This window comes from Arabidopsis lyrata, assembly GCF_000004255.2.
Source record: "Arabidopsis lyrata subsp. lyrata unplaced genomic scaffold ARALYscaffold_3, whole genome shotgun sequence".
Lineage (NCBI taxonomy): Eukaryota > Viridiplantae > Streptophyta > Magnoliopsida > Brassicales > Brassicaceae > Arabidopsis > Arabidopsis lyrata.
Window position 1 is genome coordinate 3934808 of NW_003302553.1, and position 67410 is coordinate 4002217.

A 67410-nucleotide genomic window follows, 5' to 3' on the forward strand; every position below is an offset into this window, starting at 1 on the left:
TATATGATACCAAACATAATATCATATACCATATCTATTAACAATATACACCAAAAAAAAAAAAAAACCATTTATAAAGAACCTTAACAAACATGAAATATATTGGTTGATTGTTACAAATGTTCTTTTTTTAATGAAAAAAGAAATGAGAAAAGGTGGAAAGAACAATATAGCTTATGTAATATGGGGTTTCGGTGGTATCTTTTTTAATGTCTTCATGACCATAGACAACAAAAAAACGCAAAAAGAAAGAAATAAAGGCTATAAAACCCCCTAGCAAGCCTCCATTGTTGAACCCTCTCTTAACTTGGCAAAACATCACAAAACAAATGGAAAATGGCCATCCCCTAGGTTATTCATCTTTAGGGGATGGCCTAAATACAAAAGGAAAACTCTCTAATTAAGTGGTTTTGGTACTCATGTAAGGAAAGTGTTTTAATTAAGATATGGAGCAATGAAGATTGCAGAAGGCTGATGTTGAAGAGACGGCTGATTCAGACTGCGAGTTTTGTTTATCTCCCTCTATAAATTGGGCAACTTCTATCCTTTGGCAAGCTTCGGTTCCCCTCGGAATCAGCAGATTATGTATCTCTTATGTAATACTCTCTCTCTTCTCTATGTTTTGTTTTATCTTCATTAAGTTTGGGTGTACCCACTCCCGTTGTTTGTTCTTGTGTGAGGAATAAAAAGAATAATCAGGTTTGAGAAATAAAAAAACTAGAGTAGTTTTATTGAGATTTTTGTTTTTCATTAGTATCTAATAAGTTTGGAGAATACTCAGAATAGTCAGACCAAAGATGTGCCGGATAACCTTGCGTTAACCATTTTTAGAACAATTAACCAAAACTTCAATAAATACGAGCAGGATACTGGTCTTTTTTTTTTTAACTTTTTTGTTATTTCCAATTTATGAAAAGAAAAAAAGGAGTTGTTGACAACAACAACAAAAAAAAAAAAAAAAAAAGGCATTTATCACCTTCGATTTTAGTGTTTTTTTCAAGGATATTCATATTAGTTCCATTCAACAACAATTTTCAGCTATTTGTTATTTCCAGTTTATCACTTTTGGTACTTTTAAAATAATAATTTATTACTAAAAGAAACTCACTTAATTGGAAGAGAACTATCACAAGGGAATTAATATATATTGTAACTGAAATTTCTGTGTTATTTTTTTAGTTACACTTTGACATATACAAGAAAATTAACAAAATCACGGAAGCAAAACATGTCACATTACAAGTATTTGAGTAATATAAATTGTTTAACGAAGGACAACTAAATTTAAATTACCTCGGCCAATAAGTCAAAACCCTCCAAGTTTAGTATTTGTTTTCAAATTTAGGCGTCTCACACATGGGAGTGGTATAATAAAATGGCCCGACCACATACTTAACCAGATCCTTGAATACCATGAATGGTCGAACTAGCTTCACTCCGGTTTGACCATTCCCAAAATTGGTGGGGATGTTACAAGACTGGTCTGGAGAAGACACGAGCCGGACATTACAAAGTTGAGGCTTGAGATCCTTGCCGCCGTAGAGGACTTTGTTGACGATTAGATCGAACTGGCCTCTCTCATCGGTCTTATCGCTGCCATAGTATCTCACTCTTCTCCTTTCGTCCATACATGTGATTGATACCACTGCCCCTGAAATATACAAAGTGGAATAATTTGGTTAATTAAATCCTGTTTTGAGAGTTTTCTCACGGTTTGCAAAATAGAAAAAAAAAAAAAAAAAAAAAATCGATCACTGAAAGAAAAAATTATTTCATTTTTGTTTGATACAGTAGTTAGCTTCTGCAGTCTTGGTTTTATAGCCTTTTTGGATATAACTGCAACTATTTTCGTCTACCACAACCACATATTAAAGTTTGTACATCTAGTTATGAGTGATTATCACATGTTGTACGATAGAAAATGTAATTCATATGTTTATTTTTTTATTTTTCATACTTATTCGAAAATACAGAAAATTTCATTTGTAATCAATCTTTGTTTCATTTTGGTAATATATAAATTCACATTTATCCAAAAAAACGAATATGGAGAAAATTATTGGAACTATTTTTGGATACCTTTGATGGGTTCAGAACCGTTGATCCATTCATCGTAGTTCAGAGAACAATCTTGGCACATTACTTTTCCGGCGACGTGAATCACATCTCCATCATTATCCGCTGCTACCGTGGTGATATGAGTCACACAACTCACCAGAAACAATATCTCTATTAGCAGAACCAATGTCCTGATCCTCTGCGCCATGACGACTTCTGTCGACTTTTTTGAATTCGATGATTTTTAGATTATGCTCTTTGATGTAAGAAAGGCTTGGTGTATATATATATAATATGAATTTAGACTTTTTGGTTGAGGAGGAGATTATGTTATATGTGTGGAAGGGCACTACATGTAGACGTGCGGTCCATATATGGTCTCAATCATTTTCTGATTAAAAAACTAATACTAATTCATTTCGTTAACATTATGAGTTTTATATATATCATATAAAATTTAAAAACAGGAAATGTTTATATTGGCTTTCACAATTTCACAAAATATGTGAAAGAATTTTTTGTTGGTGGCGTTATGATTATGAACCTAAAGTTGACCAAATCTTCGTTGTTATTTCACAACGTTTCCTTTTTAAATCCCTTTTGGTAATAGTCCCTACAAAGCCAAATAGACAATGTATAAGTGATAAAAATATAAAATTCACAAAGGTCTCTCCTTAAACTTATCCCCACCACATATATACTTATTCTTCCTCCTCTTTTCGCTCCACGTTTCGTACTTTAACACAACAAAACACACACACACACAAGTATTTTGGTCTGAATCTGATACCTCAATACACCAACAACAATGGAGTCACTAAAAATATTCATCTCTCTTTTTCTCTTCTCATTCTCATCTTTCTTCTTAGGTAATTATACTCATACTCATCTAAAAAGCTCTTAATCACATAAATGGATTCTCTGAAACCCATATATTACTAATGATTAATGTTTTGAAGGTGTTGAATCGGATCATCTTCAGCATAGTAACTTGAAGAGATTGAGACCGAATAGACTGTTCGTGTTTGGAGATTCCTATGCAGACACCGGAAACATAAGGAAGTCTCTCTCCGATTCTTGGAAAATTCCTTACGGCATCACTTTCCCCCAAAAACCCTCCGGTCGTTTCTCCGATGGCCGCGTCGCCACAGATTTTCTAGGTTTTCTCTCTCACACACTTTTTTTTTTGTCACAATAAATGAGGATATGGATGGTGATATCGGTCACCAGATTCAACACCAACACTAACAAACCATACATTATGGGCTCCGGCCTCCGGCCATTAGGTTTTGTTAGGTTACGTAGATTAACGTCCTAATTATCGAAAAAGGAAAAAGTATGAGTCTACCATAACGCTGACGTGGAAATATTAGAAAACTCATTGAAATTTTGATAGGACGGATTTTGTCTTAGATTAGTAAAGTTGAAAAGATTAGTAACTGCTCAATTTATTTTGAAGATTCTGAATTTTTTTTTAAAAAAATTTCATCTTTGAGTTACATTAATTAAACTTTAAAATCGAAAAGAAAAAAAAATCAAGTAATTACTTTAATTTACGATCATCTTCGAAAGATCAAATGGCTTGCAAATATGGTGGGATAATTAATCCTGATCCTGCGTAATATCTATAATCTGCACATTTTATTTACATATTTCGATTGTTACTTTCGAACCATTTATAAAGTTTTGGTTCAATTTTTACACCAATCTTTTGATGCATGTGTGCAGCAAGATACTTGGGTATAAAGTCACCAATTCCGTACACGTGGAAGAATTACGCGGGAAAGGAACGGCTATTGTATGGAATGAATTATGCGTATGGAGGAACAGGAGTGTTTAAGACTAAAGATAATCCTTTGCCAAACATGACAACTCAGATTGATTATTTCCAACGCGTACTCGCCGCCGGAAATATCTACTCTCCCTCCGATCTCCCCTCCTCCCTCGCTCTCGTTAGCGTTGCCGGCAACGACTACGCCTCTTTCTTGGCCCTAAAACGCCCACTGACCGTAAGTACATATCATAATATGTGTGCGCTTTTATTTGTCAAAATTTTTTGTGCACTTAGGATCCCATGGTTTCATATGAAAAGATTTGCTTTCAAGGCAACCCTAATAATTAACATGTAAACATAAGCCCAAACTGTATCTTGCAGGAGTTACCGGCATTCATGAAGCAAGTTGTTGATCAAATTGCGGTAAATGCGATGCGCATCCACAAGTTGGGAGTGAATAAGATATTGATTCCTTCAATGCAGCCACTCGGATGCCTCCCTAGCATTACAGTCTTTACTTCATTCCAACGTTGCAACGCCACAGACAACGCATCAACCAAACTTCACAACTATTTGTTGCATAAAGCCGTCGCCAGGATTAACAATGAGACAAAGCCATCCACTTTCGTCGTTCTTGATCATTACAACGCCTTTTTGACCGTTTTCAAGAACAAAGGACCGGAACCTGGTAAAACCAAAAATAAAAGTTGAAATTTGGGATCCTAAAATGTTATCTTCTTTTGTGTGATCCCCATATCTTAGGAGGTTTGTGAATCTCTCAGGTGTTATGAGGTTTGGGAACCCGTTGAAACCGTGTTGTGTCGGGGTCAACAGCAATTTCGACTGCTCAAACGTTGACGAGAAGGGTGAGAAGAAGTACACAATTTGTGAAGATCCAAAGGCTGCCTTCTTTTGGGACATCTTTCATCCGACTGAAGAAGGATGGAGATCAGTTTACTCAGTTTTACACAAAACTCTAAAAGACGTTTGGATTTAGGAGTAAGACTAATTATATGTTCTTAATTCTTTTTGATGTTTTTATATCTTCACTCAGATTTGTTTTGTAACATTTGTCTCGGCTTGTCTTTGTAGTAAAGAGAGTTTCACAAGTCAAGCTCACTGGTTCGAGTCTCAACACAAACAACTGGTTGATATTATAAGGATCGTCGAATTCATGGATAAAAAGCAATGATTAAAAAAAAAATGAAATCTTACTATCTTCATCATTTGATATATCTTGTTGAATCACAAGCTGTTCTTGAATTGATAGCTTGAGACTTATATGACTAATAAACTCAGAGAATGAAATTTGTCAGTGTTTTTAGACTCAATGCAACACTGAGTTCCACTATTTATAAGTCTTATTGCAACGAAATCAACAAACCCCACTTGATGTTCTGTGTCCGAAACCAGCACCAAGTTCCAATCTTTATCACTATCCTACACAAACAACAACTTTAATCAAAAATGGCAAGCTTCATAAAAAAGTTCCTTCTACAGTTACTCCAATGAGAATCAAAGGGGGTCGAAGCAAATCTAGGTTCCGAATCGGCTCAAAGAAACCCTAGTAGAGCAATTCACCCGAGTCTCACCTACTACGACATCAACATGAGCTTCTAAGGCGGCGCTAGGGGCCGATGGGCTAAACTAACCATGCATCGATGCATAAACAGATAGTGAAATCAACAGAGGAGACGGGCGAATCGTTGGCAGTTTTTTACAAGACAGTGACGAATGTCTACGTGACTAGGGTTTTGGCAGAGGAAGGATTGAAAGTGGAGATCTTTCTGAGGGTTTTTGAGATTCGTGGGGCTTGGAGAGATGAGCAATTTCATGGGAAAGAAGGAGATTAGGGTTTCGAAGATTGAGATTGTTATGTCGACTTCTGTGATATGTGGATAATTCGAGAAGGCATCTCGTGAGACACGATTCTGTTAAAAAAAAAGAGTTTTAGCAAATATAGGGTGTGATATACTGCAAAAATGAAATCTTACGTTTGTGCTATGGCTTTCTATCGAATGACTGGATAGTTAAATCTCGCTAATCATGTTTTAAATTTTAAATTGATTCTCAAAAAAAATAAAGTTTAAGTTGTGTTTGACTTTTTTAAAATGTTACAATTTTGGTCTGACTCAAATTTCCATCAAAACTCAAAAGCATGAAAAATGCCAAGTGTTCATATACTAATCATGACGAATGTAAGAACTTAAAATCAAATTGTTTAGCAAACAAAAAAATGCATTATTATATCTAATTTATTTTGCCAAATATAATAGGGGCTCGATGAAATCAAGGACAAAGGAGATTATTACATCAATCAATGCGACTTATACCCAAGAACAAGACCCAATGTCTCAAAGAGACTAGCTGCTATAGAACTTGGTGGCGAAAGAAAGGCCTTCCTCTGATAACACGTCAAGACTCTCAACTGAAGGTTGTGCTCGTGCCACTTTAGCAATAGCCTTGTGTTCCTCTTGAGTTCCTCCTTCTAGAAACACTCCTACTACTTTCCCATCTTTAACCCAATACGTCCCAAACTTCGGCTTGGGAGATTTCGGGTCATTATCTCCAAACAGTACAGATTCTCCAACGTTGTCCCCATAAAATTTCCACGAAAGATTGAAAAACCGAGAGTAGAAATAGGGAAGATAATCGTAATCTGGGATCGTTTTCCCTTCTTCAGCCGCTTTGATTGCCTGCAAAAACCATAGAGATGCACATCATTAATATATAATTATTAGCTCAGAAGAGTTTGGTATACTCGACTATAGAATCAAGCTCGTAAGGCTCGTACTTTGACTGCTTGTGCAGCAGATTTGCGAGCATTGTCGGCGTGTTCAACACGCCTCATCCCGCCATACATTTTCATGGGGAATGTGGCTACATCTCCAAGTGCGTATACATCAGGGACACTTGTTTTGAAGAACCCATCAGTCTACAATCAAAACGACTAATCATTAATCACTTATGATGGTAATTAACAAGAGCTCTGTTTTCCTCCGGTAGGGTTAGTCACAAACCTTTATTCCACCCTTTTCCTCTTCAAGTTGGCCTTTGAAGAGTGAGGTGACCGGTCTAGCACCGACACCGGCGACCACTATGTTAGCTTCTAGGGTTCTTCCATCCTCTAGTTTCACCTCAGTGACCTCTCCATCTGAGTTGGTGCTGAATCCAGTGGCTACAGTTCCCTTGATGATTTTGATTCCCTTGTTGGCACAGTAACCCTCATAAAATGAAGCTATCTCAGCGGTGAAAAACCGGTGTACTATACAACGATAAAACAGAGGAAATATGTTAATAAAACAGAGTAATTATTTAGCTAAAATGTTTTTGTTAACCATCAACTTACTAATCCAAGGTTCTGGAAAAACCATGGTCACTTCATGATTATTAGCCCTTAGAGCAGAACTTATCTCAAGCCCTAAGAAACCGCCGCCAATAACCACGGCCTTTCCCCTTTGCACATATAGTTCCATAGCAAACGAAAGCTCATCACTATCTTCGATTTCTCTTAAGTAGAATATATTCTTAACATCTGCTTCTTGGACGCCAATTTCTGACAATCTTATGTTCTGCAAAAAATATTAGGGGTTCTCGAGATGAGTCACGAGGGAACTTAGAATAAAAAGAGAGAGGAAGGTATTGTTCTCACAGTAGAACCGGTTGCAATTAGCAAAGTTTGGTACTTGTAAATTTTTCCATCGTCACTAACAAGTGTCTTTGAAGCAAGATCTGCTTTGACTATCTCTGTGCTCACGATTAGATCAATCCCTGTAATATTTAAAGACCTCAGAATCATCAGAAACATTGCGAGTGAAATCACCGAGATTTCTTGGAGAAGACATAAACAAAACATTACCTTTCTCTTTGTACCAATTAGGGTACTGCTTGGCTTCTCCAGTTCCAGCACAGACATAGATATTTGCAAGGGTCGGATTGACTGTAATGATGATCGAAATTAACCAAAATTCTGTAGCAATTAAAATTTATCTATTGACAGCATGTTATAGAGTTAAACTTTACCTTCGAGGTCGATATATGTCTTGGTTAGTTCAGGACGTTCAAAAGGATGCACCTATTGAGACACACACAAAAAAACATGGTTATGAGCTTCAACATCAATTTTCAGACTAGACAATCATATATTAAGGGTGGTGGCATTATTTCTACTTTTTTTTTTTTTGATCAACAACGTTATTTCAACTTTCTAAAAATAGTTCTTTTACAACTTTTGACGCAAATGTGCAACTAGAGTTTTATCTTTTGCGTTTGTATTTGTGTTTGCAAACAAAAAAAAGGTCGTGATATTGAGTTAAGAGTTGTGGTTTTATTTGGAAAAACAAAACACCAAATTGTGAGATGCAAACTCCCAAAAAGGAAAAAAATTCGTACTGGTTCCTTGGAAATGATTGCGAGTTCACCAGGCTTCAGGCCCTGATTCGAAAACTCTCTCGCCGCGTAACCCTGTGATTTTGAATGCCAAAACAAAAGCAAATTAAAAAATCAATTCAAATAGTTATAAATGCGGATTCGTCTGTGCGACATGAAAATCTCTCGAATATTTAATTGAAGCAAAGCATAAACAGTATTTTGTTTTGTTTAATAAGCATCAAGGAATTTTCATGAAAAAGTGAGAGCAAAATCGAAGAGATCTAGAGAAAGGAATTCGTAAGCAAACCACGGACACAAAATAAGCGATGATTCGTAATCCAAAAAAAAAAACAGAGACGATAAAAAAGTCTCTTCACCTTCAAACTAAACAATGCGAGTTGATAAAAATAAAAATGTTGGACTGAGACATGTAATTTACTGGATTGTATTAGTGTTGTTATTGTTTAAATTCGATATACAAAATGTTAAAAATCGAAAAAATGCATTTACTTACGCCGGCTACACCACCTCCAGTGATCACGTACTTGTAGCTTTTCTCTTCCGCCATTAATGAATAAAACTTCTTTCTGATCAGTTTCTTTTCTGGTATATTAATGGGAAACTGACTTGAGGTTTATATAGTGGAGAGACGATGATGCTCTCGAGTCTAGGTGTCTGTATTTGACTAATCTGACTCAACGTGTTTAAGGCATATAAATAATTTATTAAGACTATCATGTATTGGGGATGATAAAATAGTCATATTGGGAAAGACTTGACTATTATATAAACCACACCTTTAACATTCCTAATTAGCTATTATAATCCGAAGAAACGACCTGCTGCCTAAGTAACATGAAAAAACGTACTTATCACGTTGGATTTGTCTTTCCTCTCCTATTACGACGATCGAACACCATTATTATTTTTACTCAAAAAAAAAAAAACAAAAATGTTTGTCATTAAAACGTGTATGCTAGCTATTAGTTTGGTACAGACGTTAAATTAAAGAATTATTTAGTTAATCATAGTTTCAGATACTGAATATAAAATTTTGTTGGCATTATTCACTCAAATCTCAATATTCAAATTCTGAATAATTTAATATGTCAACTGTAGAACTTACCTAGTTACTACATAGTTGGAAAAATTTGCAAGCAAACATTTTAACTGTTCAAAAAAAAAAACTGTGTTTACTGTTTAGTCACGGACAACCATAGTGACGAGAACGAACATAATCAAGAAATTAAGAGTGGATATGCAGATGAAATAGCCAACAACACCAGACAAGGAAATATAATTAATTAGACTCAGTCTCATTTGCGGAAGTTTGGATGAAGGCTTTGGTATCATGAAAAGCGGTAAAACTTCATTTTATTGAATTGAAGATTCATACATGCAAAATCCAAAGCCAAACTTATATAGAAAATATAGATAGATCATAGATCTAATGAAAACTAAAGAATATGAAATCAAATAACTAGATATATATATATTAAAATCTTCTTGTGACATATATCTTCGGTAGATTGGTATCCCGGTTTCGTTCATCTCTTCCAATCTTGTATCTCTACTATCTCCGTTTCTCTTAAGAAATATAAAGAAGATAATGAAGGAGGTGGAATTATGGGTGATGAGGCCATAGAAAAGTGTCGATCGCAAAAGCTCGCTTCTCATGGAGAGTATTGTCATGGAAGGCAAGAAGTCCATAGTCTGAGAGAAGCAAATCCAATCTCCACTCTTCCATCTCCTCATAATCCTCCTTTGTGTATCTTGGGTAATGCAACGGCATCTTAAACCCACTGCTTGAGGCCTCTACGGCACCGTTTTTGTCAAGATTCTCCATATTTTCCTGATTGTTGGCATGGTTCAGAAAGTTAAGAAGCCAATTACTCACCTTCCCCATCTCTCTCTCTCGCTCTTTCTTTTTTTGTTTGTTTGTATATGATCGATTGTGTTGCTTGTGTGTTTATATATAGAGAGCTACGTTGAGATTACGTGAAGAGAAAGAAATGACACATTACATGAATTTAAGGGTAAATTTTAATACACCATTAATTATAACATTTATATAAGCCACCTCATTAGTTCGATTAAGGAAGGAATAAGGGGAATGAATTGGGTTTTAATCATTGAAGATATTTTTGTGATTAAGAACAATACCACAAAGGGGAAGAGCACTCATCAAAAGAAAAGAAAAAATAGAAGAGACGAATATTATTTTGTAAGTTAGTAGCGTTTGGTGAAGAGCACATTATTTTAGCTATGAATGGAATTGCGTGAGTAGTTAATTAAGAAGGAGATGTACGTAATTATGAATTTATAATCACGAATATTACTGCCTGTATATACATCACCGTCTCATTCAATTATATCATGTTACTTTTCGTTTAAGAATGTATTTACACAAAATATCTTTACACTGATAAACCGGAAAACGTAAGAGAATTAATGAGTCAGGGTCTCAGGGACGTGAAGAAGCTAGAAGTATATCAATATATCATGAAGAAATTTTCTTTTAGCGGTTTTAAAAAAACAGAAAGAAAAGTTATGCCTCAAAGTCAGTCCAATGTTTTCCACATATGCTATGCTCTGGACAAGTATATGCTTTGTACCACCATACAAATAAATAATAAAATGTGAGATAGAATATTTAAAAGTACTTCGGGTGTCAAGAAATTGACTAATATGATAAATTGTATTTTATAAGAATTTTTAAATGGAGTTGGTTTCTTAAATAAGATGGCATGATCTATTTAAACTTTATGTTAATTACCACATGTACCATGAATTAATTGATTCCTTTAAAAACTTTATGTTAATTACCACATGTAATATGAATTAATTGAGTTCTTTCACAGATAAAAAGCTAGCTAATATCATCCCATTTTTTTGGCTACAAAATATAATCCCTTTATATACTCCACAAACACAACAATATCCAAAACATGTTTATGTGAAAAAAGCAATTACAGAATAATACTTACACGAGAGAATCAAGAAGAGCGATTGAGAGAATTGAAGAATTGTATGATGCTGTAATAGTAATGTGAATATCCTTGATACCTTTTTTTTTTTTTTTTTTCTCAATGAAGAAAGTCATTGAGTAATCATTGGATATATCGTGGAAAACGAACTGTCATAGGAAAGTTGACCGTACGATCTGAAGTGTGACACGTGGAGATTTTGACGGTTGGGATGACTTAATTTACATGTGAAAACAGAAGAAACAGTTGACTTTTGTTGATAGCGTTTAGTCGATCGAGCACAAAATTATCAAACATCACCAGTTCAAATAATTCTTAGGATTATTGATTGCATTGCAAGAAACAACACTAATGATGCCCCAAAAACCACGAACTGTGATCTGTGTCGGAGACATCCATGGAAACATATCACTGCTTAATAAACTCTGGCTTAATCTTCAATCCGACATCGAACAATCAGATTTCAACTCAGCTCTCGTCATCTTCCTCGGCGATTACTGCGATCGTGGACCGGAGACTAAAAAAGTCATCGACTTCTTGATCTCTTTGCCGGAGAAACATCCCGAGCAGACTGCAGACCCATGTCTTTCTTGCCGGAAACCACGACTTTGCTTTTGCTGGGTTCTTGGGTTTGTTACCTCGTCCTTCAAATGGGTCTGATTTTAAGGATACATGGAAGGAGTACTCAAAAAGTGAGGAGAGAGAAGGATGGTATAAAGGTGAAGGGTTTGAGGATATGCATCTCCAAAGTAGGAGATGGGCGGGAAAGATTAGGGATCAGTTCGATTATTCCGCATATGGAGTGTTGTATAATGGATCGATATACGATGCTGCCTCGACTTTTGAATCCTATGGCGTTCCTCATGGATCTTCTGGTAACATTCTCCATTGATTCTTCTCTCTGGTTATAGTTTAAGAGTAGTTGTTTACATGTCGTGGAAACTGTAAATTTACTTCAAATAATATTGTGAATTTGGTGAATATGCAATGATTGAATCTTTCTCGATTCGGAGTTTTCATGTTTCTCATCTTTTATGCTGGTGAAATTATGAAATTCTTAAAACTGTTTTGGATCTTTTGTTATTGGTTTTGAAACTTGTTTGTTTTCTATTCCTTGATAGATTTGATAAATGCAGTATCTGAGAGTCACAAGAAGTTCTTGACCAATATGGTATGGGTCCATGAAGAGGTAAGCGCTTTTTCTCTTTGACATTTGACATTTGTAGGAACAGAAGTTGAGTAATTATAGAACAAACGATTGTTGTCTTAGCAAGCATAAGGCTAAATTCGTAGGAAATGTGTAATAATAGTTATCATGTGCCCATTTGTTGATACTATTGCAGGAAGATGTTTGTATAGAAACAGAGAAAGGGCTTAAGCATTGTAAGTTGATAGCTGTACATGCTGGTTTAGAGAAAGGGAATAACGTAGAAGAACAGCTTAAACTATTGAGAGCTAAAGACACAAGCATTCCAAGGATACAACATGAACCTCTAACTGGTCGGAAAACCGTTTGGGACATCCCACGGGTATAAAAAAAACATCGAAAGAACAAAACTTTGTGTTAAGTTCTTGCTCTGTTTTTGAAATCTATTTGTATATATGATTTTGTTTTCTTATCTGGAACATTCTATAGGAACTAGATGATAAACAGACTCTTATAGTTAGCGGCCACCACGGGAAACTTCACATTGATGGCTTGAGATTGATCATCGATGAAGGCGGTGGATACGCCGATAAACCCTTGGCTGCAATTGTTCTTCCTTCTAAGAAGATTATCCGCGACACCGATAATTTTTCTAATTAAGTATCTACTGTCTTTATATTAGGGGGGTGTATTGAAGAAAGAATTTAGAGTGATTTGAGTTTTAATGAGTTTTGAAATGATTTTGGTGAATTTTGGTGAATTAGGAAATTTGTTATTAAAATACTCTCAAATCCCACCTAAAACCATGAGATTTGGATGTTTGAATTTTTAACTAAGATATTCTCTGAAATCCCACCCAAAGTCACTCAAGTCACTTCAAATCCACAACTTAAAATATTTCCAATAACAGTGGATTTGATTGTAGATTTTAAAATCACTAATCCAATAATACTTGATTTTAGAAAAAAATTTAGAATTCATGTTTGAATAACATAGGATTTAAAATTTTAATACAAATTATTTCAAATCCTCTATTGAATACACCCCCTAAGACTGATACCAAAACAAAAAATTGAAACTTCTAAAATTTTGCATGATGTTAGCTTATGAACCACCAATTTAAAAAGGAGATAAAAAAAACTAGACGACCAAAAAAACATGCTATTATTTCGAAATAATATATATAGTATATATAGCCACAGGCCCACGAAGCCCACAAGTACATTATCATCATTTCAAGAAACAGAGACTAATGGCGCAAAAACCACGAACGGTGCTCTGCGTCGGAGACATCCATGGATATATATCAAAGCTCAATAACCTCTGGCTTAATCTCCAATCCGCCATCGACCCATCAGAATTCAGCTCAGCTCTCGTCATCTTCCTCGGCGATTACTGCGATCGGGGACCGGAGACCGGAAAAGTCATTGATTTCTTAATCTCTCTACCGGAGAAACATCCCGATCAAACTCACGTCTTTCTCGCCGGGAACCACGACTTCGCCTTCTCTGGGTTCTTGGGTTTGTTGCCCCGTCCTTCAGATGGGTCTGATTTGAAGGATACGTGGAAGGAGTACGAGGGTAGCGAGGAGAGAGAAGGATGGTATAGAGGTGAAGGGTTTGAGGATATGCATCTTCAAGGTAGGAGATGGGCTGGTAAAATTAAGGCTACGTTCAATTCTGTGAAAGGGATGGCTTATAAGGGTTCGATTTACGATGCTGGTTCGACTTTTGAATCTTATGGTGTTCCTCATGGATCTTCTGGTAAAACTCTCAATCATTGTGTTTTGGATTCTTCTTAGGTTATAATTAGTAGAAACTTGTAAACTGGTGGAACTGGTTTGTGAAATTTGGTAATTTTAAGCTGTGATTGAATCTGTACACATATCAATCCTCTCGTACATGTTCTTCTTACTATCATTCCAAGTAAATGTTGTGAATTTGGTGGTCAGGCAACGATTGGATATCATATTTCAGGATAGAGCTATGTGGTTGGATAAAATTTGAATCTTTCTTGATTTGGAGTTTACATATGACGTTTTAATACTTGTTTGTTATCTATGCCGTTGATAGATTTGATGAAGGCAGTACCTGAGAGTCACAAGAAGTTCTTGACCAATATGGTCTGGGTTCATGAAGAGGTACGGGCCCTTTTCTCCTACCGTGCTACCCTGTGATGTTTGTAGGAATAGTAGTTGAGTGGTTAAAAACTCAAAACTTTAGACTTACAAAACCCATTAGAAAGTAATAGCCCTGCCAATTCCAACAAAGGGTGTCTGTTTTAAGTTTTATGCATAGGAAAAATATGTAGTAATAGCTATCATATGTCCATTTGTTGATTCGATTGCAGGACGATGTTTGTATAGATACCGAGGAAGGGCTTAAGCATTGTAAGTTGATCGCCGTACATGCTGGTTTAGAGAAAGGGAATAACGTAGAAGAACAACTGAAGCTTTTGAGAGCCAAAGACACTAGCATTTCAAAAATACAACATCTAAGTGGTCGGAAAAACGTTTGGGACATCCCACAGGTAAGTCATTGAAAGAATCAAACTTTGTGTTAAGATCTTGCTCAGTTTTTAAAATCTCTTTTCTCTAAAACATTCTTCAGGAGCTGGATGATGAACATACTGTTGTTGTTAGCGGGCACCATGGAAAACTTCACATCGATGGCATGAGATTGATAATCGATGAAGGCGGTGGATTCCCGGATAAACCTGTGGCAGCAATTGTTCTTCCTTCCAAGAAGATTATCCGCGACACCGATAATTTGTCTAGTTAAGTTGTTCTCATCTATCTATTGTACCAACGTAAATTTTGATTTCAAAATCATTGTAGTAAGGCTAGCACTAAATTTCAGCTATTTAATTTACTTTTCTTACAAAGAAAATAAATGAGCCTCTGTACATCAAACTTATTTCCACACTTAAAGCCTCGCAAATCCAATAAGCCAAGATTTATGTAGCGGTCTAGTTATATAATAAGGCTCGAAATTTATTGGGTTGTTCAAAAAAAGCCCAAAAAACTACAATCCATTTTTAATCAAAATTATTAGAATAAAACAAAAAATGGGCCCAATAAAAGGGCAAAAAAGGACATATAAGAAAAGGAGTTGTCAGAAAGTGCAAACACATGCTTACTTAATTTTCAGTATAAAACAATGACAGCTGTTTACTTCGGTTGGTTCACGTGAATCGAATTTTGGTATATGAACAAAATTCCCAAGCCTAAGCGGATAACCAAAATTCGACTCGATTTGTTGATAAACCAAGAAGTTTTCTTTTTTCGAATGAACTACTGAACTAGAAACTTTATTTTCTAGGATGACACTCTGCTGTATCCCGAAAAAAATGGCACCATCCAACTTGACAAAATTAAGAACTTCGTTTTGTAGGATTTTTATAAAATATTGAAATTGTTTTAGTTATCATGTATGTAACGTGAAAGTTGAACAATTTCGCTGGATTGTGTATATATTTTAGTTAAAATATGGTTGTTGACGCAGAATCTAGTTAGTTGTTCAGCTGAAGGAATGTGTATCTCAGTGTGTACATTATATATATATCATTTAAATATGTGACATAATAATTTGACACGAGATTTCCATGATTTCGACAATAATATGTCCAGAGTTCTTTTGGTACAACACCAGAGAATTTCCAGACAGCATCTAGACTAGATCACTTCTTTCTCTGACTATTATCTGTTTATGTCAAAACAGATCATATTTTTGACATTAATAGAAAGTTACGTCCATTTGGGTCATTCAAGTGTACACTGATTTTTAGGAGTGGATTTTTCAATAGAAAGCTTTATGTAGTGACTCAACGTACATGATAAATAGTTCGTGGATAGTCGAAATTCTAATCCTAGAAAAACTCGAATCTAGAGTCCAACTTCAACACACACAAAAAAAATTGTCAACTGCAACAATTCGCTGAAGGTAATCCAAAAAGTTACATCATTATTTTTTGGTGCCAAACAATATGCGTACTTGCGTAGTATAGTTGATCCATGATATAGAGTTGTTGACCAACATATAAAGGTTATTTTAAACACACCGTATTATTAGAAATATTCATCTGATCATCTCTTTGATTAATTACCATCATCGTAATTAACGAAGAAAAATAAACAACGCAATGATATGTCTCATATGGACGAAGAAGAAAGAATGGGAAGTATCTTTGTGTTTTGGCAGTTACGCTAATCCAACTGACACCCCCAAAGATTCTGGCCCCTACGAAACCATTGTTGTCGTTGTACGTATTTACATTTGATTTCTTACAATATTCTAAGTACATAAATGTAATGGTAATAAATTGATGGGTCCATTTAGTCAAAAATAATAATATTGCTAGGTCATACTCTTGTATAATAGGGAGTGTATATCATAACTGATTAATTATATATATTTAAGGTTCGAATAAGATCGCATAACACTAACAGTGGCATACGTTTTCATTTATTAAATTTTTTGCGTCATAAAGTACAAAGATTCCGTAATAATTACCATTAACTATAATCCCCTATATATTAATAGAGAAACATTTTTTAAAAAAACCTTACCATCATGTGTTATTAACAAGATTTCGTTCTCACAATGATTTGACTTCTATTTAGATAATTACCCAAGATTTATTAAACTATTTACAGAATTTGCCATTAGTCTTATACATCCATATATCCTATTAATAATTAAAAACATACACTTTTTGTTTATCATATATTACTATATTTTTATATTTATATTTTTCTTTATATACATTTATATAAATTTTCTTTAGCGGATGGATAAACAATCGTTTTATTTATATTTATATTTATGTTTATATTTAAATGATAAAATATATACATTTGGTTCAAGAATCTCGAATTCAAAACTACAAAATCTTTACATCTTTCAGAATTTTTTTATTTAAATAAATAAGAAAATCTATTTTCTATATATGTTACGAATACTTAAAATCCTATTTTTTGGAGGAGTTCTAACTTTTCGAAGAAAAACATTCTAACCACATTTGTATATAAACCAAAATCTGGCCACATTATAACTATTTCGTAAATAATCCATTCATAATCTAAGAATCTTAGATTTGGAACACTACAAAATCTTAGTTTGGAAACTATCAAATCTCATCTTTGCTAAATTTTAGATTTCTTATACTTATTAATTTTTTTTTTTTTTTTATACTACAAAATCTCGAAATCTTTAAAACATACGGAAAGACATATTGCCATAAATGGTAACATTTCGTCAATACTTTTTAATCACGTTGAAGCTTTATTCAATGTTCAAATATTTCACGGGTAAAACATATTCTTATATGAAATAGTCCCAAATTTGAATAAAACAAAAAAAATTTGTAACATGTTTCGTTTTACACAAACGGATCTTGGATCTCGGATAATAATTTTAATCATAATAATTTTACTTGAATCACTTCATCCCGCACATCGTGCGGGTTGTTATCTAGTATATTTGTAAAAGAAAAAAAAAAACTAAACTATAGTATATTTGTAATACAATTATCTTCTATTTAGATAATTACCCAAGATTTATTAAACTATTTACAGAATTTGCCATTAGTCTTATACATTCATATATCCCATTAATAATTAAAAACATACACTTTTTGTTTATCATATATTACTATATTTTTATATTTATATTTTTCTTTATATACATTTATATAAATTTTCTTTAGCGGATGGATAAACAATCGTTTTATTTATATTTATATTTATGTTTATATTTAAATGATAAAATATATATATTTGGTTCAAGAATCTCGAATTCAAAACTACAAAATCTTTACATCTTTCATAATTTTTTTACTTAAATAAATAAGAAAATCTATTTTCTATATATGTTACGAATACTTAAAATCCTATTTTTTGGAGGAGTTCTAACTTTTCGAAGAAAAACATTCTAACCACATTTGTATATAAACAAAAATCTGGCCACATTATAACTATTTCGTAAATAATTCATTCATAATCTAAGAATCTTAGATTTGGAACACTACAAAATCTTAGTTTGGAAACTATCAAATCTCATCTTTGCTAAATTTTGGATTTCTTATACTTATTAAAATTTTTTTTTTTATATACTACAAAATCTCGAAATCTTTAAAACATACGGAAAGACTTATTGCCATAAATGGTAACATTTCGCCAATACTTTTTATCACGTTGAAGCTTTATTCAAGGTTCAAATATTTCACGGGTAAAACATATTCTTATATGAAATAGTCCCAAATTTGAATAAAACAAAAAAAATTTGTAACATGTTTCGTTTTACACAAACGGATCTTGGATCCCGGATAATAATTTTAATCATAATAATTTTACTTGAATCACTTCATCCCGCACATCGTGCGGATTGTTATCTAGTATATTTGTAAAAGAAAAAAAAACTAAACTATAGTATATTTGTAATACAATTATCTGGGATGGACAAGGAGACACACATACAACATATCGTTGATTTGATGGAAAATATGAGGTTTGATCAGAGACAGCAAATCATTTTTCATGAGACCATTAAATCCTGATTAAGTGCTGATGCTGGCAATTAGGTATAAAGTCGATATCCTCTTCCTTAATCACGTTCATAATCATCACAATTAAGAGTATTAAATTAAAAGAATCAATACAGTTTTGTGCAATTTAATAGAAGTAAATTTTAAAATGGTGAAGCATGTAAGACATTTTCGATGGGTTTCAAACGCTTTCAACACACTACTCGATTTAAGTTTTGTTTCGCTTACTTGGACACACACACACAAAAAACCTATTTTGCGATCATTTAAGAGAGTTTTATCAAAATGGGCATTATTTCGTTAAGAACTTCGTTTTTAGGCAGTTTCTGAAATAGACGTATATTATTTCGTAAAAACATACTGTTCATGACCATATTACCCTCGGAGTGCAAAGAGCGGGAGAGTGAGATGACGTCAGTGGTGTTAATGATACAATTAGGTTAAGCTAAAGATATTTTGCATAGTTTGTACATGAGCGGGAAAAACCAAACAGTGAGACACGGGAATTCATGGCAAATATGTGGACAAAAAGTAAGCCACGGGGAATGGTTTGGTTTTCCTAGGGTTTATGTTTTAAGTTATATAAGAGAGAAAAGACGAAGAAGGAAGTGAAGAAGTGATCAGTAAGAGAAAGACACAAGGGTGGGGAAGATCTGAGTGATACGAGTGAAGGAAAAAGAAATCGATCATAGAAATAAAAAGGTAATCGGTGATCTTTGTACGAGAATGCATTTTATTTTATCTTCATGTCGTGTATACCTAATAAAGTAGCTGTGGGTAGTAGTCATTTGGAGAAGTAATAGGGTTGCAGGGGTTGCGTTTTTTGTAGTTCAGCTTTGATCTAAAGGGTAACCTACATATCGACCTACTTCATGTCGGAAATATAAACCTGTAGCTAAACTATATATGGGATAGAAGACAAAAAGTTAGGTGTAGTTGGTGTCTATGCTGCTGTAGATCTGGTTATATCTGAACATGTTAAAGTTTGAAAAAGTGGTCTGTAATAAATTTTCGTTGTCAGACATGTACAGACCGTGGGAATGAGAAATAAATTGTTGCATTAAATTGTAGTGTCGAATACTTGGTACGGGGGTAACTCGTGGAGGACATGAATTTGAAATTTGGTCTACCAAATTTAATGTCTGACAATTGAACTTGGTTTTGTGCGTGCAGGTGATGGCGGACGTTGTTCTGGTTTTAGCAGGGGACTGGGAGTGTTCAGATGAGGGGAGTTGGGATTTCGTAATTGCGAAGAATTGTATGTGCAAGTGCATTCTGATTGGACAGGATATGACGTACAGCAAGTTGAAAGCTCAAATTGTGCAAGAATTTGAGGCAATGGGCAGAAGTGTTGTAGCCCGCATGTCATACTGGGTCCCTGGAGAGATGTCTATATTTACTTCTGCCAGAACTCCTCCGGTATCCATTCATAACGACGCAGGACTGCAGACTTTCTTAATGTTGCGTGCAGCAAAGCCAGGACTAAATTTGTTGGTGACACTTGAGCCGGTGTGGGAAACAGATACTGTGTCGGAGGGAGAGAGGGTGTCAAGGCCAAACGAAGGAATGATTCGGCTTGCAGATGGTACACCTTCTCTCAACAGCGAGGCAAATGAGGAAGATGTAACTGAGGAAGCAGAAAATCATAAGGGCAAAGAAGGTGAAGAAGATATGGGAAGAGGAAATGATGAAATGCAGATAGTCTCAGAAGCGCCGATGAGCTTTCTAGATATTGGAAGTGTTGCTACAAAAGCTCCGTCAACTGCAATGGAGCCTGTTGTGTCTGAAAGAAGAACCGAGATTGACCTCAATGCGCTATACGATGCAGAGTTGATTGCACATATTGAAATGGTGGAAGAGCAAGCTAGAGAGGTTCAGGCTAGGAGAATGAGAAAAGGCAAAGATAAAATTGTATATGCTCTAAATGAAGATGGGGATTCTATGGATACTGAAGAGAGTGAGGCATATGTTACCGATGAGGAAGAAGAGTATGACTACAATTTTTGGGATAATGTGATCAGTAAAGAGCAAGCAGCGGAGACAGGAGCAGAAGACTTTGAGAGGGGGGAAACTTCAAATCCTGTAAGGTTATTCCCTGATCCATGCAGTGGTTATGATAGAGTTGCAGCTGCAGTCGTTGGTTTCGCAGGGTTAGCAACTGAAGGAGCGGAGGATGATACAGTTGCAGCTGCAGTAGTTGGTTTTACAGGGTTAGCTACCGGTGGAGCGCATGATAATACAGTTGCAGCTGCAGTGGTTGGTGTGGCTGGGTTAGCAACTGGTGGAGCAGAGGTGCATGATGTTGGTGACTCTGGTGAAAGGGGTACAGAAGAAATTGTTAAAGGAAGCGGTGGTGTTACTGAAGGGCCACACATAGGGACTGATGGGGTAGAGAACGTGATCGTCACTGGTGATCAGGGTGCCGCTAGAGCGCCAGAAGAAGAAGAGGCTTTACAAGCGACACTTGCAAATATGTATGCCGAAATTATTCAAGCAGAGATTGTCCCAACACATGATTGTGCACCGTGTTTTGGCGATGAGTTCCTACAGGCGCATGATGTCCCTGATGGAGTGTTTGACCCAGCTAATGATGCCATTTTCATTGGCAGGATATTCAGAAACAAGGCAGAGATGCAAACTGCCCTTGCAATCTATGCAATTAAGAGGTTCTTTAACTTCAAGCAAACAAGGTCTGATAAAGAACGCTTAATTGTTAGATGTGTGGATCCTGCATGTGCGTGGCGTGTATACGGTCACACAGTTGGTGGGACATCAGAGACAATGCAAGTGAAGACAGCAAAGTTGACGCACACTTGTGATGTGTCAACGAGGGCAGAGTATGGGAAAAAAGCTTCATGCAAGGTAATTGCTTCTGTTCTGCAATCAAAGTTTAGTAATGGGAAGCTCGGGCCACGGGCTGTTGACATACCAGATATCGTGTTGGAGGACCTGCGTGTGTCTATAACATATATGCAAGCTTGGCATGCGAAGGAGAAGGCTGTTGCGGCAGCAAGAGGAAGCGCTGAAGGAAGCTACAAGCTGTTGATGGCATACATACAGAAGCTGAAGGAAACAAATGTGGGAACCGTCTGTAATGTTCTTACAACAAAACCAGGGACAGAGAAATGTAAGTTCAAGTTCTTGTTTTTAGCACTTGGAGCTTGTATCCACGCAGTTCAGTTCATGCGGAAGGTTGTGGTGATTGACGCAACCGCGATTAAGGGCAAGTTCAGAGGAGCTATGTTGACTGCTAGCTGTCAAGATGGTAATTTCCAGATAATGCCTGTCGCGTTTGGCGTTGTCGATAGCGAGAACGATGTGGCATGGACATGGTTTTTCAACCAACTTGTCTCCATCCTTCCAGATTCTGCTGACTTGGTATTTGTTTCTGACAGACACAATTCCATCTACTCTGCATTGCGAACAGTCTACCCTCTTGCTAAACACGGTGCATGTGCAGTGCATCTCTACAGAAATGTTAAGAGCAGATTCAAGAGACAGAAAGGGCTCCCATATCTAGTGTCTAAGGCAGCCTATGCATACACTGTTGCAGAGTTCAGACACAGGTTTCAAGAAATCGAAAGGAGGAGTCCTTTGTGCGCAAACTATCTCAGAGGGATAGGAATATCACATTGGACTCGAGTTTATTTTCAAGGGAAGAGATACAATATCATGAGCAGCAATGTTGCTGAGTGTCTAAACGCTGCACTAGCAAAAGCTCTGGAGTTCCCAATTGTTTCGATGCTTGAGAGTATCCGCATGATGCTAATGAGATGGTTCTACTGTCGTCGCCAGAAGGCAAACAACAATGCCAGTCCTGTCACACCTGAGATTGAGAAAAAGCTGATGGAACAACTCTCTGATTCTGCCGGGTTACGCGTCTCACCAGCAAGCACAACAATTTACCAAGTTAATAACAGCAATGGCTTGTCATTCACTGTTGATCTGGAAAGGAAGACTTGCAGCTGCAAAGTGTTTGACACACTTGGAATCCCCTGTTCCCACGCTTTGGCAGCTACTAGAGTTGGAGGTGTACCAATTATACGGTTGGTAGAAGAGGAATACAAGAGTGGTGTTTGGATCAACGCTTACAGCTTAAATGTGATGCCAGTTCCTAATGTTACGGAAGTGGATAGCGGAGTAGCAAGTCTTAACATGGGAATGCTGCCACCGCAGTCCAACAATGGACCGGGACGACGCAGGAAGAGAAGGATTCCTTCAGCTGGAGAGAACCAGGTACAGAATCTGATAGTAACAAAATATAAGTGTCTAATAATTAAGATAATGACTAACAAATAAGCTGCATAATTTATGTGCAGGAACCAAAGAGGGGGAGATTTGCACCAAAAAGATGTTCAAGGTGCTTGGGAACAGGGCATAACAGGGTTACCTGCAAAAACCCATTGCCTTGAAGGTTAGTGGACTCTATATCGGAATTGTTTATGGTGGAAATGAAGCAGAATGACTCCAACTAACGAAAGTGTTGTTTTTGCAGCGTTATGGAAGGAGTGTCATGTTAAATAAGAAGGTTTTTGGTGTATATATTAAGTTATTGGATGAAATGTGCTAGAGCTGTGGGTTTTGGTGTACATAGGTAACAGCTACCAGTTAAGTAATGAATCTGCAGGTGTCATGAAGTGACGGGTTTGATGTATATAGAACCTGCTAGATAGTAAGCGGTAAAGCAAGGTAGTAAGCGGTGAAGGGTATCTGCAGGTGTCATGAAGTGACGGGTTTGATGTTTATACAACCTGCTAGATAGTAAGCGGGTAAGCAAGACCGGTGCTTTTGAAGGTGAAACCGGGAATGACTGCTGTAATATAGTAACAATTAATCTGTGTCTATGAACCAGAAATGTAATGTTGCTAAATGGAAATGTAACCTTGTTAAAATACCAGGAAACGTTTGTGTCTCTTATGTTGCAATAGCAATGTACTTTATATGGAAATTAAGTAGGAAACCAAACAATAAGATACAACTGGGAGGGTGAGACGAACAGACACACTTCTTAGGTAAGATTGACTAAGCAGGACTGTGCCAAAGTAGATGTAGGAAAACCTCATATAAGAAGACAAGTTCGCAGAAAGAGAGAAACTAGAATAACATAGAACAGTTTATATTAGAAAGGCTACGTAGTTGTCATTTAGACGACGAAACCGAAACCATACAGATAGAGGGGCTTAATATACCACATAAAAGTGACCAACTTAGTGACAGAACATACAAGAGTTAACCACATAAGGGCTGCATATACCACATAACGGCGCCCACAGAAGCTTAATATTTTACACTGCATATTACGCTTAACCGCACTTCAACAGATAGAACAGACAATGAGTGAGTACCAAAAGGTAAAGCACTCCTCGCAGACAGAGTCTGCAGCACAAGTAATGTAAGTGCAGTGAGGAACATCAAGAAGCGGATAGGAATGTGTGTTATTGTAAAGTCCACTCTCTGCAGTGCCCATTGTGGCGATTTGCATGATGACTAAGTCCGCCATTTGAACAGCTTCGTCTAAACTACCAACTAAATCCCAAAGCTTTAACATGGATGCCATACCTGTTTCAAAATCTCCAGAACAAATGCGGAATACGCCTATCACAAATGGTGCAAAGCGAGAAGCTGGACTGGCTAAGTTGAGCATAGAAAACGCAGCTTCGGATGGACCTTCTTGGCAAAGGATACGCAGGCCCTCAAGCTGGTTAGCATGACTGTTTCCGGCTTCCACACATCTCATGAAAAATGGCCTGTAGACAGAGTCTTTGTTGGCCAAGGAGGTATTCAAGAGGATCTCGGAGAGATCAACAGCAAGCAACACTTCCTTGGAAAAGGCAGCATTATTTGTTTGTTTAGAAGCGGCTATGAATGGCCCAAGGAAGCGGAATCCTTCAGCAGAAACACGGCGAATAATGTGAATAAGAAGATCTTCTGGTATAAAAACCATTGTTTTGTTTAGTTGAAGTTGTTTTTTGTGGTACAAGTGTGAAGAGCCTAGATGAGTTTGGTATTTATAGATGCATAAGTGAATTTATGATTGGTAGGTGAGACAGGGGTTTAAGTGGAATGGCTACAGGCGTCTAGGTTCAGCGAGAAATATCGAAAGAGAAGCTACTGCCTATTGCTTCAGCGTAGTGAAAGGCCATTTTTTTTTGGCATCCCATCCACATTTACTCTGCATTTAATGGCTGGATGTGGAAAAGTTTATAGATGCCTCTTGGCAAAATTTCGGGGTGACACATCAACAGAGAAGAGTACTTATTTATGGTAAGTAAATGCAAGTGTGATTAGATTGATATGGTTAGGGAGACGGTAAAGAGTTTAGCAATAAAACAGAGGGGGGAGGGTAACATAAAAATTTCTATATAAGGGAACGTTTTAGAGGAGGAGAGAGGAAGCCAAAAAATTCATAATGGCATATATACCTGCTGGGATACGAAGTGATATTGTGCGGAGGCTGGGGAGGCAAGGCTTTCGAGAGTTGGCATCATTCATTGCAGCTGGACCAGATGGGAGAGATGCAGTTTACGAGAGAGAGGTTTTGGAGGAAGTTGATCTAGATGAGTTCATATTTGTGAGTTCACTTGCTAACGAAGGTTCACTTTATAGGCCATTTTTAATTAGGTGTTTGGAAGCCGGGAACACTACAGCGCAGTACGTGGAGGGGTTAAGACTGGCTGTGAAGCTTGGGCCTTCTAGACACAGTTTGGACCTAATGAAAGGTGCAGAGGAATACGTTGTCTATGCTATGTTTGCATATGGGGTATTTTCTATATGTGCAGGGAATTATGAAGAGGGAATGGAGTCAATGTATGTTTTGATTAACCGACTTGGATGGTTGGACTCCATTGTGGAAATAGGAGACACAGTGATGGCTCAAATTTCGGATATAGAACCACCTATGACCGGAAACTACAACGCAACTTATAGGTTTCCTGACGGCGATGTGCCAAACTGTATCTACTTTGCATGCAACGCGCATGATGTTTGTTTTGATTGCATAAGCTATTGGTACTCCCAGAGGGTCCGTCATATGTGCTGAGAAAGCATAAGCAGTACCTCGACATGGCTATGTCAGACTGTTTGCAACATAAGTTTTTATGATATCTATGCGAATGTATTTTGCAATAGTAAGTATTTATTCGGTTATGTAACATTATGTAATGGGTATTCAATGAAACTGTATAATATTTTTATGAATGTGTACGTTGATGTGGACTACGTTGGGCAGTTTAGTTGGCAATAGAACAAGGCTTAAGCAAATAAATGTAGTACACAGAGTTTTAACATAGGAGCTGCTATACCCTAGGGTTGGGATTCATAAACCCAAAAATTGACAATTGAAAACAGATTTGTAATTTAATGGAAGGGGGCTTATGCAGTTCTGAATCCACATTGGTAGTCAAAACAGAGGAGCGTAAGTAGGATGAAAGAACAAAAACTATACCCTAGATTATGGATTCATAAACCCAAGCAGACAGAAAACAAACGAGGAGTAATGTGGGATAATATGTCAGGTTTAGGTTCAATGTGGATATTAATAATTGGACAATAAATTTGAGCATGTGTGTCGAAGATAAGCATAACAAAGTTTGTTTATTGTAAATATAAGCATAACACAGTTTCATTTAGGATTACGTACTATAATACAAGGGAGAAGATGGGAAAGAACTTAATAGAAAGTTAAAACAGCAGGTCATAGTAGAAGCTTCGGAATAGTAAACTAAATGCGATTGTTCAAGGCTATTATAAACCAGTAAAGAAAACAATTGAGACAGCGGTATGGTAGGGCGCAAGGCTGGCCTATGCAGCCTGGTAACTGGTCAAGAAGCAGTAAGTTGGGAAACATGCGCCTATTGAGAGGCCGGAAACTAAGGAGCTGCCGGTAGACAACAGCTCCAATGGAATGTAAGCGGGCATTGGTTTCAACTCGGCTTAACAGAGTAGAGAGTTCGGCAAGACCTTCATTTGGAGAGTTTGCAAATATTAAAAACAAACCCCTGGCGAACAAAGCACAATCAGAAAGCACAGCATGTGAGGAAAGCAAGTTAATAGCCTCAGTGAAGGCACCATCCTTTGCAGCTAGGCGGATGCTCTCCAAGTAGGTGGCTACAGGATTTTGTGCAGAGACGCACTTTTTTAAAAACGCACGAAATGGAGACTCTTCATTGACAAGATCTGGGGTATTGAAGAACTCATGAAGAGAGATGTCATGTAAAACGCCGCTGGAAAATGCAAGACTGCTTTGTTTTTTGGAGACAAGCAATAAGGGAGCAAGGTTTGAAAAACCAGACCGGGAGAGGTGGCGATATATTTCTACAGCAGCATCATCAAGAAGGTTGTCCATTGAAAGAGGAGTTGTTTAACTAGGAAGGCTGAGGTGTTGAATATTGGGTAGATAAAGAAAGCCTGTAAGGAGAGAGATATATATCTTGGAGTTTAAGGCTGTGAAGGTGTATTTTAGACAAAAGGGTGGTGTAAGCATTTAGTTACTGAACAAAGTAGGACAATAAATGTGACGTGATGGTTAACAAATACAGGTAGAGGGTGAAAAATTGAAGAATTAGCAGTTAAGTAACTTAGTGGAATAGAGAAAGTAAATTCAGTGTAGATACTCATAACTGAAGTAGTTTATGGTACAATAAGATGAGAGGCGTGGACTAAACGAATGCAAGGTGGACATAAAGGAAAACTATACAGAGAAAAATAGACTACAGACAAAGTAACAAGGTTAAGGAGGAAAGTGTAATGGGTACAACAACAAGGTGGAGATGGATATAATACAGGGGTGGAATATTACAAGTGGGAATGAATATGGAAAAAACACAACAAACGTTGAAAGTGTGTAAGGAAAACACATAAAGGAGCATTCACCGAGCGACGACCTTACCAATAAACTCCTCATACACATCAATAGCGTACTGCATACGAAACATGTCAACAAGCTCCTTTGAAATGGTGCCTATTTCCTGTAAAGAGTACAAGTGGGAGTGCAACTCAATTAACTTTATCGCGAAGGGACCACAGTCACCAAGCCGAGTTACCTGAGGGATTGCTTTACAACGAGAGTACGTAAATTCTTTTTGGGGAAGTAGATGTGTATATGAAGGGTCGCAGGATGACTTAATAAAGAAAGGTAGCACCTTAACCAACGGATCCATGAAAGTTGATATCTTGTGACTCGGTGTACAACGGAGTACTGGATCTAAGATATCAATGTGACCTGCTGTTAGGGATATCACCAACGCAACCCAGTGAGTTTTTCCCCAGTTCATCGGTGCGTAAACTGTGTCAACATCTGCAAACCAGACCGTATCTTCTGTGCGATCTCCAACTGTACCCTCAACGTAGCTTTGTAAGAGAGGGTGCCAAACGTAAGCGGAAGGCGTTGTTGATTTTGAAAAAGGAGAGTACGCAGAGGTGAGGAGTTGTGTAAGTAAGCTGTCCAAAACGACAATCTTGCGCGTAGAAAGGTACAAACCACGTCTCCGCCAAAACGGCCTAAGCATGACATCCATATGCTACAGCCATAGCAAAATGTTCAACTATTAAGTTAACATGGGAAAAGAAAAATTGCACAAATAAACTGCATGGATACATGGACAATATGGAGGTGAGGCGAAACGCAATTTTGCAAAAGCATGTACAGATTATACTGGACTTTGTCAGATAGAGATACGAAAAATAAAAGTCTACATGTTTACTAAACGATACTCACAGTTGTGCCCACAAAAGTGCAGGGCGTGTATATGTCGGAGAAAAAATGGTTGGGCACGGCAGAGCCATCAATGTCGTAACAACTGTAAGAACAAAACATAGCTAAGTATCAATGAAAAACTCAGACCAGGAGATTTAAGGGCTGTGTATCGGACATACGCTTTACGGTAGTGTTGTAGAGTTTTGGTGAAAGCCTCAACAATGGTAGGAGGGAGAACAGGAAAAGGATTGTAGTACTGTCAAGATATGGACAATTATTATTAGAATGCAGAATGACATATATGATGCAGCATGTAAAGGAAGCACATAATATGGTGCAGGAGGAGGGAATGAAAAACAGAGATAGGAGAAAATGGGTTATGGCAGATGGGTGAAGAGGGGGGGGGGGGAAGTGCATAACTCGTGGAGTAACTAAGTAACAAAGAGCAGGAGGCTTACAAGAGAAGCAGAGTTGGGTAGACAGCATGCGTGTGTAAACGATGGTTGGATATCTGAGACAACTCCCCCGTGCCAACCTACACAAACATCTATATAAGAGGAGAGTGGGAAGAATGTTGAAACATGTGTAAGTGAATGGTAAGTTTTTACCGTGGCAAAAACATTTACATTCCCAGAAACAACAGCAACATTAGCATCGTCGTCTCTACAACCCCTTTTGCTTTTCCGCGAAGCTGATGCTAGTGTCAGTGGGCCGTGGACAGTTAGGCCAGAGGGTGGGACAAGGGGAGATGGATGGTCATGCAAGGGAGGGATTAATGTATATCCTGCTTGGTAATAGGGAGGAGCAGGTGGGACAAGTGGTTGAGGGCGTCCTAAGGTACTAGTAGTATTGGTGGAATTGGATTCCTTCTTTTCCAAAAGAAGGAATCGGACCTGAGTAAGTTCACTCTGTAGAAGAGCAATGCTGGCAGTAGTAGCAAATTCTAGGTTGGCCACTTTGTTCTTTAATGCACCAACTTCATCATAAGACACCGATGAGTGGGCAGGCTTCTCAACGCCAGTTGGGCTTCTACAACTGGTGGACAGCGATGGTCCACACGTACAAGCATTTGTTTTCCTTTTCCCGCAAATACACAAAAGTGGCAACGATTCGTCACCACCTACCCAATCAGCCTTTGAAAACGCATAGCCCCTTTCAATTAAACTCTCTAAATTGGTGACCTTCCGGTCTCCGTGAAAGTCAGCACGTAGTCGGGAAACAGATGCCATAGTTGACAGAGAAGACATGCGGGTAACACGAAGCTGAAAACAAGTGAAAAACATATTTGAAAAAGTAACAGGAATGATATAAGTAAGTAGGCAGACATACTTACCGAAGCATCATTTTCAACTGCAAGGATGTTATCTGTATGAAATGTCTTCAGCTTCGGAAGCACGGCTATGCCCCTTACTAAAAAATCCTGGATATCTTCACCTCCAGGTACAAACTGCAGCAGCTGTGGAATGGACTGGAAAAGGAACAACTGAATCGCTACTGGAAAACCATGCATGACAAGAGACCGTTGTTTTAATTTCTTTGTAATGTCAGACTGCCGGCGAACTTTTTTCCCAACTTTTATCATCCTTAAGGTCCTTTCAAATGAATGGCGGCCCCAGGGGTAGCTAAAGAAGAACTCTAAATTCCTAACCATCTCCACAATGGGGACGGAGGGGCGAATAGGTTGTGTCCCACATATTAAAATACCTTCGACAATAACAATTAGAACAAGCCGCAGCTTCTGCCAGCCCAACATCTCCCTATCTGCTTTCAACAGTTTGATAATCTGCTTAATAGTGAAGTTCTTATGAGGGCCAAGCAAGGTTTCTAAATAAGAACAACAACCGCGGGGAGCACTTTGGTTTTTTTCTATCGTTTTCCTATCAGGAAAAGGGCCACATCGGAGACCTGTTAGTTGTTCAAACTCGTGTAACGAAAATCGCAAAGGCTGCCCTCCAAATGTAAACCAAAGCTGATGGGAATTATCCGTGATGAGTTGCCGAGACAGGAAATTATGCAGGAGTTTACCAGATAACGAACATTGGCGCACTGGTAGGGAGAACAAGAAACTGAATTGGGACTGCATTAACATCTCATACTCAGGGGTCCCATCCAAAATCTGTAAAATATCGACAAGGTACTGCAGTTTAGAGTAAGCATTAACTCTGCCATCACTTGGATACCTATCAGTGGCAAAGACACGAGTTGGCAGCAGCGTTGCGGCAACATTGGTATCTGAGTGCAGGTTAAGGGAATAAGAACCAGCAAAAACATAATTAATAAGTGATATAGCAAATGGAAATTCTGGACCTGCAGATGATGACTCTGAGACAACTCTATCAACACTCGTTGCACCTGCACATGTGCTATCTCCACTCGTAGCTGCAGAATCATCATTATATGAGCTGACACTGCTGGTATGCAAAGTTGGACCTTCGCGCAGACACATTAAGAAGACAACATGAATAGTTAGTTGATGAAAAGTAGATACAGCAAGGAAAAAAAAAAAACTTTCTAACCGTTTCCCGACGAAACATATCCATCAGCACTTGTGTCAGCTTCACTCCGTTCATCTCCACTTCCTATAGAATCCCCTTCAGTTGATAAGGTAAGACTGATAGAATTGTTCATCGAAGCTGCGTGTAGCAAGGTATCAACAGAGGAGATGTAAATAATGGAGATAAAGTGACCATCAAACAACATTATCACCACGTGTCTGACCTTCAGAAGAAGGAGATCCTTTTGCAGATATAGCCGCATCAGTAGATGCGGTAAGACTTCTTCCGCGAACAGAAGGAGCTGCGAGTAGAGATTTCATGAACATAACCGTGAACAGTTGACAGGAAAATACGCTGATTAGCTAATCGTGGACAGTGGAATATATAAAACCCGCTAACCTTCAGAGGAGGATACATAACTATCAACACTTGTGTCAAATTCGGCTGATACTGATCTACCTATACATGGTGAACCTGCAGTACAGGCGAGCAGACAATACCGTAAATGGAAGGGTAGAAGAAATCAAGACTAACAACCACAAAAGTGAAATAGATAACTCAAACCGTAACCGATACATACGTAGTAGAAAGGCACCATATGTGAGGAAACTGACATATGAATTTATGGCAACAGATGCGTTCTTCTTTCAATTAGTGTGGTGGGCAAAATTGAAAATCAAACAGGCAGTGCAAAAAGAAATCAAAGTAATTTTGTGTCGGGAGATGGGGAAAATTGTTTCTGGCATGAGATGAGTTCTTTTGAGCAGATTAGGAGGGTGGGGAAAAGCGAAAATCAAACAGGTGGTATAAACAGTAGCCTAGCATTAAGAGGGAAACAATCTATCTGGGCGAAATACCTGCAACTGGGTGCATAGCCGTGGGCCTACGAAGCATAATTTGTGGAGTAGTTGCCGGCGGAGGCAATAAAGCTGGGGGTTCGGTTTCAAGTGAAGAGAGTGGTACCCGTTTACGAGGACTGCGTCAACGCCGATTACGAGAACATATTTCCGGAAGTGGTGGAGGACGATTTTTTTTCAAACGCATGGCGGCCGGTGGAACGGAACCCCAGCTACGATTACGACGGGATGAACTCCGTGTAGTGACCATCCGGCGTGAATTGTGGCGAACTGTGTTCGGTAACAGTGGGAGAGAATGGATAGAACTGGGCCGCAGACTGCGTTTCCAATTGAAAGAAGGAGGAAGAGTTATGTACTAATTGCGTTAGATGGCAATTACAAAAGATTGACGCTGGAAGTGGGAAGATTAGGTTAAAGAAGGAGCGGGAAGTACAGCGGGAAGAACAGTAGGACTGACGATAGATGAGGAGGGCGAAATAGTCTTTTTAGAAGAGAGAAGTACTGCATTTGGAAAGTCACAATATATAGTGCCTATTTCGGAAGGGGACTCCGGTATTGATACTTTTTTTGTAATTAACTCATCATTTAAACACATCAAATCATCAATTGCACTTGTTTCGTTGATATTCCGAATATTAACATATTTTTCTAGTTTTTTATACTATATTCTACTTAGAAAACAAGGACAAGTTGGGATCCATAAAAGAATATTTAAAGAAAAAGTATGGGCTCCAAATGATAATCTGATGCACGCGATAACACAAACACCGGTTTAGTGGGTCCTTTGTGGCAGAGAGGCACACGTCGACTAAGTAAGGATCACCCTCTTTCTATGTTTTTGATCGACTCAATCCTCATCGTACATCTAATCTACGATTTGGTTTTGCATCGAACAAGTTTAGAAACAAAATTTTATCAGGTCAAGCTCAATTAACCAAACTGTATAACACTAACTATAACTCGCACTTCAAACCTATTTCAATTACTAGACTATATAGGACATTATAGACTTGTGAAACAATATATTATATATATGGTTTTATGTCAATTAGTAGGTAAGCTATCTTTCTAACTCTAATTAAAACAACAAAACCTTGCAAAAGTTCATCCATTAATTCTTAATAATTGGAATATCTACTAACTAATTATAATTCTGTGTATACTAATTTGTGGGACAAACAAATTTCAAATTGCCTAATGAGGACAAGAACTAAAACCCCACTATTAAAACAATGTGACTATTTATATTTTATATATCGAGTTGATATGATGGCTAGCTTAGAAAAATAGTTTATAGTATACATTGAAATAAAAGTAAATTCCATTAAGAGAAAAAGGAAAAAAAAAGTGAAGAAAAAAAAAGAAGGATTCTTGCTTCGAAGGCCCGTAGTTGAAGCCGTTGGCTGAGTGGGCTACTGCTCTTTGCCTTCGTTTTTACGTTTCTCCTCTCTTTTTCCTATTGATAACTTTTTTTTATCGAAAGAGAATAACAAATTAATTAGCGAAACATTACTTGGCTACCTCTAAAATTACCAAAAATATATTAAGTTGGCCACTTTTATCGGTCCTTAAGATACACGTAAAAACATTTGATTTACCTCTCTTTTTTTTTTCTATTGGATCACAATTAGTAAAATAGTTTAAACTTTATACTAAGGAATCTATTTGGATACATTCTCATATGTATATCTTTTATTAGAAGATCATTCATTGTAGATTTGGTCTTATCCCAAAGGCAAGCAAGTTAATTCTCAATTTCTCTTCAATATAATAACCGTGGACCATAGTTTCTTTCTTTGTCAACAATTATGTAATGTGGTTCTAATAAATGAAAAACAACTCAATAGTGTGACCATCAACGGAATACATTTAAGTCATTAACAGAGGGAAACAAATTACGATAATTTTGTAAATATTAACGGACCAATAGAAAACCAGAATTAAATTACCGGTTTAGTTTGGTTCGGTAATTACGGTTTAGACGCGACAGCTGAGTTGTTAACGAGCTGTCACCGGATTCTACGGGTCACCCGTTTCGCTTCCTTCATCGAATAAATAAGAGATCCAACGGTTACAATAATCAGATTCTCCTCGCCTTTTATTTTCTTTTTCTTACTTTTATTTTTAATTTATAAAAAAACAAATTCGACAAACACTCACTGTGTCTTTTTATCGGTTGTTGGTGGCAGTTAGGTAATTTCACCTAATAACTTTCATTTTTTTTATATACGTTTCAATAGTATATTATAATTATTTATTAAAAGTTCCCGTTATACAATTAAAATATCATTTAATTGTTTTTCTGAAAATGAGTAATTATCTTTATATAATGTTCATATCACAGCACTATTTCTGGGTTCAAAAAGAAAGCTCACTTAGCTATTTTCTCTACCACAGAAGAATCTAGACCCAGAGAGAGAGAGAGAGAGAGAGAGAGAGAGAGAAATAGTGAGAGATCAATTACGAGAGAGTCAAAGAGAGGAGATTTCAGTGAAGATGAAGGAGATGCAGGCAATAGAGACGTCGCAGCCGACGACGGTGGCTCCGGCGGTGCATAGCCGACAATTGGGAGCTCAGTTGTCGGGAAGTATGAGTTTCAGCAGCCAAATGTCGAAGGAAGACGAGGAGATGTCTAGGACTGCGTTATCTGCGTTTAGAGCGAAAGAAGAAGAGATCGAGAAGAAGAAGATGGAGATTAGGGAAAGGGTTCAAGCTCAGCTTGGTCGTGTTGAAGAAGAGACTAAGCGTCTTGCTTTGATCCGTGAGGTATTTTTTTTATCCTTTCTTATAAAAAATGATTGCTTTTTTTGGAGAATTGTGCTTCAATTTTGGTTTTTGTTATGGAAAAATTGGATTGGGATGTAAAATTGAACATTTGGGGGGTTTTTATATTATGTAGTTTATGGATTTAATCCATGTTTAAGGGGAAATTGTAGGACCCAAGTGTTGGAATTTTCAAGATCTGACAATTGCATTGAACAAATTTTTTTTATATTTTCCTTTGGTTTGTGCCATCTGGGGAGAAAATTTTGGGGCTTTAGTGTTGGGTTTTGGATTTTAAGTGATCAATAGCAAGAGAACCTGGATTTGGTTTTCTTCTAGGGTTTTTCAATTCCTGGGTCATGAAAAAAACAGTGAAAGTTTCTAGTTTTGTAGTGGAACCCATTTGCTAAAAATAAGCTAAGTGGATTAAGTTTTTGTGAAAAGAATCATTTGCTTCTTCTGGGTGATTTCAAAGTTCATGAATCTTGACTTAGTCTCTCATTTTAGTGTTTTTCCCCCAATTTAAGGGCTGCAAAACAGTGAAAGTTTCTACATTTATAGCACAAATTTTAAATCCCATTTACTTGATAAAGATTAGCTCTATGGATCAAAGCTCTTTACTTCTTATGAAAATAAGCATTTGCTTCTTCTTATGTTGATGACTAAGAAGCTCAGTGGTTAAATTGGATTTCAGGAACTTGAAGGTTTAGCTGATCCCATGAGGAAAGAAGTTGCTTTGGTTAGGAAGAAGATTGATTCTGTCAACAAAGAATTAAAGCCATTGGGGCATACAGTTCAGAAAAAGGTAAGACCAAAACATAATCAAATCCATTGACCTTTATTCAAAATTATGTCTGGTTGAGGATTAAGATGCTAAGCTGGTTTATTGACACAACATGCAGGAACGAGAGTACAAAGAAGCTCTTGAAGCATTCAACGAAAAGAACAGGGAGAAGGTGCAGCTAATCACCAGGCTAATGGAGGTTAGACAACAAATGCTCAAATCTTTTTTCGTTGAGTTTGAATGATTTGAGTTAACTGGTCTAATTATTGTCCTGCTTTCTCTCTGATTTTTGTTTTTTTGTTGTCGTTATTTTTTCACATTACCCTTTCTTGTCTGGATAAACACATTAAGCTAATTATTGTCCCATAGCTCTGTTCTGAGACATGCATCAAATACCGATAGTTTTAGGCATATTCGTGATCTTGCGGATTCATGGTTTAGTAGGTTTTGATGTTGAGTTCTTCGGCCAGTCTGTGTGTTTACTTAAAGCTATGTGTGAGTCTTCTCGATAGTTTGCGGAATCAGTTCCTCCAAACTCTATCTAAGTTTCATCTCTTTGTACGAGTTACATTAATCGTTCTTGCCACTTTCTAACTTATATTGTCTGTAAACTGAACATATTCATCAAACCAGTCCACTCTGTTCTATGTCGATTATTTTCACTTTGGTATGTGTTCTTAACTTGATTTGTGTTCTTGACTTAACGGGTTTCCGATTCCTTCAATGATTCGCAGTTGGTGGGAGAAAGCGAAAAGATGAGAATGAAGAAGCTGGAAGAGCTAAGCAAGAACATAGATTCTATACACTGACTTTGAATCCAAGACAGTACAAGAACTTCTTGGGCCAGAGATCATTCTCTGAGTGTTTTAACTCTACGTTTAGGTTTGGTGGTGGTGAATGTAATTTATATTTTATAATCGTCGTGTGTTATATTACTACTACTACTATTATCATTTGTTAGGGTTTCTTGGAGAATTATAAGGGTAATGTGGTTTTCTTAGGAAGTAACTTCAAAAAATACTCATCGAGACAGGTTTGTAACTAAACACCTCTTTTTCTCTTTTCTCTGAACCATTTTTCTCTCTTTATTGCCCTTTTAATTGATTTTTTACTTATATCTCTTTAAAACTAACATTCTTACATTTGTAGCACATAATGTACAAAATGTTAGTGTGAATTTGTTTATATCATGTGCATTGGAAACTTGATGGGAAAAGTTAGAAAGATTAAGAGACCATTGTGTGACTAAATAAATTAGATTACTACTCCTTCCGTTTCGTTTTAGTTGTCGTTTAAGGTTTTTTCACACAAATTAAGAAAAACATTAAATTTTCTGTTTTACCCTTTATTAATATATTTTATAAAAAATTTCATTGGCCACAACATTAAAACAATAGTAATAATACTGGAATTTTTATCAAACATTTGCATTGAAAACCTAAAACGACAACTAATACGAAACAAAATTTAAGTCCTAAAACGACAACTAAAACGAAACGGAGGGAGTATTAGACGTATGATCGATCGGTACATTAAGTTTAAAAAGATGGCATCACGAGATCAGATGTCGACCTTTTCCGAATTTGGTTTTATTCCAAAATGACCGTTAGAGAAAAATGATTGTTTCATAAGAGAGGAAATTCAGAAAAAAATATCCAGAAGACAAACCTTTATCTGTTTATCATTAACTATATACATTCCTCAACATTTTTTAAATATGAAATAAATATCGATATAAATCATAGTATGATTAAAAACCAGACGTTTTGTTCATTATTTTAGGGAGGGTGCATCAATGAGACATTAATGATCAATGATGATGTATGTGGTTATTACAATGGGAGACATAGATATCATCGTATACGAAACAAAAAAAATAAACAGAAAATGAGAATAATCATTAATTTTGTGCAGCCTTTACTTCATTTGATTAGCATCTCCAATGATTATTCATGTGGCATAAAATTCCAAGTCCACTCCAAATAAATTGGTGTCACTTTCATAAAAAATGGCAAAATATTAAAATAATACATAATTTATTTATATAAAATAATACATAATTTATTTATATTAAAATAATACATAATATATTTATATAATTAGAAAATATTAAAATAATACATAATTAAAATATAAATAAAATAACTTATATTGTGAATTTTTTTAATCCAAAACAATTTATATTATGAAATAGAAGGAATATTATATTACTGATAAGCTGCTACACCATAATGAATAATAACTAGTAACTATAAACTAAAAAAAAAGAGTACTAGTTTAGATAAAAAGATATTATAATAGCAAAGGGAACACACAATTTGATAAATTTACTAAACAAAACTATTATGTAAAACAAAGTTTGATTCTCTGATATGATACGACCTAGTTTCCTTTTTAAAGTCGTATGCTTAAATTACTCTGTTTTTAATTTTTTGTTCAACTAAACTACTCTGTTTAATGAAGTGCTTTCAATAATTACGGAAAGTATGAACATGGAACTAACCAAGGAGGTAACCGAAACAGAAGTTAGGAAAGCTTTATTTTCTATGCATCCTAGAAAAGACTCCAGGTCCAGATGGTATGACAGCATTATTTTATCAAAGGTTTTGGCATTCTTTAAAGGAAGATTTGGTAGGTTTGGTTAGAGATTTTTTTCGGACGGGAGTTTTCGATAAGAGAATAAATGAAACAAATATTTGTCTAATTCCAAAGACGGAAAGGCCACAAAGGATGGCAGAGTTTAGGCCAATAAGTCTCTGCAATGTGAGCTACAAGATAATTTCAAAAATTCTTTGCTTCAGGCTTAAACACATTTTACCTCGGCTAGTTTCTGAAACACAATCGGCTTTCGTTTCAGGGAGACTTATAACAGATAACATCTTACTAGCTCAGGAAATGTTTCATGGCTTACGGACTAATAGAATGTGTAGAACAGATTTTTTGGCAATTAAAACAGATATGAGCAAAGCGTATGATAGGATAGAATGGGACTTTTTAGAGGCGGTTTTGACTCGGCTGGGATTCAACTCTAATTGGGTTTCTTGGATCATGTGGAGTGTTAGCTCGGTCTCGTACCAGGTTTTATTGAATGGGGAACCTAGAGGAAATATCATTCCTAGCAGAGGTTTACGGCAAGGTGATCCTTTATCGCCTTATTTGTTTATTTTATGTACGGAGGTACTGATTGCAAATATTAACAAGGCGGAAAAAGAAAAAAAGCTGACCGGAATTAAGATAGCGAAAAGAAGCCCAGCAATTTCACATCTACTCTTTGCGGATGATAGTCTCTTTTTCTGTAAAGCGGATTCAGAGCAATGCAAAACGGTGATGGATATTATTGGGAATTATGGTAAAGCTTCAGGACAAGAGATAAATCTCAGTAAATCATCGGTTATGTTTGGTAAGCGCGTACAAACCAAAAAAGAGATCAACTTAAAAACATCCTTGGAATAACTAAGGAAGGTGGAATGGGTACATATTTGGGTATACCAGAGAGCTTAGGAGGCTCAAAAAGTAAAATCTTTAATTATGTCCGGGAAAGACTTAATGAACGGATTAATGGCTGGTCAGCAAAATTTTTGTCGAAAGGTGGGAAAGAGACAATGATCAAATCAGTGGCTTTGGCACTCCCAACCTATGTTATGTCTTGTTTTAAACTCCCTCAAGATTTAACTTCTAAGTTAACAAGTGCTATTTCTAATTATTGGTGGAGTTCCAATGGGCGAGATCGTGGGATTCATTGGATAGCATGGGAGAAAATGTGTAAGGATAAAGAAGATGGAGGCTTAGGTTTTCATTCCCTAGACATTTTTAATGATGCCATGTTGGCTAAACAGTACTGGCGTTTAATTCAATATCCGAATTCTTTAGTTGCTCGAGTGCTAAAAGGCAGATATTTCAGGAATATTCATCCTTTACAGGCAAAAAAACCAAATTCTCCATCATTTGGATGGAAGAGTATTTTTTCAACTAAAAGATTAGTTGAAGTGGGAGCTAGATGGTCATTAGGTTCAGGTTACAATATATCGGTATGGCGAGATCCTTGGATTCCTGATGTTAACCCGAGGCCTGCAAATGGGAGAGGAAATTTATTACTTCCAAGTTTGATGGTTAACCATTTAATTAATCCGGTTACTAAAGAATGGCACCTTCCCATTTTACAAGAATATATGGATCCAGTAGATATTCAGCTTATTAGGGGATTGACTATTAGCCGAGTTTCTAAGCCAGATAGGCTTATCTGGCATCATACAAAATCAGGTAGATATACAGTAAAATCAGGCTATCGGGTTGCTAAAGAGATGATAGAAGCGATCGAATGGGGCCCAAATTATAAGGCTCTACAAGCACAAGCTTGGAAAGTCAAAGCCCCTCCAAAAATATAACATTTCTTATGGCAAATTGCTTCGGGATCCTTAGCAGTTAATTCAAAATTAGCACATCGAGGGGTTCGATGTGATATTCTTTGTAAAAGGTGTGAGTTGGCAGAGGAAACAATTAATCATGCTTTATTTGAGTGCACTCATTCTAAGAAAGTATGGGACTTATCCGATATACCTATGGTATCAGGTAGTTTTCCTCTAACCTCGGAATTCTCAAATCTAGATTATCTTTATTGGAGACTTCCATCTACTCTAGAAAGGGGAGAGAAAACATATAGTTATGCTTGGATTTTGTGGTTCATATGGAAAGATAAGAATAAAAAGGTATTCAAGGGATTACAATGTGAACCCACAGATATTTTAAATCTTGCTTTGAGTGAAAAATTAATGTGGGAAGAAGCTCAGGTGGATCCGATCGAAACTAGTCCTATTACGGAAACTTTGGAACGCCCAGTTCTATCGATAAGATGTCGGTTTGATGGCTCTTGGAAAACTTCGGATCCAACTATGGGCTTAGGATGGTGTTGTTTTCAAGGAAATGATCAATCGATTTTGTTCGGTGCAATGTGCCTACGAAGGAGTCCTTCCCCCCTTCACTCGGAGATGGAAGCTTTAATTTGGGCTATGAAGAATATCCTTTCAAGAAGGATAGATTGTCAGGCGTTTGAAACAGATTGTTCGGAGTTAGTCTCGATGATACAGTCCCCTGACGAATGGCCCGCTTTCTCCAATCTGCTAGACGAGTTTGGTTTTCTCCGTGTCTCTTTCCCCTTCTTCTCGCTCTCTCTTATTCCCCGTTTATGTAATGTTAAAGCGGACTGCTTAGCCCGCTCTTCCAGATTTTTATTTTATGAAATTTCTTTTGTAGACACTTATCCTCCTAATTGGACAACCAATCAATGAGTTCTTTATTAATTAATGTGTGGTTGACAAAAAAAAAAATTACTCTGTTTAATGTTAAGGACTCCTTTTGCTCTGATGAGGTATGCAATATCACTTACTGTTATCAATTATCATATCGCACCACATTTTTTTCTAAGAATAATAGTATAGTATTAATACTATAATTTATTTCTTCTAAGAATAACACTTTTGCTTGTCTCTCTCTATCAGGCTCATGATTTGGATTTTGGACATCTCAGGAATCAAGGGCATTTCCGTAACTACATTGGTAAGGAAATCTAAAATCTTCCGTTACATTTTGATCGACAAATAATGTGTTTGGACTGGGCCGGGTTATTAAGTTGTTATATTTGATTATTTTGTTAAACCCATTACGTTTATTGTTGTTGATTCAGGCCCATAGTTCTAATGATTATCGTTGTCTGATAGCCAAAATTCTGTTAACCAAATAGAGCAATTGCACAGTATAGTCTTCAACTCTGTTGGACAAAATCCAGTTGCCAAAGATTTTAACATTTTAAGAATATAGTTGAAAAGGGATTGGACATATGTTAGCTCATGAAATATATGAAATTTTAAAACTTTGATAAAAGACGGAGTACTAACCAAATGACTTATCGAAAGATAATGTCAAATGGACTTTATTGAAAGATCATATAAATGTCTTACATGATTAAAATGAAAGGTGCATATTTTGGTCTCTACTTATCTTTCGAGACTTTAGAAATTACATTTATTTGGTCAAACAATAGGCAACACACTTACCAATCTTTACCAATTAACCAAAGCCAATCACAAGCGACTCCTACAAACATCCCCCCAGAAATAAAGAACACCAACAAGTTTCCTAGTGCATTTTGCTCCGGTGCCTATAACCAATTTTCATCATTTATAAAAACTATTATCACCATTTTTGTCTTCAAGAAAATTAAAATAAAAATAAAGGGAGAAATGAAATACCAATAAATCATGTGTGGCTGATGTTATGACACAAACAGTCAAATATCCATTGCTAAATCCTAAAACGGACATCAAGGAAATCATCCAGCCTTGGCTTCCATATATGCCTGTGATGTTGAAAGCTGGAATCAACAAGAGACGTCCCAATGATGTTATCAAAAGACCTCTCCTCGACTTCATCTTCAACTTCTTGACCACGGGAACGTATCTCCCAACCAAATCCGACACGTTGAACACTGCTATCAACACTAGTGCATACCTGTTTTAAACCGTTTTTTGTTAGTTACCAATATTCCAAAAATAATAGTCATAATTAAGTAAATTAACATTTTGGTCTTACCAGTCTCCTAAACTGTGTTTTCCCGTGTCCTCCGATAGAAATCCAGGGAAAATGCTAAACGTCAGTACATACACCGAGAACAAGGTAACTGCAAGATCTGAGTAGAGTAGCATCAAGTCTCTTTTGTTTAGCCGACGAACATATCGTGGGGCTTCCACGTCCTGCATTCAAATATAGGTGGTTTAAACATTTTGGTTCTTTCGATTAAGGTTTTTCATCCACCCATAATATGACAATGATGTACCTGGTTCGTTGGTGCCACTTGGGTGCCTCCTCCAGCTGCAAGGTCGGCCGCTACAGTTTCCGCTCCTTGGAGGATAGCCTCTCCCCGGTAGTACTTCACGATCGGAATCCTGGGAAATACAAATGCATATAACAGGACGCAAACCAACTCAAACGACGCAGACACGGCAAAGAATAAAACTGCAAATTAAAGATTAGCAAAAAAATGTTATAATTAGGTCAACATTGACATAATGAACTTGTATTTAAATAATATAGGTATAAAAACGTACTAGCTCCTTTGCGAAGGCCATCCCTGGAGTTTTTGAATGCTGCTTTTGTGACCAGCCTCAGGCCGGAGGTTAATGCTCCTGAAGCAGCTAAGCCAGCTAGAAACGACTAAAAACGATGGCCAAGACATTAACAAAAGTTAAAATACTAGCATTTTGAGCCAATAAAATCACATATTAAATTAAACAAATAAAAATGTTTCCAATTTTTCATAAAAATATTTGTAAAGTGCAAATGTATAACTCCAAAACAAACACAAATTACGTTTACCATAAACAAAATAAATTTGTCTAAAATACTTATTGATTGGGAGTTTTTTCTACAAATTTAACAAGAATAATTAGATTGTATACCCTAAATTTTATTGGAAATTTGAAATGTATATATACTATCATTTTTAACAATTTGAAATGTATCTTATCCTTTGTTCAAAATGACATTTTTGTCCTTAATTAATAACTAAAAATTCAGAAAATGAAAATAAAATAATTTGATTAGTTAGTTTTTACAAATATTATTTAAAATTCAAAATTAAACTGTTCATATTAAAATATTATATGCTCAATTTTTTTTTTTTTTTTTGTGAAAATGTTAGATAATGATGAAACTATACTAATAATTATGATATAAATTTTGACTTTTAATCATATAACAAAATTATCAAGATTTTGGGTTGATGTAGTAAATATTTTGGATAATGATTGGTTTAATATTAACTATGAATTTTAATTATATATAATTCAAAAATATTTTTTAGATTTTTTCATAGTTAATATTTTTGAGATATAATATATATATATATATATGCACTATATTTATTTTAAATTTATTATGAATATAAATTATATAATTTAAATTTAATTCCAAAATAAATTATTAATTTAAATATTATAACTAAAAATAATTATCTCTATTCAAAAAAAAACAAATCAATAGTTCAAAAGAATCGACAATGTAAGAAATCCGTTAACCAAAATACAAGTGAGCTGTTTTAATATAAGTCAATAGAGAAAAAAATTAAGTCGATAAAAATAAAATATAATTCGACAGTTCAACAAATCTACTTTATCAATAAATCGATGGAATATTAAATAAATCATTTGTTTTAAAAAGTCAACTATTTCAAATATCAATCAACCAAAATATAAGTCGACTGTTTTAAAATAAGTCGATAGGAAATAAATTTAGTCAACGAAATGAAATATAAGTCGACAGTTCAAAAAATCGATCTTATTAATTAGTCAACATAGAATGAATTAAGTCTACCATGAATTAACATGTCGACATCAAAAATTATAAATCAATGAACAAAATACATAAGTCGGTAGTTCAACAAATCGACTATTTTATAAATCAACTAGTCAAAATATAAGTGAGTGTTGTAAAATAAGTCAATAGAAAAGAAAATTAAGTCAACAAAAGTAAAAAATAAGTCGAAAGTTCAATAAAATCAAATTTATCAATAAATCAACATAGAATGAATAAATTTATCATAAAATAAGAAGAATTTTTTATTTATTTATTATAAGTTATATAGTTTGAAATTATTTATTTTAAGTAAATTACAAATCTTACTAATATTATCAACAATAATATTTTTTATTTTTGATTTATTCAAAATTTTAGATAATATATGATTACTCCAAAATTGTAAATAAGTTTTTGATTTTTATTATTAATAAATAATAACGAATTTTAGTTATTTAAATTTTTTATATTATTTTTAATTTATTAATTTAAATAGTACTTAAATTAATAGAAAGAGTACTATGGTAAATTTTAAATATAAAAAGAGTAGTTTTCAAATTACTATAACACTTAGTGTAGTTTTCAAATTTCTTATATAATTTGGTGTATTTATAAGAATCTCCCTTTAACAATTGGGGTTCCTGTTAGAAATAATTGGATTGTATACCCTAAATTTAATTAGAAATTTGTAATGTATACTATAATTTTTTAAAATTTGAGATGTATCTTATTTTTTTTCCAAAATGATATTTTTGTCCTTAAATAATAACTAAAAATTCAGAAAACGAAAAGAAAATAATTTGAGTAGTTAGTTTTTACAAATATAATTTAAAATTTACAATTAAACTGTTTATATTAAAAAAATTATATACTCAAAATTTTTTATTATTATTTTCTGAAAATGTTAGATAGTGATGGAACTAAACTAATAACTATGATATAAATTATGAATTTTAATTATATAATAAAATTTCTAGATTTTGGGTTGAATATTGGATAATGATTGGTTTAATATTAACTACGAATTTTAATTATATATAATTCAAAAAATATATATGCACTATATTTATTTTAAATTTATTACGAATATAAATTATATAACCTGAAGAAACTTTGGTGTCATCATAGAAAGATCTCCAATCATTCCACCGAGAACATGTGCATCCCCTAGACCAAAGGCCGCACTAATGACACAAACTCCAATGAAAGAGCCAATCCCTCCTCTTCCCGAAGTAGCTAAATCTAACTGCCTCATACCAATTTATAAGATAAACTAATATCAGCAAGAATATCATAATGAGAAAATGTAAACCATAAAGCTTATGATTGTAGTGAAAGAATCCAAGAAAAATAAAAACATTGAAAGAGTATGTAACTCACCACTAGGACAGCAAGAGAGCCAAGGGAAAAGAGACTGTATCCAAACAAATTTCGACGTCGGGTATTGAGTCTTGCCTCTTTGTGAACAAGAACACTAAGTGCTCCAATAGCAAATGACTGATAAATTATGGTAATGATATTCGATGGATGATACCGCTAGGAAGTTAAAAACAAAACCATCAAGACGAGGTAAGTGACAAGTTGATTATAAACATAAAAGCAACATACGTATTTTCATAAAAGCAACAACATTTTGCACTTACGGGGAACAAATAAGCGTAATAATCCACAATTGTGAGCATACTGTTCCATGCTAAAAGGCATCCAATCCCAAGAAGCCAACAAACAGCAAGAGCACAGTATTTTCCCTGGAAATTAATTAACCAAAGGTTTTGAGACAATTTCAAGATATCAACTTTTTGTATTATGTAGTAAAAATACAAAAGAGGGATATATGTAAACCTTAGGATTGGTCGTTGCAGCTACAATGCTAGTATCCATCTCTCAAACTGTCGAAAGGGAGCGAACACAAAGCTAAGTTAAAGGTACTAGTGTATTAGAGAGTGTGCTAGACATAAGCTTGCTTGAAGCTACTAAAAGGGAAAACTATATAAAGAAAATCTCAAGATATGCATCCAAATAAGGTAAAGAATCCAGAGTAACAAACCTATCCTACTCGGTCCGGCTACAAAACACGCTTATCGGCTAAAAATCCTTATCCTAATTGGTTACTGCGAAACACGGGATCGGCTAATTAGCTCGGCGCTTCAGCTAAAATGTTATCCATTCGACTTAATTAGGTAGGAAATCCTACTGCTAATTATGATTGGTCCCACTACAAAACATGCTTTATCAGCTAATTAGCTTTGGGCTTCCCTCCGAATGTTGTGTTTGTACCCAATAAGTTAGTAGACCTCGATATTAATTGGGCTTCGGTCCAGATCATCCGAGTTATATATATATAAGAAATCTTATTCATGAATTTCTTTTTTTTTTCATAACAAGAAACTTAAAGTTTCTTTTACTTTAGAACCTTCAACCTAAGTTGCAAAAACAAATACCTATTTTCATCCTAAAGGCGCGTTAAACCAAATGAGGATGTTGGTCCGTATTAGAGAGAAGTAAAAATCACAAAACGTCGTCTTGGTTCTTGAACGTCAAATAAGAAACAATGTTTGTTTTGTGAATGCTTACTCAGCATCTTGAGTCTTGACCAGGTATTTCCCCTTAGCATCAGCGTCTTGTTTTTATGGTCTCTAAATTTTTGAGTCTTGAGCTTTTGGATATATCTCGTCAGTCTTCTTTGTCATGCGGCTACTCCTTCTTTGATTCCCTCTGTCACACGGCTACTTCTAAATTGCGAATCAAAACAGATATATACATATATATATATATATATATATATATATATATATATATATATATATAGTTAGTATAAGAGAAAAAAATCGTTTAAAATGATCAAATAGATGGTGAAAGTCTTTTGGTCATTATGATGCACAATCAAGTACATCATCAAACTTTTGGTATCCATATAACATTTTCCCCACATACATTAAAGTAACTATCAGTCTTATAAAGTATGACGCAAGTGTGGAAGTAGTATTTGTGTAAATTGTAAAATATAAAATAAACAACTTGCCAAAATTTCCACCATATAGAGATGAAAGAAAAACATATACAACTATAAAAAAAAATGTTTCACTTTATAGTCAAATGTAAAACAGTAATATCATTTTGTCATATTTTGTGTGCTTGGTTCACCCATGAATGGTTGCATTTGACATTTTGACTACTGCACCATTAAAACCAGTTAGCAAATATGTTTGAGGTAATCTCAAACTCCACTAAGAAAACTGAAAACATAGTCAAAGTAAACATTCACTATAGCTAGCCCCTTTTTTTTAACGTGTGAATATATAGTTAAAGAAAACATGTATGTACACAATACACATCAGTTATATACCCAGAAGATTTTATAATACAGTCATGCATGGGACCATCGTCACTGTAGCTTAAATTCAACTTTCCTTTTACATGGACGACACGATCCGCCTCTATCGCTCTCTTCTATTCAACATTTTATACTGTTTTGGTTTTGTTAATTAATTTTTTGTTTGGTAAAAGAGTTAATTAATTGTTTAGTATTTATTTCCAGTAGTAAACCTTTTCTATCGTTGGAAATAAAAAAAAAAAAGGTTGGAACATTTGCTTTTCTTTTTCGTTATTTTTCCATCACACTCTCGGACTTGAACTCTTCTCTTCTATCTAATCAAACCAAATGGAGGATCATCACCATCAAAACCATCCACAGTACGGTATAGCACAACCATCTCCTCATCCCTCTGATCCCTTCGGCTTCAACCTCGTTTCAGCGCCGGACCAGCACCATCGTCTTCATTTCACCGACCATGAGATAAGTTTCTTGCCACGTGGTATACAAGGGCTTACGGTGGCTGGAAACAACAGTAACACTAATGTAGCGAACACAAGTGGTGTTGGTGGGTTTAGTGGCTTTACGGACGGCGGAGGAACAGGGAGGTGGCCGAGGCAAGAGACGTTGATGTTGTTGGAGGTCAGATCGCGTCTTGATCACAAGTTCAAAGAAGCCAATCAAAAGGGTCCTCTCTGGGATGAAGTTTCTAGGTCTCAATTTTTTACCCTAATTTTATTTATATCTCTTTCTTGATTTCTTTTTTCAGCTTTATTTTCCCAAAATTCCTTTTCCTTGTTTTGTTAAAGATTAGACCTTTCACGTTCAAATTAATTTCTTTACTTTTTGAATTAATAAGGAGAACATGACATCATCATCCCCTTGGTTTTCTTAATTTCAAGTTAGTTAAAAACAAAAATACTTTAAAGTATAGGCAGATGATCAGTTCACTCTTTTTCTGTGGTACTAGTTTTGTTTTGGTCGAGAGAGTGAATGACCAGACATTAGGAGTTTCTGTTAAGATTTCTTCATGTGCTTTTAAAGAAACAAAAAGAGTAAAACCACCAAATAATCTCTTCTTTGACTTAGTTTGACTTTTTGTCCTTGATAATCTCTGCTTTATATATCTTTCGTGGCTTCTGAGACATGTTCCCTATTCTTTTGTATATATAATGTGCATCGAAATATGTAGAACACATATCTTTCTTATCTATATATCATAAAGATGTTCTTGTGAATCTATTAGTCCAAAGTGAGTTTAATTTCAAACAATCTTGGTCCGTAAGTTAACACATATGGTGTCTTAGTTTGGTGGGCCACCAACTACTTAGTACGGTCTAATAGTGCAGCCCTCATAAATTCATAATTCAATATTGTGGTACATTATTATGCAAATTTTGAATGAATGATGAAATCATGAAAGTGATGTATTTTTCATTCCTTTGTTGGTATTCCTCATATTTTTAGGATTATGTCCGAGGAACATGGATACACTAGGAGTGGCAAGAAGTGTAGAGAGAAGTTTGAGAATCTCTACAAGTACTATAAAAAGACAAAAGAAGGCAAAGCCGGTCGGCGACAAGATGGTAAAAACTATAGATTTTTCCGGCAGCTTGAAGCGATCTACGGTGAAGCCAAAGACCCGGTTTCTTGCTATAACAACTCGCAGTTCATAATGACCAATGCTCTTCATAGTTTCCACGCTTCGAACCTTCATAACAGTGTCCCTCATCATCAGAAGCCCTTGATGACCAATACTCAAAGTCAAAGCCTTAGCATTTCTAACAATTTCAACTCCTCCTCTGAGTTGGATCTAACTTCCTCCTCTGAAGGAAACGAATCTACTAGAAGAGAGGAGATGAACTGGAAGGAAAGGATTAAGGACTTCATCGGTGTTCATATGGAGAGGTTGATAGAGAAGCAGGATTTTTGGCTTGAGAAGTTGATGAAGACTGTGGAAGACAAAGAAAATCAAAGGATGATGAGAGAAGAGAAATGGAAAAGGATTGAAGTGGCAAGGATCGATAAGGAACGTTTGTTTTGGACAAAGGAGAGGGAGAGGATGGAAGCTCGGGATGTTGCGGTGATCGAGGCCTTGCAGTACTTGACGGGAAAAGCATTGATAAGGCCGGATTCTTCTTCCCCTATTGAGAGGATTAACGGAAGCGGAAGCGATAAAATGATGGTTGAAAATGAATATGCTGATGAAGAAAATAAGGGCAAGGTGGAGAAAAAACAAATGAATAAGAAAAGGAAGGAGAAATGGTCAAACCACGGTGTGAATCATCCGAGAATCAAAGAGAATATGATGATATACAACAATCAAGAAACTAGAATTAATGATTGTAGTCTAGATGATGAGCAAGGCCATCACCAGGAAGGTTATTCACCTTCAAACTCCAAGGAAGGAAACCCGAGCCGCAGCATTGTCATGGCGGCTAGTACAAAGTGCTTTCCATTGCCTGAAGGAGATGGAGATCAAAACTTGTGGGATGGTTATGGTTTGAAGCTAAGGAAAGAAAATAATCATCAGTAAGCTGCATTTTCAAATCTCAAAATGAAGAATCAAAGAACTTAGGAAATATGTCATGCGTGGTTAACGGCTAAGAGGAATTAACAATTGAAGTATAAGTTTAATTAAGATATATATAAGCCTTTAAAATATATATATATTTAACCAATGATAATGTTTGTATACGAACAATATCAACGTATTTAATTGGTTTGTAATCTAGAATTTGTATTGTCTAATTAGTGCTTTTAAAAATATATATATATATCTTATCTTACGTACTCCTGCTGGCTGCTTCATATGTAGTATTTGCGTGTGTGAACGTATAAAGACCCACGTGTTGTTTGTTGTCGTTTTGTTAAATTATCCTTAAAACTGCAACTCTTCCGGTACACTGACTGTATATATGTTTTCATGTAAAGTTAGAAGGTATTAATTAATTAGCTTTCCCAAATGCCATTTATTTAAGATTCGAGAGACAATTAACATAACAAAATGTATTATCTCATACAAAAACCCATGCAATGAAGGGTAAATTAATATGTAATTTGGAATAGTCTCAGAAGTAGCTACGTAATATTAGAATTTAGAAGAAGAGTGGAGTAAATTTTGAGATCAGATAGGAGATAAAGAGATTAACTATTTACCTTTAATTCCTTATTCTTAGAGACGAGTCAATAAAGTTCCCATGCATTATCAATCATACTGCTACATTCTGATTTGTCGGCACAGTTTACACACACATTTATTTCATTTTTTCACTTGCATGGGCCAGTTCAGTGTTACTATATAACACCACCACCACACACATAAACTTTTTTTTGCTTTTTTTTGGATAGTTACATATTTTGAAAGTTTCAAGTTATCACGTTTATGCTAAATAACATGATATACAAGTAACAAAATTTGATAATCGAAAATTCAAACCGGTTAGTAGAATACATTTATCATGATCTGAATTTTAAATACATATAATATATATATTGAGTGTGACAATTTATATATTTTGTTCTGCTACACTAAACGTACAACTATCAAAGTATCAATGGTAAATTCCAAGAAAAGAAAACGAAGATACCAAAATAAAAAGAGATTTTTTATTTTATTTTTTATTTTGTTAAGACTTATTGATTGGTCAAATTTCAAAGCAGATTGACCCACTTGATGTATGCATTCATGCTGTTTTTACAATTTAATATTAATTATTTATAGTTATTTTACTTGATCAAGGGTTTGCAAAATTGAGGGACAGAAACTGAGAGATGGGAAGAGACAATAATTTTAAAATAATGGAAATAATAGAGAAACTGGTATGATTTTACAATGAAGAGGTGAGATTGTCCCCTACTCTGCCCCACCTATGACTTGACATATCATCAACTCAATATTTTCATTCATAAATGATGAAATAAACATATACTCCCTCCGTTTCATAAAGAGTGTCGTTTTAAGGTTTTATTTTTGTTTCACAAAGAGTGTCGTTTTAGGTTTTCAATGCAAAATTTAATGATTTTTTATGTTTTATGACTATTAGTATTCTGCAGATTGTTTTACTATTGGGCAGATTATGTTTAGGTATATAGTTAATGATGTTTTTGTTTAGAAAAAATAAAAAATTTAATGTTTTCTTAATCTGTGTGCAAAACTCTAAAATGACACTCTTTGTGAAACAGAGGGAGTATGACCTAAAATTATGTTTCCCTGTCTTGATTTCTTGCCGCTTCAACGGCAGTGAAACGCTTGGGAATCGGGAGTTTGCCATGATTTTTTCCAACTCGAAGAGAAAGTTAGAGAGGATGCTAAATGATGTTACATGTATTATGCTCAATAGAGGATGTTCTTGTTTTATCTCTTCAAGAGAAATAAGCCCTTTGACGAAGAAAGAAATTATCTAAAAGAAATTTGAGACGAGATCAATGATTAACATGTGAAAATCAACAGAATACCATTGTTTTAGAGTTTCCAAATCGTAGAATTCAAAGAAAATTAAAAAAAATGGCCAATAGACATTTTACCATTTCATTCATGTAAAACGTGATTTTAAATTTCAAACTAAATTGTTGGGTCTTTGTGGTTTTATTAACCCAAATTATTGTGATGACTTAATTCTTTCAGTCTATGTCTCTGTTTTGGCTATTCGACAAAGAAAACAAAGGTATTGTTAAATGTTTGTCACCAAAATATATCGTTGAAGATAATTTGTTTGTGCACTTAAGTAGCTGACCATTTTTTCATTACGCAAGCATTTGTAAAACAATTGGGCCTTTCGTTTATATTATGGGCTTTTTATTCACAGCCCATCATCTAACAAAATGTGTAATTCAAGCCATTTAAGAGAAGAAACAAAAAAAAATCATTTAAAAGGAATTAAAAGCTAAGGCGGCAAATCTCGATTCCCCAAGTCTCTCTGTAGAACGTTTCACCGGCTTCTGTGCATCGATTTCGAAAGAAGGTATGTTTTGCTCAATCTGAAATCTATTTTCTTATGAAGTTCCTTTTGATGATTGATGCTTAATTCAGTAGGATTTGGAATCAACCGGAACTAGTTAATCTGAAATTTTTGGAATGATGTCTCATTGATTGTATTTCTTGAATCTGAATCAAGATTCCAAGATTATATGTGCCGAATTCTTGTTTGGTTGTGATTGAATTTTCTGATTTGGATTAAACCTAGAACTTGTTTGAAATCTGGATCGATTTGTACTTAGCAATTGCATTTGATATTTTACCAAATTTTATTTGGAATTAAGACCAGACTGAATTAGCTTAAGAGTGACTAAATCCCATCAAGTATAGAGAAACAATGAGAGCTTTGTGATATATTTTAGATAGATAACACAAAATATGAATTAGTGCTGCAAATTTCTGTTAATGACTAAAAAAAACTGAGTTTGCAAAGAACATCCATCCATTGCCCAAAACTATGGCAAGGAACAAAAAGAAACATTTTGTTTTTACCTAAAAAAAGTTGCATGATTTGAAAGTTAATGAAAACCTAAGATCCTCTATGACCTTGATGATCTATACCCTTAACCCATGAATCAAACGTCTAACATGTTAATGCAATCTGGAAGGTTTCATTCCTCTGTCTTCTCTTTAGTTCTGATTGCTATGTGAGAACAATGCAGTCTTTTCACTAGACTCTTCGGCTTACGATTCTCCCGGTCAAATCCCCTTACACATACATATCCTGCATTATATATTACAATTCTAGTCAAATCCAACCTCAAAGATGTATCAAAACACTATTAACCAACTTAGCTTATCTTCTACACTTTCCTATCAATATCTTACATCACCAAAGCAAAAACATCATGACTGATTTGATACTATTGTTGGTTCGTTTCATGAATTCAGTGTTTGATACTAAAGGTGTTTTCAGTGTAAGACATATTAGCATACCTTCCTGGAAATTGTCTTCAATTTCTTTCACTGATAAACCTAAAAAATTAGAAAAACATATTCAGACAAGACCTTGGATTTATATATCCATACACATGCGTAAATCGACAGTTTTGTTTTGAAAATTTACCTTTACAAATCGAGGATACAGATGATCCAAAGTATGCGATTCTTCTACGTAGATCCCATATCGATTGTGTTGGGACTTCGATTGGGTTGATGCTAGAGCCATGGTCAGCAAAAACCTGCACAAATATAGGCCAAATTGTTGAGCTTGCACTAGAATGTTGCTTGTGATCATTTGTTTAAGTTGAATTCAGTTTTTGGAAAGTTACCTCATTGGTTTGGAAGTATGTGCCATTTAGAGGGAATCCACCTCTCATTGCTGTTCTGCAAGGTATCTGTCCACAAACAAGTTCGTCATTACCTTCCTCATATTTCAACTTAGAGAAATTCTCTTGAAAATTGACAACTAGAATCTTACCAATATTGTTCCTCGAACTGTATTATGTGATTCCTCTTCTTCACCTACAATCACATGTTAGACATTATTCATATACATCTAAGGCTAAAAACACAAAGTTGTAGTGGTGTTTCGTATTCGATTCTTGAAAAGACAAACTATCATCAGATTTTTTTTTCTGTTTTTTTCATACCTGGCGTGCAAATTGCTAACAAGTAGGGAACTAAATCATCATCTTCATGCCTCTCAAACTGTAAAAAATATATCAAACAGTTTTTGAAATGTGGAGAAGTTGAAAATTCTTGCTAAATCACTTTGTAATAGTTACTAACCCCTTCTAGAATGGAATGGTACTTAGGGAGCTCATAGCTGTAAAACGGAAAAAAGAAGTTAAAAGAGAATTAGTATGAGACAAATGCTGAGTAAATTCTCAAATTTTAGGGTTTAAGACAACACAAGAAAAATCTGAAAGTGGCAACTCACACGTTGTGCTCTGTGCGTAGCTTTTCCTTGATCTTGAGTTTACGTCTAGGTATTGCTGCTGCATATGTGCTTAGTACCACCAAATCCTGTGATGTACCAGCTTCCTTATTGACCACCAGATGTGATGTACCAGCTTCCTTGTTGAGCATGATTGTAGGAATTACGTCCTTATTTTCCCAAGGATCCTTTGATGTTCCAACGTTGTTATTGTTCCAAGGATATTCCTCAATATCACGTTCTATATACTCTGGTTCTGGTGATGCTGGTTCCTCAATGATTGGTTCACAGTTTTGGGATCTTTGTGCTTCGTGCTCTTTTTCTTGAAAAAGAAATAAGGATGGTCGAAAATTAACCACAAAAGGCTTGCGTTTATATCTTCTCTCATGTACCATTACTGTTGTTCTGTCACTCTCCTCTGGTTCTGGTAGAGCAAGCCGTGCGCTGCAATATAACAGAGGAAAAGAAAATACAAACCATTAAAAATACTATCTTGAGCAGTTGCATGTGCTACAATACTTAGACATAGTGTCAGATCTCTTTCTCTTTAAAAAATAGTTAATGACATAGGATATTTTGTATGCACCAATTCAATAACTAAGAATTTTGTGGGTTTAACCTTGCACGTGCACTAGCGTAATGTCGGCACTCGGCCTTCATAGGACAAGCATTGCAATTGGGTTTTACTTTTGTGCAAAAGACCTGCCAAATAGTAAAAGCCACTTTAAGATTTTATCATTCCACAAACAGAACAAGTTTTGTGAAAATGGAATGAAGCACATGAAATCTGTTTGAGTTACCTTTCCAAATGTAATCATGTGGTAATGCAGCTCGTACCTAGAATTGTATGATACAATAAAGTTATTCAGAGAAGTTTAGGGGTCTAGAGTAATGGTAGACTCAATGCAAAAAGCAATGTTTTTTACTTACAAGGTTTTTTGGTCAAGCTTGCAGAGGCGTGGCCAGAGATACTTTTGCACTGATTCTAATACTGGGTACCTGAATAGAATTAAAGTAAACTAATGTAAATTTCTCATGTTTCCTTTCATGGTTGAAGAAGGATCTTTTAAAAGAATTTCTTACAGCTCTAAAAGATGCATTTGCAGCTCGTCAGGCAATGGCTGTAACGGAACCCATCCTAGTCTTACAGCTATGCGTCCGACATTCGTGTCAACCTGCATTAGTAAAATACGTAACTTTTAATGTCTCTGTTCCACATTCACTAGGGTCTGAGTATTCTTCATTGACTTACAGGGAATGCAATCTGATGTAGTGACAGAAGTCTAACACACTCCACACTTTTCAATCCTAATCCATTTATGCTTAGTAGATACTCCCTGCAACCATTAGTAATCACTATCAAGTACCTCTCATTTATATGTATCTCAATTACTATCAATTCCATTTACTGACATATATTCTCTAACCAGAGGCTACATATAATCTCAAGATTTGTAAATAATTTTCTTACTTGGCTTGGTCAGGGTGAATATCTCTTAGCCACTCCAAGTCTATGCTTCCATGTTTTCGAACCAGTCTGTTTAAGAAGGCCTGTCCAATTTCCAGAGTCATAAATATTCACCTTGTTAGAATGTATAAATCAGGTATATATAGCACAAGACGTTTCTTATTTAATCAGTCAAACCTTGATTCTTTCGGCAAGCATGTTGTTCATCCCTCGTTTTATGATAATATTGGCGATCTTGTTTACGTCGGTACACCGAAGTGCATCCCAATCAACTGTGTCCATTGTTCTTTCTGTTCTCTCTCTCTTTCGGCCACCACTTTCTGCTTGCTTTCTCAAACTATCCCAGTCAAAGCTTTTCTTTTTGTTGCTCTTTGCTGGTTCCGTTGACTTTTTCTTTAGTTTGGAAGTAGTTGGTTTTTTCCTATTCTTCTTCACATCCTCCGTTCTTGTGTTCTCTTGCTGGTCTTGTGGCTGAATGGTACTCTCCAATTCTCGTTGATGACTGCACAACTCTACTTCAGGTGGTACTTCATTTAGGTTCAACTCGCAATGAGTAGAAGTAGATGAGACCATAGAAATCCCCTCGGACATTCCGTTAAGATCATCCGTGTATGGCATATGACCTTTGCCTTTTACCATTTGGGAATCAACTTGCTCGTTCATCAAAACTGTGTTAAATGGATCCAGCAGCATCATTTTTGATTGGTTTGCAGAACTTATGGAACTGTCACTGGTTTTAGAGGATTCCTGACTACAAACAACATCAATGTCGTCCTCATCATCATCAATCTCCTCTATGATGACGCAAGTTGGATAGCGAATTCTTGGAGTTGAAACTCCAATTCTCGGATCCAAATTCGTTACTGTTTCATGAGTTACTGAACTTCCCCACTCTTCAAGACATGATCCCTTGTTGAAGTTCCAGTCCACAGGAAACTCAGCAGCTAAATCCATATATGCAGAACTGCAAAAGTGAAGAAGTTGATAATTTAAAAACCACTCATGTTGCATATATCCTCTGATTATTAGAAATCTCTTGAATGCATTTACCTTGATGAATGGTCTGCGACATTCTGGGTTAGGAAAACTCCCACTACTGAATCTACAACCGATCCTTTCCAAGGTGAGAAAGTTCTATTGCCTGCAGTAATAAGTTTGCTTTTAATTTAGACCATTTTGCTTTGGATACAAAAAAGGATATGAGGTTTAAAGCTCAAGCCACGAAGCAATGTCGTAATTAAAGCAATAAATAGTACCTTGGACAACACGCATTCGCGCAATGAACGAGTTTGCACGTCCATGGAACATGTTCCTCTCCTCTTCCCACCATTTACGTTTTTCCTCATCTGATCCATCAACACCGTCACTGTCGATACTTAACATTAGGAGTTTCCACACTCGACTCGTTTCAGGATCCAACTGTACTTTCGGTTTCTGCTTCTTGCTATACTTCACTATTGCCTGTTGCTCTGCATATGCCTTTTTGTATAGAATAAGTGCAGTTTCTCTATTGTGTGGAAGACAAGAACTCTCTTTGTTGATGTCTAGTTCTTCAAACAACTTAGTGATGGCATCAATAGTCAAACTTCTTTCCCATATTTCAGCTAGCGATGTACCTGCATTTTGTAAAAGTAGTATTGATTCAAAAATTAGAAATCTAGGAAATATTAGAGATGAAAGTTTATTTACATGTATGTTGTCAAACCTGTTGGATTTTGGCGTCTCCACTGTAGGTCTAGTACCCTTGCATTGAACTGGCTTGCTATACGATCTGGTTGACTCCGCTTCTTTCTACAAATTGTTGATTGCATCTTGGAAACGATGGCTTTAAGCTGTGGAAATCCACGAGGAAGCTTGTATCCTTTTTTATCACGTCCTTTGCTATCACGTCCTTTTCTATCACGTTTGCTTGGTATAATCCTTTGTAAAAGTTTCTTTAAGGATCGAAAGTTGCGCGGTCTAGTTGCTATGATGGATCGTTGTCTTCCCAGGCTTTGAGAAATTTGTGAATCACTCGGACGATCTTCTTCTGATTCCATAAAACTTTCTGGTCTTGTATTGATAACAGACAACATAGAACTGAAGCAATCATTGTCAGTTTCCGAAGACGGAATGAATCTTACCTTTTCCATAAAGCCATTGGATCTTCTTTGTCCTCTTCTTCCCTTTGGAATGTTACCAAATAGTCCTAGTGTTGTATCGCTTAGATTTTCTCCACCTGAAGAACCCTCTACGTGACCTGATGATGTGAAATCGAGTCCACAAAATTCTTCGTCTTCTTCTTGAAAGTCAAAGTCTAATCGTATAGATCTTCTAGTTGATCTTTTTGGCCGAACATAAGTGCTCTCTTCAGAAGTTTTACTAGCAGTAGCAGCAGCAACAGTAGATTTTTTAATCCCTGCTTTAGATGAGACTCTGTTTGTTTTGCCTTCTCGAACAACCTTTGGCCTGATCTTTTTTCTCTTTAATGTTGGTGTTGCCAGTTGGACTTTCTTATCATCTCTTGCTCTCTTTCTTTTCTTTACTCCTGCAGGAGATCCAGTTTCAAGAACAGACTTCTTGATACGGTCGTGAGTTTCAGACAATGTTTTTCCTGGTGTCTCTAAAGTTATTGCAGGAAACTCAGGTTCCGTTAGTTGCGCACTGGTGCTCACCATCTCTTCAGGTGTAAGATTAAGGTCACAAAGAAACTTCTGTGGAGTTGACACATCATCTGTGGTTCACCAAAACAAGAAGAAGATATCAGTGAGAACTGATCATGAGATAAATCGATTTCAGTCTGACTTTATCTACACATAGACGCCTACTTTCTCTTAAAAGGTCCAGTCTATATCTATTCTTCAATACTAAGCAACACAACACTGTGGAAAATCCTACAAATTCATGAACAAATTTTACTCACATTGTGGTTTTAGCAGTGGTGCATCAATTGATGAACTCGTGGCGACCGTGTTAATAGCCAGAGCCAAGAGCTGTGTACAAGACATGTTTTCGAGACTAAGCCTCCTCCTGCAATGATCAATAACAGTTTCAGTTCACATCTCTCCTTAAAAGGTAATTGCATAGACAGACACAAAGATCATACCGCCCAAAACCAGTTCATCAAAATTGCATTTGTTATATATCTCAGTTTTTGCATTTTTACTCAATGTTGCTAAACAGTGTCTGATTTATTTTCTTCCTTTTGCAGAATTTAAACAAAACAGAATCACCAAAGAAACCCCATTAGAACAGAGTAAATCACTTTAAAGCAGTAAAGGCACAAAACCTGTCTGATTCAGGCTGATGGTTGTGTTGCATGTAATTAAATATTGATTGCTCTTGTGACAGACCATGTATAAATTCTGTCTCTGATCGTCTCCCTTGAACGCTACCGTCTTTCTCTCTCACTTCTCCTTCCATAACTTTGAAACAAGATCACTTGTCCTCTTCTCTGTTCAATCACAATTTACCTGTGGAAGATACAAAAATTGAATTACAGATCAGGAAAAAGACGAAGAAACAAACCAGCCTCTATTTTTGGTCACTGAAAGAAACCATATTTGGATGAAGAAGTGATTCTTTTGTGGTAGGTGAAACCTCTTCAAAATCTTTTAATTATAATGTCAAATTCAATTGAAAGGGAGAGAAAACTCAATGAGTTATTGAGTGAAAATAACAGATTTGTTTTAAAAAATAATCTGAAAATGAGAGCTTGAAGTTGCAGGAGAGATTACCAGAGAAAAAAAGATGAAGCCAAGTAAGCCAGAGTCAAGTCTTGGGAGTTTCAGAGTCCAGACAAAATTTTAGATAATAGTTTATAGAGAGTAGTTATATAAGGAAGACAATATACATGAAGTTACTTTATCGTTTTTGCAAATCCAGTCCTTTTTATTTTCTCCCAAATACAAATCCTATATTTTTCTCTGCAAATTTAATTCTTCATATTATGATGAGATTTCTTATAGGGCATAGTTAATATATACTTTTATCATAATAATATGAAGAATTAAATTTGCAAAGAAATTTTACTATATATATACTTTTATGATTTATAAGAATTTCCTAATAGTTAATATATACTTTTATCATATTTTAGAAAATTTTAAACACGCTTCATTTCCAAAATAAATATATTATCTATGATTTATAAGAATTTCCTATGAATGAGTTTTAGAAATTCATAATTGTAATTTAGAAGAATGTGACACACGGCGTAATTTATTAAATATATTATTATCATAATTTATAACTGTTACACATTTTATTTAATAATACTACTTTAGTGATAAAATTTAATTTGAAATTAAAATTACAAAAGAGTTTGAGTCTGATTCACTGTTTGAAAGTGATTATCACCGTTTTAAAATCCAAAAATCTGATTTTCAAAATTGTTTTCTAGTGACTGTTATAAATTTCAAGATATCAATTTATTTTGGTTCCTTAATTACAACGAAAAACTATATCGCCGATTTGTTACAAATATAATAAACTAGAATTTAACCCGCGGTACACCGCGGGGCTATATTTAAAAAAAAAATATAATGTTATTTTTTAAAGTTTAACTGAAGATATATCATATTAATTTGTATTTTTAAATGTAGATATCTATCTATGTATTATCTAGTGTATGATTACTATTGTTTAGGTTTCAATTTTTAAAGTATAGATACGAAAACATACATTTTTTTAAGTAACGATGTATGGTGGATTTTAAAATTTTGAATATTTGACTCCGAAGTATACCGTGGGTCGGTTTTTTAATAACTAAAAATTTTAAGTTGTATTTGTTTTGTTAATATTGTTTCTTTTGTTTTGTGTTTAAGATTGTATAATTGTATTTTGATTGTTAATTTTAGGATTTCATCCTTGATATACCGTTATTTATTAATATCGACCCAAACCCGTCATTCCATATAAACCCGTCTATATTATCCCATTAGCTAAATTATTAGTGTTATAAAATCCAAGAAAATAAATTATTATTGTAATAAAATCCAATAATTTTAGGATCTCACCCGTGGTATACCGTTCTTTGAATGATTTTAAATTTATACTACTAATATATATTTTAAATTTATCATATAAAATCAGTGTTCAAGAAAACGCTAGGCGCTAAGCGGGCGGTGACCCAGTGCCTAGCGCCTAGAACGCCTAATCGGGGCCTAGACGATTTTTTAGGCGGTTTAGACGTTTATAACATAAAACATTATCAATATGATATTATATATAAAAGTTATATAAAATATCTATATAAAACTAAAAATTATGAAATTATAAATAAAAATTAGATAAAATATTTATTTATATTTATATTAAACAATATATGAATATTTATAACTATATATATAAATAAAACTCTAATTGAAATTGAAAAAATACATTAAACAAGATCTATGTAATTTTAGGCGGTCAAGGCGGTTATCTAGGCGTCGCATGAGAGCCTAGCGCCTAGTCGGGGCCTAGGCGACCGCCTAGACCGCTTTTTAGAACACTGTATAAAATATATGATTTCAGGTTTTTGTGTTTTTATTTTATTTAAATAAAGCAACAGCTTAAATGATGACATATATAGTTTTTTTCTTGTATGTGTATATAATTTTTCTATGTGAATATTTTGATAATTATAAATTAGTATTTTTATTACTATGCAAAATATTAATATAAATATTTGCTATAAAAGTTTTTTGAAGATATATGGAAAGATTGTGTAGAAATTTTTAAAAACAAATTAGCCAAGATATTGTTTGGTTAATATCTTTTATTTAAATTTTGTAAGAGTAAATAATAAATGCCAATGACATTCTTTGTAAATACTTAGCAACTCTATGATTTATTTGCTAAGTGTACTCCAAAAATATATATATAGATTGATGACAAGTAAATGAAATACTGGAACAATTAGACTGTAAAATTCTCACAAATACTTTAGACAGCCAAATAATTGCACAAAGTGTTGCAGAGTTTCACTGAATTGCAACTTATCCACGATCAGAAACTGATGAATATATATATTGTTTTAAGAAATTAAAAAATCTACATGATACATATTTTTGTTAAGAGAGTTGTCATTTTATTTAAATTAGAATTGAATTATTTTTCCCCACAAATACAATCATCCAGATGAGTTAACTTGAAACGTGAAAGCATTGAGACTGAGTGTCTAAACTGAACTATGCGTAAATAAAGGAGACGATTCCCTCTACTAATTTAACTAGTTGCTGCTACTTTGACTCCAACAGAATTCACTTAGAAACTCATAGGAATAGGTCAAATTACTCCTAAATTTAAGCAAACTTACTTATCAATCCACACAATAAAATAAACCCTTGCACGATTCAAAACATAAAACTGTTGCGACTTTAATTTTAATGTAACTTTTTATTTATAATAATGCTATATTTTCGGACTAAGCTAACGACTGGTATTAGAGAGAGTGTTGCTGAGTCAAAAAAGTAGCCTGATTTTATAAAACTGAAAAGAAAAGAAAAACGAAGAGAAAAAAAAGCAGGCTTTTTTTTTTTTTTTTTGGTTTTAATGTGAAAAAAAAAAAAAAAAAAAACAGGCTTGAGTTTACTTTGCAAATAAATTCCTTCTAACCATAACTCAATATTACTGCACGATCTATCGAGTTTACACAGTTGTATTAAAGTTGTATCTGACCGTACGTGAGCTTCTTATTAGGGACCACTTGTTTCTTTTTTCTCTTTTCACTGAGTAAAAGAATCTTATCTCTCTCAATTAGTCTCATAACGTTTTTCCAATTTTTGGTTAACAACACTAATGTCGTCTTAGCTCATCTTTTATTTTTTAAAATAATCAATAATGTAATCTACCAAAAATAGAAAAAAAACACAATAAAAGTAGATATTGGAAAAGAGCAAAGTAATATACGATTAAGGAAGAGATCTTTTTTCGCACGAAATCAAAAAACACAAGAAAACAAAAGGGCTAAAGAGGTGGAGATGAAATGGTAATTTGAGGGATTAAATGCTGCATTCTATTGTCGGGCCACTGCTACAAAAAGAAGAGTGTCATTGAGTGGTCCGCGCAAGTGGAAAAGAAGGAACGCATGACCAAACCGGGAAACTATAAAATCACGTGTCTACGATTCCGTTGAGAAGCCGTTTTAACGCCGTCAATACACCCCGTTAAATCTGCATTAGTGACTGACTCAATTGGGCCTAGAATAATACTTCACAGCCCATTAATAATTTACAAGCAGCAGTCACTTGAATCAGGAGGATCATCACTAAGGCCTAACACAGTGCAGCTGTTTTGTTAATACAGTTACTGTTTTTTACCTCCCAAGTACTTCAGATTACTGTAAATAGATAAAGAGATAATATGAATCCATGCGTATGTCTTTGTGAGAAGATGAAAACCTACATTTCAGTAAATACGAAAAAAAAAAGTACTTTTGATTCTAACGTAATTGGGCCTATATGTTTTTTAGTGTGTAAGTTTTTTATTGGGCTGGAGAATTAGCTAAATTTTCTCAAACAACAGTTATGAATAATCATATATAAAAGTATAAATGAAACATTGAAGCAATAGCGCAGGTTTGCCCGAGAGGTTAAGGGGGAAGACTTAAGTTCTTCTGCACATAAGTGCGCGTGGGTTCGAACCCCACAGCCTGCATTTTTTTTTTCCTTTATCGTCGTGTCTAATCAATATATATAGTTGTTCTGATCCCAAAATATAGTGTTAAATCTATGCTTATGCTTCGGGACTTGCCCCGTAAAGTAGTATGGATCAACAAATAAAAAAGTATACAAGTTACTGAACTCTAGACGACAATTTCTTTGATAAAGAACTCAAGACGACACTTGGCGACTTGGCGTGTTTGTTCATATCTTACAAAGATATTTAGAGCATGTTTATTGGTGAGTTTGGGTGGGTTTTACCTCATTAAAAAAATGAAAAAAAAAATAAATTTGGACAGAAAATGGGTTGGATCGTATCAGTCCATTGAGTTTTCTGGATCGGTTCAGTTTCACAGATGTCACCTTCTGAGTGGAGGAAAAAAAATTAATCGGGAAGGATGACTAGCTCTGATCAATCTCCGTCGCACAACGTCTTCGTCTACGGCAGTTTCCAAGAACCAGCCGTCGTAAGTTTGATTCTTGAATGTTCTCCGGTCATCGTCTCCGCTCAACTCCACGGCTAGTTAGTCGTCTCTCTTCACTTCTCCGATCTTATCTTCCTTCTGCTTAGATTTTTTCAAGATTGATAAAATCTGATTTCTGGGTTTTTTGCAGTCACTTGTATAGACTCAAAGGACGTTTGCATCCATGTATTTCTCCTTCTGAGAATGGAGTAATCAACGGCAAGGTTTTGATTCCATCTCCTTCTTTTACAAGAAAAATTAGGGGTTTGAATAAAAAAATTGGGGTTTTCTTGTTTTAGTCATTTTAATTTCTGAAGCTGTAAACATTGTTTCTTGATTTGGTTGATTCAACATGTGGATCACAAAACCTGAAGTTAAGGGGTTGATGTTTTGGTGTAGATACTAACTGGATTAACAGATGCTCAGTTAGAGAATTTAGATATGATTGAACCGTTGTTCTGAGTTAAATTGGAATTTTATGTATCTGAGTTCTTGCTCTGCTTCACAATGTCGATTCAATTGAAGTTTATTTGATTGGAATTGCACTTGGTTGATTTGGAATTGCACTTGGTTGATTTGGGCCGTTGTCTTCTTACTCATATTCCTCTTGTTCTTTTTAGTTTTTACTTCATGATCACGATTCAGTGTTTAAGACTTGGTTTTGCTTCTTAATCATATTCTTCCTCTTCTATTAGCTTTCACTATATGTTCACGATTTAGTGTTAAAAGACTTGATTTTGCTTCTCTTAACACGCTAGATCAAAGATGGGATTCCATGCTTGGTTCCAAAGGATGGAAAAATACTTGAGGAGGAAAGTGGGACATCAAAAGCTTAATGACTTTTGCTTTTACACCAAAAATATAAAATGATCAGAGTGAAAAGGTAACAACTTGTATCTGCAGCGACTTATCAATGGTTCTTTCTGTCTTCACATTTTAGACTTGTGAGCACTTTTAAGTTTGAAGTTTTAATGGGAACATTGATGTAAGAAATTGAAAGTCAATAGAGGTGTAGTTGCAGGTGAATGTAACTACATTTTCTTCTTATGTTTCTTGAAGTCTAGGATTCTTATTGACTGGAATGAAAGTAAAAGTAGTATGATTTAAGTATAGGATTCTTGTTTACAAGTTAAGCAAAGTAGGACAAGCCATTGAGAACAATGATTTTTTTTTATTTTAATTTCTAAAAATAAATTATAAATTTTTTATTTTTATTTTAGTGATACCCATTGAGTTTCACCATTAAACATACAAATTTAACAAAAATCTTTTTAAATATCATAGATTAAACAACTAATTAAATTCTAATGATACTCAATGGGGTTTATTGATAAACGTGCTCTTAGGCCTTGAATGGTGACAAAGAAAAGTGTGGATTCCAAGTGTTGTTTTTAGAAAACGCTTTTGTGTCACCAATCATGCAATTTCTTTGCAATTTGTGTTTTTTGAAAAAGAAAAGCAAAAAACTGTTGCGTTTTTCAAATCAACGTTTTAACCAATGGACCACAAATATTTTTCTAACCATCAATTATCCAGTGGTCCATTGAATTCCGCACTGGATATACATATATTGATTTTTATTTATTTAATTATTTTTTTTAACTCAAAATTTATCTCCATTAAAGTAATATACCAATATATTTAGTGAACATAGCATCAATATATTGACAAAATTATGATAATTCATATATTTGCTTCTTAGCTAGAAAGTCTGCATGGTGATTTGCTGTTCGTTAGGTCCAATTAAAATCAGTTGCCTCAAATCTTTTTCTCATTCAATCTTAATAATCTTTTTATTTATTTAATTTATGATTAATAAAAGAGTTTAATAACTACAAAAAAACATGTTTTCTATTTTAAGATGTTAATAAATCTTAAAAATGATTTACTTTTTAAAAGTGTCTTTTTGAGAAACAATTTAACTCACTTCATTATATGAAAAAATTTAAATTTAATTAACTCTAGTAAACAATTTAAATATAAATATATTAATATTTGTTTTAAAATTATTTATTTGTGATTGTAAAAAATAAATATTAAAATTATATATATATCCCGCAAATTATATTTTCACTAATCAAACATTATTACGTACCGCTTATTCTATAAAAACCACATTTGTTCCGCAAATTTATTTTTCCTGCATATACCGCAGTTAGACCGTACTGCACTTATAAACCGCTTTTTCCGCACAGTTAAATACACTGTCACCATTCGGACCCTTAATAGAACACACCTAACTTCTTTTCATCATAAATAATTAAATGCCATTTCGTTCCCATGTTCCATTATCCTCAACTATATTTAATTATTTTCACGCAAATACTATTCATAGTCACTAAAACACATTGTCCTCTCGCCAACTGTCGTCCATACATTGATTGGATTTGGATTACAATTAGTCTTTTCTCTTAATTATAGTTGCCAATACATTGGAACATCACAACATTTTTTCCCGCACATTGTTAAACCATGATTATCAATAAACTCTTAAAAAATTCTTAGATAAATCTTAAATATTAAAAAGTATTTAATTAAATAGCAAATGGTTATTATTGATAAAATTAATAAATAAAATTTCTTAGCTAAAAGTCAAAAAATGTTTGTAAAAGATAAATCTTAACTATTAACTAAAATTTATAATTTTAATACTAAAAAATTACTAAGAACTAAAGTTAACCACCTTCCAATAATATTGCTCTTAGATCCATCCTATCCTTGTAATCGTAATGACGTAAAATCACCCATATAAATCAAGTCACTAATTCCCTTCCATATGCAATTTGGCATTTGTGCTCATAAATAACACGGGACTTATCTAACAGATCGGATCAATATACTAAAAAAAAAGACCAACACAACATGACAACAATAAGTAACAAAAGAGAGAGTTATGTTGGATAATGAAAAAGACCACCGAATGGTGGATTTCAATGCAATCAGATCAATTATTATTTTTTACAGAGATACTTCCACGTCATTACACTAAAACATCATCACATGTCAACAACTCGAAATTAAAACTTAAACCCCCACATTTTTTCCTTTTTCTCACATTCGCCCCAACATTTTTCTTTATCCTCTATCAAACACTCAACGACTGACCAAGCGTGGATCAACGTCAACCCTCGCCACACCAGCCGGCGCTTCCTTCGCCACCTCAACCTCTCCTTTCACAAGCTCAACCGCCACGTCATCATCAATCTTCTTCGCCTGTTCCTCATCATAATTAGGATCTCCTTCATCTATCGCCGGTGGATCCGGCTGCATCTCGTAATCCTCCATCCGATCAGGTCCTTCCCACGTGTACTTCCCACCGTGACCGGACTTAGGCGGCGGTCGCCTGAGAGGAATCCCATCGGAAGGATGACGATCCATCCGTTGAACACCTTTCTCCATAAGCTTCCTCTCAACGCTCTTGATCGTCTCCGGATTACGTGTCTTCAATTCGAACTTATCAACAGATTTCCGTCCTTCTTCGTTCTTGTGCACCGCCCGTATCACCACCGTGTTTTTGGTTTCGTCAACTGATACCGTCTGCATCTTTTTGTAAGTTAGGGGTTAACAAATCAATCAAAGTCGCAGTACTTCCTCACTACTACTTGTGCGTTTACGTTTTAGAATGAGCAACGAGTCTTTGTTTATATAGAGAGAGAGAGAGAGAGAGTAGAGGTGCGTGAGGGGATAAGAAGGGAGGGGCCAAAAATATCTGACGAAGTTTCTAGCGACTACGTTGTCTTTCTCGTAGATTACGGAAACGTCTCATTTTTTTATTTGAGTCTCTCTATAACGCAATGTCGTAATTATCCATTCGAGGCTGTAACACAAATTGGGCCTTTGTGTGTATGTTTATACTGTTCGGCC

General features: G+C 35.2%; 14 protein-coding genes and 1 non-coding gene across 19 annotated transcripts; 8 read left to right on the plus strand and 7 right to left on the minus strand.

Moving 5' to 3' along the window:
• Positions 1–145: 145 nt before the first annotated feature.
• On the plus strand, positions 146–735 carry LOC110229860. Its single transcript, XM_021030919.1, has 2 exons — positions 146–178; positions 468–735. The coding sequence occupies exons 1-2, from the start codon at positions 146–148 to the stop codon at positions 684–686; spliced, it is 252 nt and encodes an 83-aa protein (XP_020886578.1). The 3' UTR covers positions 687–735.
• Positions 736–1147: 412 nt separating this feature from the next.
• On the minus strand, positions 1148–2331 carry LOC9318711 (proline-rich protein 3). The gene is made up of 2 exons (XM_002884719.2): positions 2080–2331; positions 1148–1651 (listed from the first exon to the last, which is right to left on the minus strand). The coding sequence occupies exons 1-2, from the start codon at positions 2264–2266 to the stop codon at positions 1323–1325; spliced, it is 516 nt and encodes a 171-aa protein (XP_002884765.1). The 5' UTR covers positions 2267–2331; the 3' UTR covers positions 1148–1322.
• A 230-nt stretch (positions 2332–2561) lies between these two features.
• LOC9320832 (GDSL esterase/lipase At3g09930) lies at positions 2562–5142 on the plus strand. 2 transcript variants are annotated; one of them, XM_021030328.1, is made up of 6 exons: positions 2566–2927; positions 3018–3218; positions 3787–4067; positions 4214–4520; positions 4615–4831; positions 4925–5142. In XM_021030328.1, the coding sequence occupies exons 1-5, from the start codon at positions 2867–2869 to the stop codon at positions 4827–4829; spliced, it is 1065 nt and encodes a 354-aa protein (XP_020885987.1). In that variant the 5' UTR covers positions 2566–2866; the 3' UTR covers positions 4830–4831; positions 4925–5142. The 2 variants fall into 2 exon arrangements, with proteins under 2 accessions (XP_020885988.1, XP_020885987.1); XM_021030329.1 differs by having other exon boundaries at positions 2562–2927; positions 4615–5140.
• Positions 5143–6052: 910 nt separating this feature from the next.
• Positions 6053–9034, minus strand: LOC9318712 (monodehydroascorbate reductase 3). Its single transcript, XM_002884720.2, has 9 exons — positions 8718–9034; positions 8225–8296; positions 7856–7907; positions 7692–7772; positions 7485–7603; positions 7182–7404; positions 6853–7097; positions 6627–6767; positions 6053–6528 (listed from the first exon to the last, which is right to left on the minus strand). Exons 1-9 carry the CDS (start codon positions 8769–8771, stop codon positions 6196–6198), a joined length of 1320 nt encoding a protein of 439 aa, XP_002884766.1. The 5' UTR covers positions 8772–9034; the 3' UTR covers positions 6053–6195.
• A 518-nt stretch (positions 9035–9552) lies between these two features.
• LOC9320833 lies at positions 9553–10203 on the minus strand. Its single transcript, XM_002884721.2, has one exon. The coding sequence runs from the start codon at positions 10107–10109 to the stop codon at positions 9828–9830; it is 282 nt and encodes a 93-aa protein (XP_002884767.1). The 5' UTR covers positions 10110–10203; the 3' UTR covers positions 9553–9827.
• Positions 10204–10880: 677 nt separating this feature from the next.
• Positions 10881–13218, plus strand: LOC9320834. Its single transcript, XM_021032970.1, is given in 5 exon segments — positions 10881–11757; positions 11759–12065; positions 12312–12379; positions 12534–12719; positions 12827–13218. Coding segments are annotated over 5 exon segments (948 nt in total). The 5' UTR covers positions 10881–11541; the 3' UTR covers positions 12998–13218.
• A 337-nt stretch (positions 13219–13555) lies between these two features.
• Positions 13556–15260, plus strand: LOC9318713. The gene is made up of 4 exons (XM_021032971.1): positions 13556–14100; positions 14410–14477; positions 14687–14866; positions 14947–15260. Exons 1-4 carry the CDS (start codon positions 13590–13592, stop codon positions 15115–15117), a joined length of 930 nt encoding a protein of 309 aa, XP_020888630.1. The 5' UTR covers positions 13556–13589; the 3' UTR covers positions 15118–15260.
• Positions 15261–27305: 12045 nt separating this feature from the next.
• LOC9318714 lies at positions 27306–31545 on the minus strand. The gene is made up of 2 exons (XM_021030548.1): positions 29908–31545; positions 27306–27999 (listed from the first exon to the last, which is right to left on the minus strand). The coding sequence occupies exons 1-2, from the start codon at positions 31018–31020 to the stop codon at positions 27748–27750; spliced, it is 1365 nt and encodes a 454-aa protein (XP_020886207.1). The 5' UTR covers positions 31021–31545; the 3' UTR covers positions 27306–27747.
• A 2604-nt stretch (positions 31546–34149) lies between these two features.
• LOC9320835 (syncoilin) lies at positions 34150–36561 on the plus strand. Its single transcript, XM_021033078.1, has 4 exons — positions 34150–34692; positions 35384–35494; positions 35592–35672; positions 36208–36561. Exons 1-4 carry the CDS (start codon positions 34423–34425, stop codon positions 36280–36282), a joined length of 537 nt encoding a protein of 178 aa, XP_020888737.1. The 5' UTR covers positions 34150–34422; the 3' UTR covers positions 36283–36561.
• A 4791-nt stretch (positions 36562–41352) lies between these two features.
• On the minus strand, positions 41353–46132 carry LOC9318715 (equilibrative nucleotide transporter 2). The gene is made up of 9 exons (XM_021032900.1): positions 45662–46132; positions 45463–45567; positions 45200–45355; positions 44922–45065; positions 42574–42679; positions 42303–42481; positions 42059–42219; positions 41719–41977; positions 41353–41627 (listed from the first exon to the last, which is right to left on the minus strand). Exons 1-9 carry the CDS (start codon positions 45698–45700, stop codon positions 41520–41522), a joined length of 1257 nt encoding a protein of 418 aa, XP_020888559.1. The 5' UTR covers positions 45701–46132; the 3' UTR covers positions 41353–41519.
• A 1274-nt stretch (positions 46133–47406) lies between these two features.
• LOC9320836 (trihelix transcription factor PTL) lies at positions 47407–49828 on the plus strand. The gene is made up of 2 exons (XM_002882603.2): positions 47407–47845; positions 48600–49828. The coding sequence occupies exons 1-2, from the start codon at positions 47481–47483 to the stop codon at positions 49666–49668; spliced, it is 1434 nt and encodes a 477-aa protein (XP_002882649.1). The 5' UTR covers positions 47407–47480; the 3' UTR covers positions 49669–49828.
• A 2657-nt stretch (positions 49829–52485) lies between these two features.
• On the minus strand, positions 52486–59275 carry LOC9318716 (DEMETER-like protein 2). Of its 4 annotated transcripts, XM_021031915.1 has the most exons (22): positions 59174–59275; positions 58726–58909; positions 58431–58466; positions 58360–58373; positions 57163–58170; positions 56714–57073; positions 56508–56598; positions 55635–56421; positions 55461–55540; positions 55242–55326; positions 55073–55164; positions 54920–54988; positions 54790–54826; positions 54609–54691; positions 53993–54433; positions 53842–53878; positions 53703–53760; positions 53531–53574; positions 53382–53447; positions 53177–53291; positions 53047–53085; positions 52486–52834 (listed from the first exon to the last, which is right to left on the minus strand). In XM_021031915.1, exons 2-22 carry the CDS (start codon positions 58857–58859, stop codon positions 52722–52724), a joined length of 3789 nt encoding a protein of 1262 aa, XP_020887574.1. In that variant the 5' UTR covers positions 58860–58909; positions 59174–59275; the 3' UTR covers positions 52486–52721. The 4 variants fall into 4 exon arrangements, with proteins under 4 accessions (XP_020887574.1, XP_020887571.1, XP_020887573.1 ...); XM_021031912.1 differs by having other exon boundaries at positions 58360–58466; XM_021031914.1 differs by lacking the exon at positions 59174–59275 and adding an exon at positions 58995–59159 and having other exon boundaries at positions 58360–58466.
• A 3719-nt stretch (positions 59276–62994) lies between these two features.
• Positions 62995–63077, plus strand: TRNAL-UAA. The gene has a single exon. It is a non-coding gene; the product is annotated as a tRNA-Leu (tRNA).
• Positions 63078–63362: 285 nt separating this feature from the next.
• Positions 63363–64656, plus strand: LOC9320837 (protein AIG2 A). Its single transcript, XM_021032768.1, has 3 exons — positions 63363–63605; positions 63698–63770; positions 64305–64656. The coding sequence occupies exons 1-3, from the start codon at positions 63481–63483 to the stop codon at positions 64380–64382; spliced, it is 276 nt and encodes a 91-aa protein (XP_020888427.1). The 5' UTR covers positions 63363–63480; the 3' UTR covers positions 64383–64656.
• A 1787-nt stretch (positions 64657–66443) lies between these two features.
• LOC9318717 lies at positions 66444–67358 on the minus strand. The gene has a single exon (XM_002884725.2). The coding sequence runs from the start codon at positions 67087–67089 to the stop codon at positions 66640–66642; it is 450 nt and encodes a 149-aa protein (XP_002884771.1). The 5' UTR covers positions 67090–67358; the 3' UTR covers positions 66444–66639.
• Positions 67359–67410: the final 52 nt, after the last annotated feature.

Excerpts from the sequence above, each read along its gene's own strand:
- LOC9318713 (XM_021032971.1), top strand. The coding sequence starts at position 13,590 with ATGGCGCAAAAACCACGAACGGTGCTCTGCGTCGGAGACATCCATGGA. Across the intron at positions 14,478-14,686 it reads TGGTCTGGGTTCATGAAGAG|GACGATGTTTGTATAGATAC; the intron begins GTACGGGCCCTT and ends ATTCGATTGCAG. Across the intron at positions 14,867-14,946 it reads ACGTTTGGGACATCCCACAG|GAGCTGGATGATGAACATAC; the intron begins GTAAGTCATTGA and ends AACATTCTTCAG.
- LOC9320837 (XM_021032768.1), top strand. The coding sequence starts at position 63,481 with ATGACTAGCTCTGATCAATCTCCGTCGCACAACGTCTTCGTCTACGGC. Across the intron at positions 63,606-63,697 it reads TCCGCTCAACTCCACGGCTA|TCACTTGTATAGACTCAAAG; the intron begins GTTAGTCGTCTC and ends GGTTTTTTGCAG. Across the intron at positions 63,771-64,304 it reads ATGGAGTAATCAACGGCAAG|ATCAAAGATGGGATTCCATG; the intron begins GTTTTGATTCCA and ends TTAACACGCTAG.
- LOC9318715 (XM_021032900.1), bottom strand. The coding sequence starts at position 45,700 with ATGGATACTAGCATTGTAGCTGCAACGACCAATCCTAAG. Across the intron at positions 45,066-45,199 it reads GCTCTCTTGCTGTCCTAGTG|TTAGATTTAGCTACTTCGGG; the intron begins GTGAGTTACATA and ends GGTATGAGGCAG. Across the intron at positions 42,220-42,302 it reads AAGTGGCACCAACGAACCAG|GACGTGGAAGCCCCACGATA; the intron begins GTACATCATTGT and ends ATTTGAATGCAG.
- LOC9318717 (XM_002884725.2), bottom strand. The coding sequence starts at position 67,089 with ATGCAGACGGTATCAGTTGACGAAACCAAAAACACGGTGGTGATACGG.
- LOC9318711 (XM_002884719.2), bottom strand. The coding sequence starts at position 2,266 with ATGGCGCAGAGGATCAGGACATTGGTTCTGCTAATAGAGATATTGTTT. Across the intron at positions 1,652-2,079 it reads CGGTTCTGAACCCATCAAAG|GGGCAGTGGTATCAATCACA; the intron begins GTATCCAAAAAT and ends TGTATATTTCAG.
- LOC9320833 (XM_002884721.2), bottom strand. The coding sequence starts at position 10,109 with ATGGGGAAGGTGAGTAATTGGCTTCTTAACTTTCTGAACCATGCCAAC.
- LOC110229860 (XM_021030919.1), top strand. The coding sequence starts at position 146 with ATGAGAAAAGGTGGAAAGAACAATATAGCTTAT. Across the intron at positions 179-467 it reads GAAAGAACAATATAGCTTAT|AAGGCTGATGTTGAAGAGAC; the intron begins GTAATATGGGGT and ends TGAAGATTGCAG.
- LOC9318714 (XM_021030548.1), bottom strand. The coding sequence starts at position 31,020 with ATGTGTCTGCGCGAAGGTCCAACTTTGCATACCAGCAGTGTCAGCTCA. Across the intron at positions 28,000-29,907 it reads CAGTTGAAAATGATGCTTCG|TCATCCTGCGACCCTTCATA; the intron begins GTAAGTATGTCT and ends TTCTTTATTAAG.
- LOC9320836 (XM_002882603.2), top strand. The coding sequence starts at position 47,481 with ATGGAGGATCATCACCATCAAAACCATCCACAGTACGGTATAGCACAA. Across the intron at positions 47,846-48,599 it reads CTCTGGGATGAAGTTTCTAG|GATTATGTCCGAGGAACATG; the intron begins GTCTCAATTTTT and ends TCATATTTTTAG.
- LOC9318712 (XM_002884720.2), bottom strand. The coding sequence starts at position 8,771 with ATGGCGGAAGAGAAAAGCTACAAGTACGTGATCACTGGAGGTGGTGTA. Across the intron at positions 7,908-8,224 it reads CAATCATTTCCAAGGAACCA|GTGCATCCTTTTGAACGTCC; the intron begins GTACGAATTTTT and ends GTGTCTCAATAG. Across the intron at positions 7,604-7,691 it reads TAATTGGTACAAAGAGAAAG|GGATTGATCTAATCGTGAGC; the intron begins GTAATGTTTTGT and ends TAAATATTACAG.
- LOC9320835 (XM_021033078.1), top strand. The coding sequence starts at position 34,423 with ATGAAGGAGATGCAGGCAATAGAGACGTCGCAGCCGACGACGGTGGCT. Across the intron at positions 34,693-35,383 it reads GTCTTGCTTTGATCCGTGAG|GAACTTGAAGGTTTAGCTGA; the intron begins GTATTTTTTTTA and ends ATTGGATTTCAG. Across the intron at positions 35,495-35,591 it reads GGCATACAGTTCAGAAAAAG|GAACGAGAGTACAAAGAAGC; the intron begins GTAAGACCAAAA and ends CACAACATGCAG.
- LOC9318716 (XM_021031912.1), bottom strand. The coding sequence starts at position 58,859 with ATGGAAGGAGAAGTGAGAGAGAAAGACGGTAGCGTTCAAGGGAGACGA. Across the intron at positions 55,327-55,460 it reads ATTCACCCTGACCAAGCCAA|GGAGTATCTACTAAGCATAA; the intron begins GTAAGAAAATTA and ends TAATGGTTGCAG. Across the intron at positions 53,086-53,176 it reads TGTATCCTCGATTTGTAAAG|GTTTATCAGTGAAAGAAATT; the intron begins GTAAATTTTCAA and ends CTAATTTTTTAG.
- LOC9320832 (XM_021030329.1), top strand. The coding sequence starts at position 2,867 with ATGGAGTCACTAAAAATATTCATCTCTCTTTTTCTCTTCTCATTCTCA. Across the intron at positions 3,219-3,786 it reads CGTCGCCACAGATTTTCTAG|CAAGATACTTGGGTATAAAG; the intron begins GTTTTCTCTCTC and ends GCATGTGTGCAG. Across the intron at positions 4,521-4,614 it reads GAACAAAGGACCGGAACCTG|GTGTTATGAGGTTTGGGAAC; the intron begins GTAAAACCAAAA and ends TGAATCTCTCAG.